This window comes from Hyla sarda, chromosome 1 (assembly GCF_029499605.1).
Source record: "Hyla sarda isolate aHylSar1 chromosome 1, aHylSar1.hap1, whole genome shotgun sequence".
NCBI lineage: Eukaryota > Metazoa > Chordata > Amphibia > Anura > Hylidae > Hyla > Hyla sarda.
In genome coordinates this window covers 389,699,595-389,771,683 of record NC_079189.1, presented here as the reverse complement: position 1 = coordinate 389,771,683, position 72,089 = coordinate 389,699,595, and the positions used below count along the sequence as shown (strand labels likewise).

The following is a 72,089-nucleotide window of genomic DNA, read 5'->3' as shown; positions in this document are numbered from 1 at the left end:
TATCGAACATATTAGAATTTAGATACAATGGGTTAGAGGAGGCAAATCTAATATGTTAATATTAAATCATGACTTAAATTCCCTTGTATTCAATACAAAAATCCAATAGGACTCACGGTTGAACAATTTACGCTTTAGATCTCCACCTTTAACACCATTCTGAAACTTTTCGATAGCATTAACGCAAAGTGTAGATACATCCCCATTGTGGTGATTTCGGAAATGCCGGGATAGCGCTGAAAGGTTGAATTGATCACTTCTGGCATCCGAAATATGACGTCTAATGCAAGTTTTTAAAGCATTAGATGTACAGCCTACATATTGGGAGCGACATGAAGTACAAGCAGCAAGATATACAGCTGAAGTAGTATTACAATTGATGTAAGTTCTATTATAAAATCTTCTGCCTGTACTGTATGATGTAAAAGAATTTGCGACCAACATATGGGAGCATGTAATACACTGTTTATGACCGCATCTCCAAGTACAAGGAGAATGCAGCCACGTAGAATTAATGGATTTTTTATTATCATCTAAAAATAAACTAGAAGACAAAGTGGAGCCAAGAGATGGACCTCATTTTGAAACCACCCTAATAGAAGATTTATCTACTAGGTTTAGAGCTGAATCATTTTCAAGTATTGGTAAGTGTTTATGTAATATATGTTTAACCGCTTAAGGACTCAGCGTTTTTCAGTTTTTGCATCTTCATTTTTTCCTCATCACCTTCTAAAAATCATAACTCTTTCAATTTTGCACATAAAATTCCATATTTTGGCTTATTTTTTGTGCCACCAATTCTACTTTGCAGTCACATCAGTCATTTTACCAAAAAATCCACGGCGAATCTGAAAAAAAATTCATTGTGTGACAAAATTGAAGAAAAAATGCCATTTTGTAATGTTTCACTTTTGGGGGCTTCCGTTTCTATGCAGTGCATTTTTCGGTAAAAATGACACCTTATCTTTATTCTGTAGGTCCATACGATTAAAATGGTACCCTACTTATATAGGTTTGATTTTGTCGTACTTCTGGAAAAAATCATAACTACATGCAGGAAAATTTATACGTTTAAAAATGTCCTCTTCTGACCCCTATAACTTTTATAATTTTCTGCGGACGGGCCGGTATGAGGGCTCATTTTTTGTGCCGTGTTCTGATCGGTACCATTTTTGCATTGATCGGACTTATTGATCGCTTTTTATTCATTTTTTTTAATGATATGAAAAGTGACCAAAAATACGCAATTTTGGAATTTTTTGTGCTGATGCCTTGATGTAGATGAACCAGATCCCTTTCCACTAGCTCCTGAAACCTATCCAATGCAGGTGTTCTGGAAACTAGTGGGTAGAATCTGGGATTGGGGATACGGAAGGGTAAATGATCAACTTGCAAATGATTAGCTTCCACACTGAGAGAATGCAATAATAATTTGTTATGCTATGCGATCCTGCCTCACACGCTGGCCGTGAGCGCATGGTCCCCTTACCTTCTGCTGCCGACGGGGCTGGGATTCACATTGTGGGACGCACCCGCATGCGAGCCCCAGTCCGTCATTCTCCGGGTGTTTCCCCTGCCTCTGCTTCCACCTCTCTGCTCCGGCGCGTGTCCCCGTCCCTTAGGGCGTGCTCGCGCCGGAGCTTTAAGATTTAAAGGGCCAGTATGCTCATTAGTGTAACCACCTGTGTCTTGTTGATAAATTCCTCCACCCTCCTCAGTTCTCTGCCGGATCTTTGTTGCCTTGTGCCCTAGAGAAAGTGTTCCTTTGTATTGCCTTGCCGTGTACCAGATCTCCTGCTCTTGTGACCTTGCTTCTCTGCCGCCTGCCTACTGAACTTCTGCTACGTCCCGACTACGCTACTGTGCGGCCTGCCCTGACCTACAGCTATCCTGACTACGAGTTGTCTCATCCCTTCTGTGCTTCGCATCTCCTCAGCCACCTGTGTGGTTGAGCCGTTGCTGGGGGTTGCGACCTGGGTATCGCCTGCAGCAGCAAGCCCATCCTGCTTTGCGGCGGGCTCTGGTGAAGATCAGTGGTACCTTAGACTCCGCTCCCTGGCACGGTCCGAGTCATCTGCCACATAGGTCCAGCGGATCCACATACACCGGAGTTCCTGTCTTCAGAAACTTCAGAGTGTTACAGTATTATATTGATCATGAAAATCAGTGCAAACAGCAAAATCAGAATTATTATGCGATTGACATCTAAGATGGTAGAAAACAAATTAAAGTTGCAGGATGGCACAAAATTAAGTCCACGGCTCAGTAATTGTTGTTGTACTGGAGATATGATATAACTGGATAAATTAATAACAGAGAGACTTACTTCGCCGGTATTAGGGACCTCAGATTGTAGCGGGTTTCTCCTATGTTTTCATCCGGCTCTCCTATTCCGTCCTTTGGGTGTTAAATAACATTAGGGTTTCCTCTGACTTCTCGCGTAGGTGTGGAAGGAACTTGATTAGTAGCTACTCCCACTCTGGATCCTTGTTGAATATTTTCCCCTTACGAAAAGCTCCCCCTGCGGTTAATAGATTTTTTCTTATGTGAACTACGCTTATTTTTATAATGCGTTTTCTGTTCCATTTAAGAATGGAGTGGGGAGTTGCAGGAGTTCGATTTTGTGATGGCCATGTATAAACAGTGTCTCTTTGATAATCAGAGGAGTCTCGCTTAAATTTATTTTTCTTAATGTCCATTATAGTATTTTCAAGACTCACAATTTTAATTTTATTTTATGGTGGCATACTCAGCTTTAGATTCAAACGGTTTAAGTTGCTGTTCAATTTCTTTGAGTTCCATATCCAGTGTGGATAATTCTAATTCTTCTTTTCTACTATATATTGAATTAGTTTTTTAGAGCACTAATGGGACGTTTTTTTTATACGGATTCCCCTGGGCACCATTTCGTTTGCCTCCTCTAACCCATTGTATCTAAATTCTAATATGTTCGATAAATATTTTTATTGGATCTTATATATGGATTATTAATATATACATTTATACGTTGTTACCGCTCCCTTGCTCCATCTATGTAGATTTCTAGGTTTTCTATATGTCTCTTATTATGATGATGTAATGTGACACGTGATTCAATTTGTAAAGTATTTAAACCCTGATTTTATTTGTGTGTTATGCCATGACTAAGGACCTGTAACGGTCCGAAATGCGTCGGCTGCCTGTCTTGATGCACTGTTTGTATCTTATGATCCTACAATAAATACCTGAATTTTGCTGCACCTAGCGCTGGACCTTCCCTTCTTTTGCTTTAGTAAAGACAGACAACAGCTTCTGTATGGTATCTAAACAAATAAAGTGGGCGCTGGGTAAGACATATAAATTCAAAACTGTAGATTTATTGGTTGCCCAAAATCTTACGTGGGTAAAACTATCAGGGAGGTAAGGCGTAGAATATTAGAACATGTGGCAGATATTGAACACTCTAGAGACAAACCACTTGCTATGCACATGTGCAGTGTCCACCCACAGCACCCCTTCAATATATAATTTCAGGTTATTGAAGTACTAAAGAGAGATGGAAGGGGTGGCAATTTGGATAGACAACTCCTCCAAAAAGAAGCCAAATGGATATTCAAGCTAAAAACCATTTGTCCGGAGGGACTTAATGATAATCTGTCGTTTGCCTCTTTCATTGATCCATAATCAACACTTTACTTACTACTCCATTATCTTGTCAGCCATTATGTATCTTTTTGTTGAGCAGGCTATGCCAGAAATATGACAAATACTTATTGTCCTTGAAAATTGGGTAATGAGTTAATTAAAGCCACTATGTCAGGTCCCTCCTTATATTGATATATGTAACATCAATTTCATATATCTTTATATTCATATATGCAACATCAATTTCATATATCAATAGTCACTACTGCATTAAAAACATATCAACCCATTCCATCCTCAAGAGATGCTCATTATGCATTATCATTCTAGTATTAAATGTCTATTTCTTTAATACTCATAAGTATTAGATCTAATATGCAAACATGTATGTAATGGAAGACTGCGCAAGTTGAGCATTGCTGTAAATACTTACAGTTGAGTTGTTGCTGTAAATACTTATGCCTTGTATACCATTGCGGTTCCCTTCTACGGAATGCTCTACTGTGGAGAATCCTGCGCAACCGCACTGTTTGGAGCGCAGTTTGCATTCCACTAGGTATGCGTAGGCGCATTGGCAGTAGCGCCGCGAGTCTTGCATTTACCTAATGGATGGCCGCTGAACCGGAAGCCTGTAATTCCCGCGCAGGCGCATAGGTTGGAACGCTGTTTGCGGTTCACCCACTGGACAGCGTGCAATATCCCGGAAGGAGATGAATTGGCTCCGGATGGATAGCAGGTAAGGGCTATAAAAAGAGACATCTATCCAAATATAGGGTGCCAACATCGTTGCATCTATCCTTTGGCATCCTTCCTGACATAACCGGGCTTCCACTCCACAGTCTGGACATCATTGCCTGTAGGACTGGGCCCTTCAGCTGATCGGGCTGAAAAACCTGAGCTTTTTCATCACCTAATGGGGGCATTGAGCTAAGTATTATCTATCATGTGATCTATATGCTCATCGTAGTATGCAAAGTGATCTCTGTATGTCCTGTGCAGCCCCCTGCTGGGTTATTGGTACCCGAACACCAATTACCATGTGGCTTTGACATTATGTGTCTAATCTGGTTTAGCCTACTCTGAATTTGTGGTACCAGGGTGATTGTGGCCCAAGTGATGTACCCGATTCCCTATCCCTGATGAACCCCTCTGTGCCAAGAGTGGGGGAAACGCGTCGGTATAATACATGGGGTGTGTCACCCTGTTTTTTTAGGGAACAAATTTATTCCAACTAGGATGGTCCAAATATCTAGTGAACATTCTATGTGATTTTATTTATTCACGTGTGTTCACATATACACTGTGGCCTGGATTCGAGACGATCTGAGAGTACACAATAGTCTCATACTACACTGCTATTTTTTTTTATTCCCCTCCTGCATCTGGTTGTTATTTTATCCTGTGCACTTAGTTGACAGGAAGGGAACGGCACCGTGGTCGTGGCCATCCTGTTAAGGAGATGGGTCCCTCGAAAGGCAGGGAAAGACTTTTTGGGGGACATAGACATCAGGGTGGGCACGATTACCCTTTCCTGCTCATTATTTGTCCCAACAATACTGTTTGACCAATCCATCAGTCTACACCCATGTTAATTATCATATTTGTTTCACATTTATCCAGTCCTGTATGTGATCAGTCTCCAATCCAGGCCATTTGATTTTTGTACATACACTTTCATTTTTAAAGGACCCCCCAAGGCGCTGTGTCACAGGATGCCTGCTGAATGATCTCAGCAGGCATGCCCGCCCGGCAAGTAACGGGGACCAGAATTCCCACAGGCATACAGGTATGCCCTTGGTCCTTAAGTACCAGGACGTCAGGGCGTATGCCCTTTGTCCTTAACCCTTTGAGGACCAAGGGACGTATTTGATGCAGGCAATTAAAAACATGGGACAAATATGTTCCTTGGTCCTCAAAGGGTTAAGAGGTTAAAGGGGTACTCCGGTGGGAAAAAAAAAACTGATTTGTATATTACTTCTATTTAAAAAAAAATCTTAATCATTCCAGTACTCATCAGCTGCTCCAGAGGAAGTTATTTCCTTTTGGAATTTCTTTTCTGTCTGACCACAGTGCTCTTTGCTGACATCTCTTTCTATGTCAGGAACTGTCAAGGGCAGGATAGGTTTGCTATGGGGATTTAGTTCTGCTCTGGACAGTTCCAGCACTGTGGTCAGACAGAAAAGAAATCCAAAAAGAAAAGAAATCCAAAATGAAAATAACTTCTTCTGTAGTATACAGCAGCTGATAAGTACTGGAAGGGTTGAGATTTTTAAATAGAAGTCATTTACAAATCTGTTTAACTTTTTGGCACCAGTTGATTTTGAAAAAAAAATATAAAAAATGTTTTCCACCGCAGAACCACTCTAAGGACACAGCCTATTTTGGTCTTAAGGACTCAGGAAATTTTCATTTTTGCGTTTTAGTTTTTTCCTCCTTTTCTTTTAAAGTCCATAACTTGTTTTTCTGCGTGACCATTTGTACTTTGTAATGATACCTCACATTTTAACATAAAGTGTACCGCAAAACCAAAAACATTTTTTTGTGGGTAGAAATTTAAAAGAACTGCAACTTAGCAACTTTTGGGGGATTTGATTTTTACGCAGTGCACTTTATGGTAAACATGATAGGTTCTCTTTATTCTGTAGGTCATTGCGATTAAAACAATACCCAATATACCGTATTTATCGGGGTATACCACGCACCCTCATTTTACCAAGGATATTTGGGTAAAAAAAGGTTTTTACCCAAATATCCTTGGTAAAATGAGGGTGTATGTGTGCATGTGTATATCCTGATACACTGTTTCTGACCCCGCAGAAGCACCCAGGAAAGGCAGCGGGAGAGAGGCCGTCATTGCCCGCTTCTCTCCCCCTGCCTTTCCTTGGGATCTAGAGCCCTGCTGCTGCGGCTTCTCTCCCCCTGGCTGTCGGCGCCGCTGCCCAATTGCCTCCCCCATCCCCAGTTTTATAATTACCTGTTAGCGGGGTCGGGTCCACGCTGCTTCTGGCTCCGGTGTCGCGTCTCCTGCGTCGTTGCTATGCGCTGCGAGGCGCAGTGACGAGTGACTTCTTCATTGCGACGTCACTCGTCATTGCGCAGCTCAGCGCATAGCAACGACGCAGGTGACGCGACACCGGAGCCAGAAGCAGCGCGGACCCGACCCCGGCAACAGGTAATTATAAAACCGGTGATGGGGGAGGCAATGGGGCAGCGGCGACGGCAATGGGGAAGCGGCGGCAGCAGGGCTCTAGACCCCCGGAAAGGCAGGGGGAGAGAAGCGGGCAGCGATGGCCTCTCTCCCCCTGCCTTTCCTGGGGGCCTCTGTGGGGTCAGAAAAACCGGGGATGGGGGAGGCAATGGGGCAGCTGCACCAGCAGTCTCTGGACCCCAGAATAGGCAGGGGCAGAGAATCGTGCAGCGATGGCAGGTCTCTGGACCTGCAAAAGCCGCTGCAGTTCATTGATTTAAAGCGCCTGCTTGAAAACATTGAACTGCAGCGGCTTATCGGCGTATAACACGCATATAGACTTTAGGCTAAAAATTCTATGCGTGTTATACGCCGATAAATACGGTATACAGTTTTTCTATTATTGTACTACTTTATTTTAAAAAAATGCTAACTTTTCTTAAATGGTCACTCTCATTAAAACAAATTTTTGCTATTGCACTCCTTATGGATAATAAAAAATATTTCTAATATACTTTGTTTAAAAAAAAATGAAGTTTTCTATGTTTTATTTGTGGTTAAAAAAGCTCAAGAGCACATCTTATACACAGACTTTGGACCGAAGTCCAAACACAGGAAGCGCAGCCTGGAGTGCTGAGGGGGGTGTGTCCAACCACCAGCATATGGCAGTTAAGTGTGAGAGAAGCTATGATTGGATGAGGCTGGACACCCCCCCCCCCCTCAGCACTCCAGGCTGCACTTTCTGTGGTTGGGCTTTGGTCCAAAGTCTGTGTATAAGATGTGCTCTTGAGCTTTTTTAACCACAAATAAAACATAGAAAACTTCATTTTTTTTAAACAAAGTATATTAGAAATATTTTATTTACCATACGGAGTGCAATAGAAAAAATTTGTTTTAATGAGAGTTACCCTTTAACAAAACTGGTATGCATAAATTGGCCTTTCCTGACCCCTGTAACTTTATTTTTCCACATAGGGGGCTATATGAGGGCTCATTTTTTGTTTTGATGGGACTTTTTGATTGCTTTTTATTAATTATATTCGGATATATGATGTCATAAAAAAATTTGTATTTTGGTTGGTGTTTTTTTTTTACGTTTACGCTGTTTACTGTGTGGGATCATAAACATTATATTTTATGGACATTTACGCACATGGCGATACCAAATATTTCTTTTTTGTAAAATGGGAAAATAAGGGTAATTTTATTTTATTTATTTATTTTTATCAGGGGAGGGGGTTCTATAAAATTTTAGATATTTTTTTTACACTTTTTAAGACCCCATAGGGGACTTTTATATGCAATCAAGCTTATGCCTATGGCATAACATTATACAGTATGATCAGCTATCCACTGATCTAGCCTGGCTAAGCCCAGGCTACATCATTGAATCGGCGATCAGCGGCAGGAGGCAGGTAAGGGGTCACAACGCCATTTTAGCTCACGGAACCCCTATGATCACGTCACAGGGTTCTGTGGTGCTCCACTGAGCTACCAGCAAGTTTCATTTTCACTTTAGACGCCCTGACCGGCATTGATCATGGCATCTAAAAGGGTTAAGTGCCGGGCAGTGGCGGGATCGCCACTATGTGGCATAAGCAATGTGTGTGGCTCCTGTGCTTGCTTCAAAACCACTTAAGGCATCAGGCGAAGAGGTATGCCCTGCGCTTCAAATACCAGGGAACGAGGGCATACCTGGGTTAAGAATAATGTAATCTGCAACTGTAAACAAATTGATATTTTTAATATCTTTATTTTGGTCTACAGTGCCCAACACAAAACCTTATAGCATATTGTATTGAAGATCTGCATCGCTCCATTAGAAGTGCCATATACTGTATTAGAGACGAGACGTTGGGGGCTTGGGCGCTGCTATACTTAGCTCCAGTGGGTTCCTCTTAGTCCTGGGTTTCTTCTTGGCTCCACCATTTTGCCGGAAGTCATTCAGCGTCACTTATGGCACTGTGAATACACTCTGTAGCTGGTATTTTCAGTTCTGAGTTTTTTTCTTTCTCCTGAGTGCCCCGCTTGTCTCTCTATGTGGGATACTCTGGGGGAAAGTTTTTTTTTATATTTTATATTTTTTTTTAATTATTTATAATATTATAATAGTATATTTTTATTGGATGTGGCAGATCCGGACTGACTTTGCCCCCAGGGGGTGGAGCTTAGGTCAGTTTGGTGCCAGCAGGTCTACATGAGCCTGCTGTGTGCTCAGTTCAGCCTCTTTAAGCACATGCTGTCACCAGTTAGCATTCTATGGATTGCATCGCTTTTGTTTTCTAAATTCACAGTTTTGAGACCTTTTTTTCTTCTTTGCTTCTAGTGCACTACAGATTTAAGCTTTATGATTTATTCCTTTTTCATTTATTTTTATCTTTGTTCCATGTCTGATTGTGGGGAGTTCCTACTTTTTGGCATTACATTTTTAACCACATTACTATACAGCTGTATATATGGCCTCACTGAATTACATTAGTACTGTATTCAGGATCGATGTAATACATATCCAATACTAAATGAGGCCTTAAGGTCCGGGGAAAACCAGTAGTTTCACCAGTGTGGTCAAATTCCATTATTTATATATATATATATATATATATATATATATATATATATATATACATATACACACACACATATATATATATATATATACACACATATATATATATATATATATATATATATATACACACACACACAACCATATGTTATTTATGCAGTAAAGCTAGCTGCAAACTGGCACAAGGTTGATTAGCGGTGTTTGGGGTACAGTCTTGCTCTAGTACTAAAGCTGGTAAGGTGTCCTGGGAGATGGCCGACCCAACAACTACCCTCTTAAACCCATCTTCAGTGCTTTTGTAAATAGAATGTTTTTTTCGGCTATTTGTATATTTGTGCTCTGCTGTTTATTTATTTTTTACTGCTTTTTGGATGTTATTTAGCTATATACAAACACATTGCACTTTGTATGGAGTTAGATTGTGCTAATTTTAATTTTCTCACTTGGGATTGTACATAGTATTATGGTCAGTATTTTTTTGGAAAACCAGAAAAACCTGTACCGGTATATCTTTCTAATATAGTTTTTGTCTGTCAGACTCACTTCTGATTTTGGCTACAGATCAAAATACTGACTAAGATAATACTGTGTGTGAAACCAGCCTAATACGTTTAAAACACTCTGCTTATTCTTTATTATCATGTAGTGTAGTATTACAAGTACTGATTTTATGACTTATTTTTGTTGTGTTGGTCCACTTCATCAATGGTCTTGTATTGCGTTTTTTAACTTGTTTTTTATGTGGTATAATAAAATCTAAAGTACATTTTCTGTCTATGAGGGTATGCACAATTTTTTCTTTAGATGTTTTGCTTATTGGTTATTAGCACCACCTGCTGGACTTTCTAGGGAATGGCTCTTGTTTATTATGCTCTGATAATCATTTTTTTTTTTTTTTTTTTTACATTTTTTGTCTTAATATTCCACCATGCTTAAATTACTATGGGTTGGCATCCTTTTTGTTACTAGGAAAAAATGCTTTGAACTATCCTTTATTTTTCACTATAAATGTTAGTTTGTGCAGTTAAAGGGGTACTCCGGTGAAAAACTTTTTTTTTTTTTAAATCAACTGGTGCCAGAAAGTTAAACAGATTTGTAAATTACTTCTATTAAAAAATCTTAATCCTTCCTGTACTTATTAGCTGCTGAATACTACAGCGGAAATTGTTTTCTTTTTGAAACACAGAGCTGTCTGCTGACATCATGACCACAGTGCTCTCTGCCGACATCTCTGTCCATTTTAGGAACTGTACAGAACAGCATATATTTGCTATGGGGATTTCATTTTACCCTGGAGAGGTCAGCAGAGAGCACTGTGCTCATGATGTCAGCAGACAGCTCTGTGTTTCAAAAAGAAAATAATTTCCGCTGTAGTATTCAGCAGCTAATAAGTACAGGAAGGGTTAAGATTTTTTAATAGAAGTAATTTACAAATCTGTTTAACTTTCTGGCACCAGTTGATTTAAAAAAAAAAAAAAAAGTTTTTCACCGGAGTACCCCTTTAAAATGAAAATGCCATTTTGTAACTTTTGGGGGCTGCTGTGCAGTACATTTTTCGGTAAAAATGACACCTTCTCTTTATTCTGTAGGTCCATACGGTTAAAATGATACCATATACTAATATAGGTTTGATTTTGTCGTACTTCTGAAAAAAATCATAACTACATGCAGGAAAATGTATACGTTTAAAATTGTCATCTTCTGACCCCTATAACTTTTTTATTTTTCCATGTACGGGGCAGAATGAGGGCTAGTTTTTTGCGCCGTGATTTTTTTATGGTATAAAAATTGACCAAAAATAGGCTATTTTGGACTTTGGAATTTTTTTTGCACGTACGCCATTGACCATGCGATTTAATTAACCCCTTAATGAGGCAGCCCTTTTTCACTTTAAGGACTGAGCCCTTTTTCGCAATTCTGACCACCATCACTTTATGCATTAATAACTCTAAAACGCTTTAACCAAATATTCTGATTGAGTGTTTTTTCGTGACATATTCTACTTTATTTTGGTGGTAAATTTTCGTTGTTACTTGTATCTTTTTTGGTGAAAAATCCCCAAATTTCATGAAAATTTAGCATTTTTCTAACTTTGAAGCTCTCTGCTTGTAAGGAAAATGGATATTCCAAATAAATTTTATTTTTATTCACAAATACAATATGTCCACTTTATGTTGGCATCATAAAATGGACATATTTTTACTTTTTGAAAAAATTAGAGGGCTTCAAAGTAGAGCAGCAATTTTCAAACATTTCATGAATATTGAAAAATCTGAAGGGACAGATGTTACAGAACTACAACTCCCAGCATTACTGGGCAGTCTAGGCATGCTTAGAGTTGTAGTTTGGCAACGTCTGGAGGGCTACCGTTTGGGCACCACTGTAACAGTGATCTCTAAACTGTGCCCCTCCAGATGTTGCAAAACTACAACTCCCATGCTGGGGGTTACAATTTGGCACCCACTAGGAAGGGCCGCAGTAAATATCGCTTACTGCCCCCTTCCTATCCCCCCCCCACGGTCGTTTCCCTACCAGCGCCGTGATCTACGCTGATCTCTCCGCTGATTGCCCGAGCCCATTGCATCTGGTCCTCAGGTAAAGGCCTCCATCTTCTCCCCCCGTTCTGCCCAACATCCAGGGGTGGGCAGAATGGGGGTTGCCATGTCCTGCGCTGCCATTGGTCAGAACTAATTTCTGACTAATGGCACTGCGACCTCGCTCCTATCCCTCAGGATGATCGGGGCTGTCACTGACAGCTCCGATCATCCCTATTTTCCTGGTGATCGGGTCACCAGAGACCCGATCAGCCCGGAATAGCAGAAAATCGCCTGTCTGAATTGACATGCAATTTTCTGCGGTCACCAACATGGGGGAGGGGGGGTGGTGTATTGTCTCAGGACCCCCCTCGGCGATGTGCTGGGATGCCTGCTGAATGATTTCAGCAGGCATCCCGGTCCGGTCCCCAACCGGCTAGCGGCGGGGACCGGAATTCCCACGGGCGTATGCATACGCCATACGCCCTTAAGGACTCGGGATGCAGGGCGTAGGAGGTTAACAATATATTTTTATAGTTCAGACATTTATGCACAGGGCGATACCACATTTATTTTTATTTACAGTTTTTTTTTATTTGGAAAAAGGGAGGTGATTCAAACTTTTATTAGGGAAGGGGTTAAATCATCTTTATTAACTTTTTTTTCCCCACTTTTTTTGCAATGTTATAGCTCCCATAGGGCACTATAACATGCAATACATTGATTCAATACACTGATCACTGCCATTGCAATGCATTGATCAGTGTTATCGGCGGTTGATTGCTCAAGCCTGGATTTCAGGCTTGGAGCAATCAATCGCCGATCGGAAGCGCAGGTAAGGCACCCTCCTGTTGCGTTCTAGCTGATCGTGACATCGCAATTTTACCGCGATGGTCCCGAAAAGCCCGACAAAGCTGCCGGGAAGCTTTTACTTTCACTTTAGATGCGTCTAAAGAGTTAATGCCGTACATAAGCCCGAACGGTGATGTCCGGCATTAGCTGTGGGTCCCGGTTGCTTATAGCAACCGGGACCCACCGGGTATGATGCACGCTCACCTGCTGAGCGCGCGTCATACCTCGGGAGCCACTTTTGGGCTTTATAAACGTCAACATGCGGCAGGGGGTTACAGGTGTGGGCAATATAAAAAAAAAAATCACACCTGAAAAATAAAAAGGAGAGACGTTCACTTTGTTCTTGCATTGTGTGTCTGTGTGTGCCACACTAAGCATGGATATCAACAATCTCAAGGTTATAAGTCCATCTCCAGAGATCTAGATTTGCCTTTGTCCACAGTGTGCAACATTATCAAGAAGTTTGCAACCCATGGCACTGTAGCTAATCTCCCTGGGCGTGGACAGAAGAGAAAAATTGATGAAAGGTGTCAATGCAGAATAGTCCGGATGGTGGATAAGCATCCCCAAACAAGTTCCAAAGATATTCAAGCTGTCCTGCAGGCTCAGGGATCATGAGTGTCCATGCAAACTATATGACGACTTTTAAATGAAATAAAACACTATGGCAGGAGACCCAGGAGGACCCCACTGCTGACACAAAGACATAAAAAAGCGAGGCTACATTTTGCCAAAAATAAACTTGAGTGAGTCAAAATCCTTCTGGGAAAACGTCTTGTGGACAGATGAGACCAAGATAGAGCTTTTTGATAAAGCACATCATTCTACTGTTTACCGAAAACAGAATGAGGCCTACAAAGAAAAGAACACAGTACCTACAATATGGTGGAGGTTCAATCATGTTTTGGGGTTCTTTTGCTGCCTCTGGCACTGGGTGCCTTGAATGTGTGCAAGGTATCATGAAATCTGAGGATTACCAATAGATTTTGGGTCGTGTTGTACAGCCCAGTGGCAGAAAGCTGGGTTTGTGTCCGAGATCTTGGGCCTTACAGCAGGACAATGACCCCAAACATACATCAAAAAGCACCCAGAAATGGATGGCAACAAACCTTTGGAGAGTTCTGAAGTGGCCAGCAATGAGTCCAGATCTAAATCCCATTGAACACCTGTGGAGAGATCTTAAAATTGCTGTTGGGCAAAGGAGCCCTTCCAATAAGAGAGACCTGGAACAGTTTGCAAAGGAAGAGTGGTCCAATATTCCGACCTGAGAGATGTAAGAAGCTTACTGATGGTTATAGGAAGCGACTGATTTCAGTTATTTTTTTCCAAAGGGTGTGCAACCAAATATTAAGTTAAGTGTGCCAATAATTTTGTCCAGACCATTTTTGGTGTTTGGTGTGACATTATGTCCAATTTGCTTTTTTTCCCATCCTTTTTTGGTTTAGTTCCAATACACACAAAGGGAATAAATATGTGTATAACAAAACATTTCTGTGAGAAATACTTCATTTTCTAGAAAAATATCAGGGGTGCCAACATTTACGGCCACGACTGTATTTGCTTTGAGTGGCTACAGCAGGACTCCCCCCACCGGTGATTCAGGTCGCACTCAAGTGTGTAGAGCAGACTATACTTTCCGTTTAGACAGAACTTGAGCTAATATCACTCACATGTGACTACAGCCACTGACGTAAACATGTGAACCCCAAATCTAAATCTGTAAAAGGACCTCTAGCTATTATTCTTTCCTTAGTGTTGGTATCCTTCAATAGGAAAAAATTACCTAGTGGGCCCCTCAGTCTCCTGAGCCCTGGTGCAACTGCACCCTCTGCATGCCTTATATTTACTCCCCTGACTATGGCCTCCTATATATAGTTTCACAAGCTTACGGTATATGGAATAAATTCATATGCGGAGGTTACAGTATATGGATTAAATTAATATATAGGGTTACGACATATGGAATAAATTCCTACAGGGTTTATAGTATATAGAATACATTTATATATGGGGCCACAGTATATTCATTTATTGGGTGCACTGTATAATTAATATATGGGGGAACAGTCATAGATTTTAGGGGTCTAGTGTGTTGAATTTCAAGGGTATGGTGTATATTGTAAACCATTTCTGGGATGATCGTTTCAGGGGATGCAGTATGTGCCAGTATTATATTGTGTTATAGATATAGGGGGCACATGATGTGGCAGGGTTATATTTGGAGGGTACAGTATGTGGCATGGTTATATTAATTGTCTTCATACAGAGGATAAGAACATGAGGAACCAATGATGTCTGGGTGTCAGACTCTGCACATTACATCGGTCTAGATTAAAAAAAAAAAAAAAAAATTAGAGAATGCGTGACCTGTGAGTCGCTGATTTAACTGCATATTCTGGGTTACCATGCCCCATCAAAGCCGCAGTCACTTGTATGTTCTACAGTTATGAATAGTGAAACAGCAATTCTCAACATACCTAAACTGCTACTTAGATCATACTGGGAGGTTTAACCTCTTAAAGGGGTACTTTATTGGAGAACAATTTTTTTCAAATCAACTGGTACCAGAAAGTTAAACAGATTTGTAAATTACTTTTATTAAAAAAATCTTAATCCTTCCGATACTTATCTGCTGTATACTACAGAGGAAGTTGAGTTGTTCTTTTCTGTCTGCCCACAGTGCTCTCTGCTGACACCTCTGTCCATGTCAGGAACTGTCTGGAGCAGGAGAGGTTTGCTGTGGGGATTTGCTCCAGCTTTGGACAGTTCCTGATACAGACAGGTGTCAGCATAGAGCATTGTGGCCAGACTGCAGCCAGGAGCCAGGGTTAATGCCAGACATCATTAATCAGGCCGATGCCCTGCATTAAACCTTTAGATGCTGTGATCAAAGTGGATTACGGCATCTAAAATGAACGTAAAACGATGAAATTGCAATGTAACAATCAGCTGAGAGAACGGCGGAAGGGCCCTTACCTGCCTCCTCACCATCCGATCGGCGATCCTCTGCTGTCTCCAGCCTCCACAGGCTGGAGCAGCAGAGCACCGATAACACTGCCCAATGCTGAGCCAAAGTTCAGCACTGAACAGTGTATGCAATCCAATAGACTGCTATCACCCCCCCCCCCTCCCATAGACATGAATGGAGGGGCCATGGTGCAACGTCACGTCTCCAATCCCGAAAACAGAGGTTTCTGAGAGCAGCAGCCCGGAACAGAATATAGGGGCTAAGATGTATACCTCTTTAAGGACATTTCCTACCCTCTCCACCTCTTGCTTCTCTCCCTTTCTTTAACCCCTTAAGGACCATGAGTTTTTCCGTTTTTTGCACTTTAGTTTTTTCCTCATCACCTTCTAAAAATCATAACACTTAAAATTTTGCACCTATAAACTCATATGAGGGCTTATTTTTTGTGACACCAATTGTACTTTGTAACAACATCAGTCATTTCACCACAATATTTACGGTGAACCCAGAAAAAAAAGTATTTGTGGGGAAAATTGAAAAGAAAAAAAAAACGCCATTTTGTAAATTTTGGGGGCTTCCGATTCTACGCAGTGCACTTTTCGGTAAAAATGACACCATATCTTTATTCTGTAGGTCCATACGATTACAAGGATACCTAATTTATATAGGTTTTATGTTATTTAACTACTTTAAAAAAAATTAATCAGTGTTATCGGTGCTCTGCTGCTCCAGCCTGGATCCCAGGCATGGAGCAGCAGAGTGACAATCGGACAGCGGGAAGCAAGGTAAGAAGCCTCCCGCTCTCCTCTCAGCTATTCGGGATGCCGCGATTTCACCGTGGCGGTCCCGAACAGCCCACTGTGCTAACCAACAATGCTTTTCTCCCATTCAAAGTTGATTGCGGCGTCTAAAGGGTTTATATCGGACATCAGCCCGATTGGCGATGTCCGGTATTAGCCGCAGGTCCCGGCTGCTGATAGCAACTGGGACCTGCCGGGTATGAAGCAGAGCGCGCTTAACATATCGGGAGCAGGCCACGAGCATAAATATACGCTTGTGGTCATTAAGGAGTTAAATAGGCACTGTCATTAAACATTTTTAATATTTGATAGAATGGTACATGATGATGGAATTACAGAAAAAATCGGACTGTGCCGATTTTTTCTGTAATTCCATCATCATGTACCATTCTATGGTATTAGTCTAGAGGCATTTGGTACCTCCCCTTTTTTTCCTTATATAATATTTTGTACTAGTATTTTTTTGGTGTAAATACTTTCCATTTAGCCTCGATTAATTTATATTGTGAGCTGCACATACCCCATTTTTTTCGATTTTTAATATTTGATTTCTTATGCCAAATAAATAGAATTGGCTTCCATAAAAAAATAAAAAATAAAAATAAAAAAGGCTGGTCAAAATCTCAGATTTTGATCTCCTGCTTGTAAAGGCAGGAGACCAAACTCAGGAAGTGTTTCTCTGCACTGAGCTTCACTGACAGCTGCCCAGACTAAAAGCTGAACAAAGCCTCACTGAAATATACACACACTGAAAACTGCTGCACACAGCTTGAGGTCTTCTATTCATCACAGCAACGAAGTGAGAGCGGAAGTGGTCCCCCAGCAGGCTTCAGTGACATCATGCCTGCTGGGAAATTCCCACTTTCTTTAGCTGGGAGATTTCACTATGTGAGCAAGAATAAAGGTATGATACAAAGCTTTTTAAAGCTCTGAAATATTTTCTAAGGGTGGGAGGAGTGTTAGGAGTAGTTAGGGAACATAGTTTAGAAAAGTTTATTTAGTGACAGGTATTCTTTAAAGATACAAAAATTATAGTTTAAAGGGGTACTCAGGTGGAAAAGAAATGTTATCAACTGGTACCAGAAAGTTCTACAGATACATAGCTACTGTATGCTCCAGAGGTTGTGTAGTTAATTTCAGTCTGACCAAAGTGCTATCTGCTGGCACCTCTGTCCATGTCAGGAATTGTCCAGAGAAGGAACAAATCCTTATAGAAAACCTCTTCTTCTCTGGACAGTTCCTGACATGGACAGAGGTGTCAGCAGAAAACACTGGTCAGAATGGAAAGAACTGGAACCTAAAGCCTAACACCAGGTGTAGAAGGAAATTTGGAGTCACTGAATCCATTGTGTGTCTTGCTAATGACGGCAAGCCACTGTTGCCTTAGTCTGCAGTGGTGTCAATGAGAAACTTGGACAGTTACAGACTGGAACCATAGAAGGAAAAAAAAAAAAAAGGTTCCGCTGGTGTAATGATTTGAAGAGCCATCAAGTATGACCGCTGGTCACCGTAGCAGTAATATGAGGGACACTAACAGCTAAGCAATATGTGCAGGAAATTTTGCGTGCACGTGATCCCTTTCATGGCAAGGCTTCCAATTGGCATTTCTTTTTCTTTTTTTTGCAGGATGATGTTCGCCCACATACATCAAAGGTTTTCCTGGAATGTCTCCACAAGCCTGCCTGCCAAATTTATCACCAATTGAGCATTGTGGAACCCGTTAGGATGTTACCTATAGCAACCTATGCCACTACATCTATGGGTAGAACATGCCCAAACCGTAGCAGCCGTTGATTTGCTGAGAAGGCCTATGAAGTCACGTCCCCAAACCTGGAAGTGCTGCACAGAAGGGACCAGAGCTCTGTAATACTGCTATAGCAGGAACGAGGAAAATTGTTTGTGTTATTTTTGTTTAGTAAGGTACAAATTTTCCTAATGCTTTCCTTTGGAAACTTTCTGCATGACTTAGGAAACCATTACCTCTGATACGAAGAAATATACTGAGCCTCCCTGATTTCATTTTACAAAAGAAAATGTAGCAACTCAACATATTTTAAAGGAGCAACCTAAATAAATTTTTTTTGCCTATTTAATGCAGAACAGGAGAATTTTTAAACAATGTACGGGCACAAATATTTTGATTCATGTGCCATTTATGGATAGCCTGCTATCCTGATTCCTACCTTCCCTTCAGCCTACATTTCCTTTGGCTTAACAGATACAGAGTAGGTGGGGGTCAGATCACTGTTCATGCTTTGCTAGGACTCTTATCTAAGTGCGGTTAGTGATCATAGTGACAAAACTTCTGTCCCCTAACTTACATGAGTATCAATGTGATTCCTATGTGATGTAGCTTCTACATGTCTCCCTGTTAAATGTTACTCCTTATCAACTCTTACAAGCAAGAGGCAGGGCCAAGCAGTGTGAAGCTACAACTTATATGAATATACCTTTAATCCATCTTAGAAAAACAGTGTTAATGAGGGGAGTTTAAGAAGCTGATCATTGCATGGGATAACCTACTCTATTATTGCACTCCTTGTTGCTTTATATAAGGCAGAAATCTCTTCAGCAGCACTCTCTGTTCTTTTTTTATGTCCCTCCATGTATAAAGGGGAAGAGCGTGGTGGTGAAGGCAGGGGTATAAGCTGCCAGGAGAGTTTATTAGGTAGGTCACAGTAAGTCTGCCACACAGAACAAACTGGCATCCAGTTACATAGTAGAGCAGGTAAATTACCAGTGGTCTAATGCTAAACACATGATCCAGCTACAGTAATTAAACTGTTCAATATGTGTGGATACAGCTGAGCTTGGATGAAACAAATTACACTGCAGGAATATTGCTAATGAGTTAGCTTTATGTGAAGTTGATCTAATAAATGAATTCAACCTCAAATGATCCTTTGTAAAACAGAAAATAGCAAATCTTAATAAATTTACAATATCAAATGTTTCCAGCAGCACCAGGTTTCGCACATCCACTACTCAAAGTGTAAACTGACATGCATTTCCTTTTACTTTTTAATTAGTTATTATTGTCTTTTGTGGTTCTATAATGTAAATTAAAGAAACATTCCATTAATCTGAAATTCAGTGCCTTAACAATAATAGTCCTAAAGAACACAGTCTAACAGTGTTTGCATATGTTAGTTATCACACCTACAAACCTCGTAAAGTACTGTATATGAAAAAGATAGTTCGTTAAAAAATCTGTCTAAAGTGAAAATTGGATTGGATTAGCTTTCCTTTATGGATAAATGATGGCTGTTTTTAACATGACTGAACCTGCAGTGTTCCTTACAATACACAGCCCAGGCTCTGGTAGTTGGTAATCTATACACAGTGGCTATTCCTGTATTTTAGGATCTTGTACTCCCATTTCTTCATGCATAATGATTGACAGATGAATTTGCAGCTCCTCTCTCCTTCTGGTCAGTGGTATTGAACACAAGCTTTGGAGACACAGAAGATGAAGTACATTCCTCCTTAGCTACTGGTGAAATCCAGTAAAATTACAGTTGAAAAATGTAAAGTCTCCACAGCTCCACTGAAAGTCAAATTGGTAGTCTGCTTCTATATGCCTGATTGAGGGCAAGTTTACCTTATAGAGGTAGGAGTCCTCTACTTGTCAAAAGCCGAGACATATCAAGCTCTTGCCTCAGGAAGATCACAGGGGGTCATGGCCAATACCTGTTCCCAGTAAGTGGCCCATAGGCATTTGTATTTTAGATTTACATTCTCCTTAGCTCTCAGGTGAGAATTGTTCCAGTTACTGAAATCCCAGCTGTCAAAGATGAAAATTATACATGTCATTTGTGACAGAGTCTTCAAGACTTATGGCATATGGGGTGTATTTCTCTTCTAGCATTCGTTTCCATACTTTAACTGTAAAAAAAAAAAAAAGGAAGAAAATAAGGTAAATAATGGTGCCTATGATCAGAGCAAACACGTGGGGGTGACCACTAGGGATATTATGTATTAATCCCCTTATTACCACCAGAATATAAATTTATTGACCCTTCGTATTGGTTTACACCTCAAATTTAGCAGTGACAAAAAAACAGGAGACCACACTTTGTTAGGGAAGTACATACACCGTTATTTAATAACCAGATATGGTTATTAAATGCCAGGAAGAAAAAGGTAATAGCAGTCAGTTCCCCACCTGTGCTGAGGTCCCAGTCTCTGAATAAAGAATAAAGTAAGGCCCCAGAATCTGTAGTAAATAAATTCCACTGTATTTCATCTGTAGGGACAGTCAACATGGTACAGAAGACAGTACAGTCTGACTGGTTTCGAGTATTAATGTTTAGCCCCTTAAGGACTCAGCCCATTTGGGCCTTAAGGACTCAGACAATTTCTTTTTTAAATTTTCTTTTTTTCCTCCTCGCCTTCAAAAAAATCAAAACTTTTATATTTTCATCCACAGACTAGTATGAGGGGTTGTTTTTTTGCGCGACCAGTTGTCCATTGTAATGCCATCACTCACTTTACCATGAAATGTATGGTGCAACCCAAAAAATACTATTTGTGTGGGGAAATTAAAAAGAAAACCGCAATTTTTGGAAGGTTTCATTTTCACACCGTACAATTTACGGTAACATGTGTTCTTTATTCTTTGGGTCAATACGATTAAAATGATACCCATGATTACATACTTTTCTATTACTGTTACGCTTAAAAAAAAAAAAATCGCAAACTGTTTAACCAAATTAGTATGTTTAAAATCCCCCTATTTTGAAGACCTATAACTTTTTCATATTTCCGTACAAGCGGCGGTATGAGGGCTAATTTTTTGCGCCGTCATCTGTACTTTTTATTGATACCATATTTGCTTATATAAAACTTTTAATACATTTTTAATGAATTTTTTTCTGGAATAAAATGTTATAAAAAAAAGCAGCTATTTTTGCATTTTTTTTTTTTTTTGACATGTTCACGCCGTTCACCGTACAGTATCATTAACATTTTTTTTAAGGTATATATGTTTCTTTTTGGACATATACTTTACTGGACCTCTAATCAAGGTTTACAGCAGGGGGCACCCATACATCCCAACACTTGGAGTGCTGCTTTTTTCCTTTCTCTCCATTTTAATAGTAGGGATATTTACGCACGTGGTGATACCAAATATGTATATAACATTTTTTTTTTTTTTTTTTTTTTTTTTTTACACTTTTTTGTGGTGAAATAGGGAAAATGGGACAATTTACGTTTTTTTTGGGGGGAGGGGGTTTTTCAAATTTTTTTTACTTTTATTTTTACACTTTAATAGTCCCCATAGGGGACTATTTATAACAATCATTCAATTGCTAATACTGTTCAGTGCTATGCATAGGACATAGCACTTATCAGTATTATCGGTGATCTTCTGCTCTGGTCTGCTCGATCGCAGACCAGAGCAGGAGACCCGTGGAAGGCAGTGGAGGCAAGTGAGGGGACCTCCGGCTGTCATGCTGGATGATCAGATCGCCACGGCAGCGATGTGGGCGATCCTATCATCCATTCAAAGTACCACACTGCTGCAGATGCCGTGATCTGTATTGATCACGGCATCTGAGGGGTTAATGGCGGAAATCTGCGCGATCGTGGATACCTGCCATTACCGGCGGGTCCCTGGCTGCTATCAGCCGGGACCTGCCGCGCATGACCGAGCATCGCTCCGATGCTCGCGGTTATGTATAGGACGTAAATGCACGTTGTGGTGTGTTAAGTAACAGCTCACCAGGATGTACATTTATGTCCGGCGTCGTTAAGGGGTTAATCACAGAGCTGTCTGAACCATGTGTTCCCTACATGACCATGACCCTACACCACCTGATCATGAGCTAAAGAATACAAGGAGAACTGGAATTTGTTTGGAGAGTACACTTGGGGGGGGGGGGATTCATCAACATCAGTGTATGGAAGAGCTTTTTTTTTACCCCTTTCTGCTGCGTGTATTTGTCATTTACCTGCGCAAAATTTACTAAACTTGCGCACGGGTCTCTGTGAATCATGTGCAGTAATAGAATCCAGCCCATCTCAGCTCTTGAAAAAACTATAAGGCAGACTTGTATGTGTGCTCGGAGCTGGTGTATATTTGCGCAAGAAAATAACACTTGCGTCCTTTTTTTGAGCAAAAAAAAAGACGCAGTTAATAAATTCATGTCTACCAGAAAAACAGCTCTACGGTATACCTGAAGGGTGACATCTTTAGAAAAAGTTCCACCAAAAAAGACGCACAAAAAGAACGCAGGAAGTATCCTTGCGCAAGATTTTGCGCAAGAAAATACGCCTAAAATGATTCTATATAGATTGATGAATCCCCCTTTGTATAAACGCTTCACATACCATATGTGCCATACATATTTGACACAGTTGTTTAATATATATGGCACATATAGTAGGGGAATGGTTAAGTGTAACTCACCAGGACAAGGTTTAGATTCCAATTATATCAGTTTTTTTCTTATAGTCTTCAGCTCATAATCAGGTGGTGGGTCTTGGGCTATTTTAGACAATGGTCCACATAATACCTTCTGATTTTAACAGAAGACAAAATAAAATGGATTTTCACAACTTTGGAAAACTGGACCATTCCTTATAAAACTCCTAGAAGAACTGATCACTAGAAGAGACCACTCAACTCCTGGATTATCAAGAAATAACTTACTAAATACATGGAGGGACTAGGAACAATATGACAGGCTTACAAAAAGGTTCATGTTGCACCAGTGTGTCAGGTTTGCATATGGGAACAGTAAATTTTGGAATGGGAAGAAATTACCAAAATTATGAGCACTAGATCTTTTAATCCCATTGCATTGGGGCTATATAACATACAGTATATAGGCTAAACAAGAGGTACATGAACTGTCACTGAAGCCTGTGATCACCACCAATGTCTTTGCAACTTTAACCCCCTTCAAGTTTGGGCAATTTTTGTTTTCCCCTTTTTATTTAATTTATGGACCAGCCGGCACCCACTGTGCATTAAGCAGACTCAGATCCTGAGCATGCTCCATATACCACACCTTACTGACCTGTCATAATTATTCCCATGGGGTCAAAATGTAGATAAATAGGTGATTTACTATTTCTCATATAGGACAGAATAGATGCAAATCACTACATATCAAGAAGATGGAGGCACTCACTGTAGTTTGGCTCATCTGGAATTTCTAAAGCAGATTCTGTAGAAACTTCCAAAGATTCTTGCTGGCTGTCTTCTTGGACAGTTTTCTCATCATTCTCTTCTTCCACATCATCTTTATGTTGATTTTGTAGAGAGTTAATCATGTCCTTATAGTCTTGTCTAGCCTTCATTGTAAGATCATTTAATGTGTGAAAATTATCCTGCAACAGACATCACCCAATATAATGTTATTGCAATAGAGCCTTATAACCAAAAACATTTTGTCAATGTACTGACCCCTTAAGGACACATAGCCTGTTTGGGGCTTAAAAGGGCAAGATCATCAAATTGTTTTTTCAAAAGGTTTTTTATCTTTCACATATTATGTGAAAATAATTATATGTAATATATTTCAATTTAAACTTTCACTTTATTAACAGTGAATTAATTATAAATCCTGCTACCAACGGTCCTCATGCAGGGCCAAATACTGTTGTCTCTGTGTCTCAGCCATCGAGAGGGCAAGTTTACCTTATAGAGGTAAATATATGTACCATAGAAAAAAAAACACTCAACAGGAAAAAAAAAAAAAAATCATGCCACCTGTAGAGTGGAAATGAGAAAACCAAGGACTGACTGTAGTGCATAGGGGATAAACCTCTTTTACTGGGCACTGTACACGGTTTGCTACTGCATGATGAAGGAGGGGGACAAGTGGACCGAAGCAGTCAGCTAACCAGCCCCTGTCAATCTCTGCTGCTAGGGAACCCCTTGGCACCCCAATCACAGGAACTCTAGTCATCTAGGTGGTTCAAGTTTGTTTTTAGATGTAGTGGTCATGGGGCATTTGTGCCAAGAGAGGGGGAAAAGGTTGTAAGGGAAACATATTCTACCTCCTAGACCAGTGATGGCGAACCTTTTTGAGCCCGAGTGCCCAAACCGTAATGCACGCTAACTTTTTTTCCCTCAAAGTGCCAGCACAGCAATTAAATCAGAATACTGAGGTTTAAGATTAGAAAAAAACAACTTAGGTAGGCAGTATGTTATGTAGTTCCCCTACATTAGGTAGGCAGTATAGTTCCCCCACATTAGGTTGTAGTTCCCCCACATTAGGTTGGCAGTATAGTTCCCCCACATTAGGTTGGCAGTATATTCCCCCAAATTAGGTTGCAGTTCCCCCACAGACATACAGCCTTCAGCCATTTACAGTATATGGTTGGAAGCTGTATGTCTGTGTACTGCCTCACAGTGCTCCGTCCACCGCCCCTCCGGTCAGGGGTCACGACCTTCTGCTATGGCCTATAGGCCATAGTAGTAGGTCCCGGGACCTGAGGAGCGGTGGTTGGAGCACCGAAGCTGAAATGTAGCTGGTAACTTACCATGCCGGCCAGCGTGCGTCATCCTCCTTGATGATCCCCTCCTCCGTTCCTATGGGCACATGCACGGGATGTCAGTGATGTCCCTGCGTGCGCTACCTCCTGGTGGCCCCTGCGTTTTTAAAGTTAGCGCAGAAAGGTAACCGGGACATCCTTGTGTCCCGTAAAGATCTTTTGGAACACAGGGATGTCCCGGTTTGAAAATGACTTCTATTTAAAATCCTTAATCCTTTCAACAATTATCAGCTGCTGAAGTTGAGTTGTTTTCTCTCTGACAACAGTGCTCTCTGCTGACACCTGTCTGTCTCAGGAACTGTCCAGAGTAGAAGCAAATCCCCATAGCAAACCTCTCCTGCTCTGGACAGTTCCTGAGACAGACAGAGGTGTCCGCAGAGAGCACTTGTCAGACAGAAAAGAACAACTCAACTTTCTCTGGAACATACAGCAGCTGATAAGTACTGGAAGGAATAAGATTTTTAATCGAAGTAATTTACAAATCTGTTTAACTTTTTGGAGCCAGTTTTTCACTGAAATACCCCAAATCTGACCACTGTCACTTTAAACATTAATAACTCTGGGATGCTTTTATTTTTCATTCTGATTCAGAGATTGTTTTTTCGTGACATATTCCACTTTAACAGATTGGTAAATTTTCGGCGTTACTTGCATCCTTTCTTGGTGAAAAATTTGAACATTTAGCATTTTTTTTCCCTTTGAAACTCTCTGCTTATAAGGAAATTAGACATATCAAATACATTATATATTGATTCACATATACAATATGTCTACTTTATGTTGGCATCGTAAAGTTGACATGTTTTTACTTTTGGAAGACATCAGAGGGCTTCAAAGTTCAGCAGCAATTTTCCAATTTGTCACAAAATTTTCAAAATTGGAATTTTACAGGGACCAGTTCAGTTTTGAAGTGGATTTGAGGGGCTTCATATTAGAAATACCCCATAAATGACCCCATTATAAAAACTGCATCCCCCAAAGTATTGAAAATGACATTCAGAAAGTTTTTTTTAATCCTTTAGGTGTTTCACAGGAATAGCAGCAATGTGAAGGAGAAAATAAAAAAGTTTTTTACACTTGCATGTTCTTGTAGACCCAATTTTTAAAATTTTACAAGGGGTAAAAGGAGAAAAAGCCCCCCAAAATTTGTAACCCAATTTCTCTCGAGTAAGGAAATACCTCATATGTGTATGTACAGTGCTCTGTGGGTGCACTAGAGGGCTCAGAAGGGAAGGAGCGACAATGGGATTTTGGAGAGTGAGTTTTTCTGAAATAGTTTTTGGGGGGCATGTCACATTTAGGAAGCCACTATGGTGCCAGAAAAGCAAAAAACAAAAACACAACACAACATGGCCTACTATTTTGGAAACTACACCCCTCAAGAAACGTAACAAGGGGTCCAGTGAGCCTTAAAACCTCACAGGTGACGACTTTTCGTTAAAGTCGGATGTGTAAATTATATTTTATTTTTCATTAAAATGCTGGTTTTCCCCAAAATTTTACATTTTTACAAGAGGTAATAGGAAAAAATGCCCCCCAAAATTTGTAACCCCATCTCTTCTGAGTATGGAAATACCCCATGTTAGGACGTAAAATGCTCTGTGGGCGAACTACAATGCTCAGAAGAGAAGGAGTCACATTTGGCTTTTGGAAAGCAAATTTTGCTGAAATGGTTTTTGGGGGGCATGTCTCATTTAGGAAGCCCAATGGTGCAAGGACAGCAAAAAAAATAAAAAATAAAATATATATATATAACACATGGCATACTATTTTGGAAACAACACCCCTCAAGGAATGTAACAAGGGGTACAGTGAGCCTTAACATCCCACAGGTGTTTGACAAATTTCCGCTAAAGTTGGACGTGAAAATGAAAAATTTTATTTTTTTTTCACTAAAATGCTGGTGTTACCACATTTTCACAAGGGGTAATAGAAGAAATGGGGTTACAAATTTTGGGAGGCTTTTTCTCCTTAGTATGGAAACACCCCATATGTGGATGTAAAGTGCTCTGCCGGCGAACTACAATGCTCAGAAGGGAAGGAGCGCCATTGGGCTCTTGGAGAATGTGTCCGAAATTGAAGGCCATGTGCATTTACAAAGCCCCCTGTGGTGCCATGTGATCCCATTTTGGAAACTATACCCCCCTCAGAAAGTAATAAGGGGTGCAGTGAGCATTTACACACCACTGGCATTTGACAGAACTTTGGAACAGTGGGCTGTGCAAATGAAAAATAAAATTTCTAATTTTCACAGATCACTGTTCCAAAAATCTGTCAGACACCTGTGGGGTGTAAATGCTCACTGTACCCCTTATTACATTACATGAGGGGTGTAGTTTCCAAAATTCCATGTGTGGGGGGGGGGTGTCCACTGTTCTGGCACCATGGGGGCTTTGTAAACGCACATGGCCTTCAATTTCGGACACATTCTCCAAGAGCCCAATGGCGCTCCTTCCCTTCTGAGCATTGTAGTGCGCCAGCAGAGCACTTTACATCCACATATTTTGGGGGGATTTTTTCCTGTTCTGTAGGGTATCACTCCTGAGCCTTGTTGTGCACCCGCAGAGCATTCTACGCCCACATATGAGGTATTTCTGTACTCAGGAGAAATTGTGTTACAAATTTTGGGGGTCTTTACTTCCTTTTACTTGTGAAAATTAAAAGTATGGGGCAACACCAGCATGTCAAACTTCCAGCATGCACTGACAGACCATACATGCTGGGAGTTGTTATGCAACAGCTGGAGGCACATTGGTTGTGAAAAAGAAAGTTTGTTACTTAACTCTGTGTTTCGCAACCAGTGTGCCTCCAGCTGTTGCAAACCTAAAACTCCCAGCATGTACTGTCTCTCAGTGCATGCTGCGAGTTGTATTTTTGCAACAGCTGGAGGCACACTGGTTGCGAAACACTGAGTTAGGATAGAAACTGTTTCACAACCAATGTGTCTCCGGCTGTTGCAAAACTGCAACAATTAACATGCATTGACAGTCGAAGGGCATGCTGAGAGTTGGTTTGCAACAGCTGGCGGCTCATTGCTACAATTCCCAGCATGCCCTTTGGTAGTCTGTGCATGCTGGGAGTTGTAGTTAAGCAACAGCTGGATGCACACTTTCATAGATTGCACAATTTCATAGAAAAAATGTGCCTCCAGCTGTTGCATAACTACAACCCCCAGCATGCACATACTACTAAAAGGGCATGCTGGGAGTTGTAGGTGGAACTCCAGCTGTCGCAAAACTACAACTCTCAGCATGCCCTTTGGCTGTGTATGCTGAGAGTTGTTGCGAAGCAACAGCAGGAGGTGAACAGGCCTCACCTCCCGCTGTATCCTGCCGCCGGGACTGGCATTGCTGCCACCGTCGCACCAGAGGGGAGCCCAGCCGGACAAGGGAGAGGTAAGAGAACCCCGTCGTCCCCGAATGCCGCCATGATCGCCGTCCAGATCACCGCCCAGCAGGGTCGCGATTGGTCGGTCTATCTGACCGATCAATCACGTGAGCGTGAGGTGGCATCCGTGCCACCTCACTCCTGCTGGGTAAGGGTGAATGGGACTGTCACAGACAGCCCCATTCACCCTTTTTTTCCGGTTCACCAGAGACCCGACTGACCCGGAATCTCAGGAGCCCCCCAGGCGTTTTTGCCGGGGACCGAAAGTCGCCGGGGACCGAAGCGGGGATACAGGTACAAGTACCAGGATCTCAGGGCGTACCAGTACGCCCTATGTCCTTAAGGGGTTAAGACAGTGTTTCTCATAGAAAAGCATGCGCTGCTTACTGCACATGTGCATAGCACAGGCTAGGTGAAATGAAAGGAGGAGCAAGCATCATTTTCATGAAGTCCCTGAGGAGAGTGGAGTGTAGGTTTCTATTTGGGTTTTAATTCCCTACAATTTATTTTCCACAGTATTTACTAAGGTTTCCCTACATTTTCCACTTTCTCTACACTTTGCTTTTTTTTTTACACATGCTCTGATCTGTAGGGTTTTCCTCAGTTCAAATCCACCACATTTTATGTGGAAACCTTAGTAAATATGTTGTGTTTTTGTGAAAATGTCAGGAACACGCCCCTTTTCAGAGACCATGCCCCCTTTTCCTTAGCGAAATGGAGAGTTAGTCAGGTTTTTTTCCAATTCTGGCACAAAATATGGCGCAGACAGAATTTCTGGCGCAATGCGACAGAATCTGGCGCACAGCCCGACAAAACATGTCGGGTTTGCAGTAGTAAATGAGGTAGACAGGTGAGGTGCTTTCACCAGACTCCTTTGGATAGGGGATAAGATGTAAAGGGGCAGAGTACCCCTTTAAGGACAACAGTACTACCTCTGGACTCCATGGTATTGTTGCATTCACTAATAAATGGATTTCTTTCAAAAATGTGTTAATTTCTTTGCATTCCCACCATATATGATAATAAGAACCTGGTTCCTATTTCTTTATGTTGCAATAATGGTTGCTGTTCCATGTGAAAGGTAACCCATATCCCAATTTACTGAACATTACTTTTACTTGCTCTTTTACAAGCAAACAACAACTAAAAAGCTGCCTCACCTGAGCTCCATCATAGCTGAATATGCCAACCACGCTAACAGGCACAGCTTTGTTCACACAACGGCCCAAAGCTTTACGATTAAGAGCAAACACAAAGGGGACATTCTGTTCACAGGCACAGTTAATGATTGTTTGTAGAGTGTCATCCAAACCCCCTGGAGAAAGAGACATACATGAAAAGAATCTGTACTTCAGCATCACTATAAATGTACCCGTACCCCTATCCCCCCAGCAACTACAACTTTACTTACCATGTTCTTTATTCCCTAAGAGGACAATATTCTCCACACTACATGTCCATTCATCATAAAACTACTAATACTTAACATTTTACTCTAAACAGATATTTAATATCTAATCATCATTTAATCTAATCAGATATGTGAAAGCACAAATGAACAGGCTGTATTCCCAAATTCTTGTACTGTGGAAAGCAGGTTTAGTTGGGACTGTGACGTACTGGGAAATGTGATTGGTAATGTTAGTAGTAGTATTGACATCATTAATGGAGACCATCTTGCAGCCTAAACCCAAGGACACAACACTAATACAAGCTCCTACAGTATACGTCTTAAACTAAGATTTACTTACATATTTGAGACAAGTTAAGGGGTAAATTGGTGCTACAACTAAATGTGTTAAGGGCTCAGTCTGGCTTTAAAATAAAAAGATAAGCAATACACACCACTTTGATCTATGCTGATGAAAGCTTTCTAGCGACTTCCCAAGACAACGAAAATGCCCACTCAAAGGGGTATTCTGGGCAAAAACATCTTATCCCCTATCCAAAGGATAGGGGATAAGATGTCTGATCGCGGGGGGCCTGCTGCTGGGACCCCCCCCCCCCCCCCCGATCTCCCTGCAGCACCCGCATTCTATGCAGGGCTGCGTCTCCAGTTTCGGAAACCTTCGGGTTTCCAGGACTGGGGATAAGACATCACGCCACGCTCCCTCCATTCATGTCTATGGGAGGGGACGTGATGTCCGTCACGCCCCCTCCCATAGACATGAATGGAGGGGGCGTGGCGTGACATCACATCCCCAGTGCCGGAAACCCGGAGGTTTCCGAAACTGTAGACGCAGCCCCGCATAGAATACGGGTGCTGCAGGGAGATCGCGAGGGGTCTCCGCAGCGGGTCCTCCGCAATCAGACATCTTATCCCCTATCCTTTGGATAGGGGATAAGATGTTTTTGCCCGGAATACCCCTTTAATTACTGGGTGAGGCGGGTCACCTTTCCAGTCAGTGACTAGCTGAGAGGGCATGTTCTGTGTGTCGAGAAGTGCACAAGGAAGTGTTTATCAGCAGGGATGGGGCACCACTGGGTATCCCTTATTCTGTGCAAAGGGGTAACTTAATGTTGATAAACCCCTTTAATTTATTTGTCTGTCACGTAATCCCTTCGGCAAAGTATACACTGGATATCCCAATATATCCACAATGCTTAGAACACATCCCTTTTAGTAAGAAATGTCACATTCTCCTGCCAACATAATTTTTCTGTTTTGGCCATTGCTGCAAAAGTTACAAAAGCAAGTGCAGCCATACAAGTGAGTTAGAGGCTTCTGAATTAGTATTTTGTTTTGGCATTTGTGGGTTTTTCCATGTTGTGTTTTTGCTCCCATTCTGCCCTACTGACTTCAGTGGAGAAAACCAATTCATTAAATCGATGACTGTGCAGAAGAGTTGCAAATGCAGCTCTGTGTTGCACCACAATATGAGGTGCCTTAGACAAAACATACACTTAGTGACAGGTTTACACAGGGTTGATATGTAGAAATTTCTTCAACCGAAAACCAGACTTACAAGCCAAATGTCCTCTACAATTCTTTTAAACTCATTCATACCAAAAATTCTCTGGCTAGAGATATTCCGGGCGGAGATTCCATCTGTAGCGGAGACCAGCATAACAAGCTGGCACTAGGACTGCTTGGAAATGCGTTTTTTCCATAGACGAGACTTTCTGTTCTGTACAGATCATTTCCCAGTAATGCCTTCTAAGCAAGGACAGAAGTACAGTGAAAGGTGACACCAGTATATAGATAAGACAAGTTTCACTGCAGAAAGAAAGCATCCCCCAAACAAGAATGACCTCTGAAAAGGTCACACAAAATGCTCAGTAATGTCTGCTATTTAACTGAATGGGACAGGTCCTGTCTATTGTTGGGTCCCGCCCTTATGCATATCAGTAAATGCTGTTAAAAAAGGCTCAGGCAAGATCGCAGCCCCCATAATATAATAATGCAAACATGAAATAAAAAAAGGACATTCAAAAAGGACATTCATGTTTCAGTATCTGCCTCTAATCAGGAAAAAAAATCTAGGCGATACATTCCCTTAAAGGGTATGTTGACACGGTGGAATGTCTATGCGGAATTCTGCCAGAATATTCCGCTGCAGCAGAGTCCCACTGATTTCAATGGTATTTTACTGCACTGTGCACACCGAAAATCTGCCACCGAAATCCTGATTTTGGCCTCCACAGAAAGAATAGACATGTCTATTGTTTCTGCAGATTTCAGAAATTTCCAAGTGTTCCTAGCGCCCGCTGGAACATGCAAACAAGTGGAATGTCCATCCTCAGTTTTGCGGGCAGACATTCCGCACATTTTACTACCGTGTGAACATACCCTAATTGTTTACCACTGCCTGTCTATTATGCTGATAGAACAAATTATAAAATCTATAACATAAAAACATACACTGCTCAAAAAAATAATGGGAACACCAAGATAACACATCCTAGATCTGAATGAATGAACTAATCGTATGAAATACTTTCGTCTTTACATAGTTGAATGTGCTGACAACAAAATCACACAATTATCAATGGAAATCAAATTTATCAACCCATGGAGGTCTGGATATGGAGTCACACTCAAAACCAAAATGGAAAACCACACTACAGGCTGATCCAACTTTGAAGTAATGTCCTTAAAACAAGTCAAAATAAGGCTCAGTAGTGTGTGTGGCCTCTATTTGCCCGTATTACCTCCATACAATGCCTGGGCATGCTCCTGATGAGGTTGCGGATGGTCTCCTGAGGGATGCCCTCACAGACCTGAACTAAAGCATCTGCCAACTCCTGGACAGTCTGTGGATGGAGGGAGACATGATGTCCCAGATGTGCTCAGATTCAGGTCTGGAGAATGGGCAGGCCAGTCCATAGCATCAATTCCTTCCTCTTGCAGGAACTTCTGACACACTCCAGCCACATGAGGTCTAGCATTGTTATGCATTAGGAGGAATTCAGGGCCAACCGCACCAGCGTATGGTCTCACAAAGGGTCTCAGGATCTCATCTTGGTACCTAATGGCTGTCAGGCTACCTCTGGCAAGCACATGGAGGGCTGTACAGCCCCCCAAAGAAATGCCACCCCACACCATTACTGACCCACCGCCAAACCGGTCATGCTGGAGGATGTTGCAGGTAGCAGAACGTTCTCCACAGAGTCTCCAGACTCTGTCACGTCTATCACGTGCTCAGTGTGAATCTGCTTTCATCTGTGAAGAGCACAGGGCACCAGTGGTGAATTTGCCAATCTTGGTGTTCTCTGGCAAATGCCAAAAATCCTGCACGGTGTTGGGCTGTAAGCACAACCCCCACCTGTGGATGTCGGGCCCTCATACCACCCTCATGAAAGTCTGTTTCTGACCGTTTGAGTGGACACATGCACATTTGTGGCCTGCTGGAGGTCATTTTGCAGGGCTCTGGCAGTGCTCCTCCTTGCACAAAGGCGGAGATAGCAGTCCTGCTGCTGGGTTGTTGCCCTCCTACGGCATCCTCCACATCTCCTGATGTACTGGCCAGTCTCCTGGTAGTGCCTCCATGTTCTGGACACTACGCTGACAAAACACAGCAAACCTTCTTGCCACAGCTCGCACTGATGCGCCATCCTGGATGAGCTGCACTACCTGAGCCACTTGTGTGGGTTGTAGACTCCATCTCATGCTACCACTAGAGTAAAAGCCCCACCAGCATTCAAAAGTGACCAAAACATCAGCCAGGAAGCATAGGAACTGAAAAGTGGTCACCACCTGCAGAACCACTCCTTTTTTGGGGGTGTTTTGCTAATTGCCTATAATTTCCACCTGTTGTCTGTTCCATTTGCACAACAGCATGTGAAATTGATTGTCAATCAGTGTTGCTTCCTGAGTGTACAGTGTGATTTCACAGAAGTGTGATTGACTTGGAGTTACATTGTGTTGTTCAAGTGTTCCCTTAATTTTTTTTGAGCAGTGTAGTTATTAAACATGGTTGTACAAAGAAAATTTTTAATACCTTTAGACTGTATCTTTTCACAGTTTGGAGAAATGATCACACATTTTAGTTTCTTAAGTTTCAAATGTTTTAGCACCTCCCGTAACCCCATCACCAGACGCCTTTTGGTTTTTGCCTTAACTGGATCTTTAAGATACAAACGATCTTGGAAACGCACAAGCTCCTTAAGTAGTTCGGTCACACAAGTATCCACTTCTTTGCTGAGGACCTGACTACAGTACCTGAAATTAAATAAATAAATTAATACCCAAAAATACATAATAGCATCTAAGAGTTTTTAGGCCGCTAGACGTGTGCACTAAAATAGCAACAATCTCATAGATCAGTGCGATTGCTAGATCATTCCTGTGGCCCTTACTTCCATCATTCCTCAGCCTCATGTACCCTATTAGGCTATGTTTATACAGCAGAATTTTCTTACAGAGTCTGCCAAAAAATTCTGCAAAATTTACTGAACACTGAATTGAATGGGGATTCACACAACAGAATGTCTGCTGCGGAAGTACTGCTGCAGAAATTCTGCTTTCTGGATTCTGCTAAAATACTGTCTTTATATTTTGCAGAATTCTGGGCGGAATCCCACTGAACTCAATGGGGCTTTGAATTTCTTTAGAATTCTGTGTTTTGAGCAAACAAATTTCGCAAAACTGCAAACATTTTGCACTGAGCTTTGCAGAACAGAATTTAAGCATAATAGCGGAATTTCCACCGTGTGAATATAGCCTTACACGGTGAGATGTGCTGGTGACAAAATCATTTTTTTAACATGTTAAAATGGAACAATCAGCTTAGAAACAAGAATTCGCTTATTTGTTGGCTGATCACTGGGCATATTACCCAGGGCTGTATCACACTGTGTGAGTCATTAGACTCCCCGTTATGCTGGAACTTGGATGCAAAAACGTATCTATATTACACATAGCGTGAACCCAACCATATTGTCCTTAGCTACTGGTTTAAAACCCCAGTACAGGCAGTTCTAGAGCTTAAACGTTTATATTTGTACAGTGACCCCTCGACCTACGATGGCCCCGATATACGATAATTTCAACATGCGGTGGCCTCTCAGAGGCCATCGCATGTTGAAGGCAGCATCAACATACGATGCTTTTTTATGTTGGGGCCATTGCATAAACGGCTATCCGGCACCGCAGACTGCTTCAGCTGCCACCGGATAGCCGTTTACGGTGCCCCGTGAGCTCCGGTGATGTCTCTTACTTGTCCTCGGGGCTCCGGCGCGTCCTCTTCGGGATCCCCTGCATCGTCGGCGCTCTCCATCGACGTCATCACGTCGCTGCGCTCGCCGTCCCGTCATCCAATAGGAGCGGCGTGCGTAACAACGTGATGGCGGCGACGGAGCACGCTGATGCCGGAGAAGCAGAGCGTCGGGGACACCCCGGGGACGCGGCAACAGCGATGGACAGCGACATCCCGGGCAGCAGTGACGAGCGGTGATGGTCCGGAGCGGCGGGGACAGGTGAGAACTTCCTCTTACAGTGATCTTCAGCCAACGGCTGTCCGGGCATGCTGGGTGTTGTAGTTTTGAAACATCTGGAGGTCTGCAGGTTGTAGACCACTGTCCTATACTTTACATTACACGGATCCCTCAACATGCGATGGTTTCAACAAACGATGGTCCGTTTGGAACCGATTACCATCATATGTTGAGGGACCACTGTATAGGACACCTCTTGACTCCTATAGCATTAAAGGGATTCTAAATCTACTTACTCCCGGAATCGCCTACTATGAATTTTGGGGAGGTTGGAACTTGGTTGAGAAACAGGAACAGAAATTTCTGTGGCATCAGTAACATGAGGAGATGGTTCATCAAGAGGAAATGCAGAGGTGTCAGCCGATTCTGTTCCCTCTTCTGTTGGTAAGGGAAGACAGATATTAGTCCAGGAACTATATTACAGTAAGATGCTTCTCAGTTATTTTAATAGATTTTGTCTTATTTAAACAAACTCAAAACAAGTGCAGCCTTACATGTATTAGATTTGCTTTCAGGGGCCAAATAACTATTGTGGACATAAACATTTTACGAAATTTCTTTCTTCATACACCTAAAAGCTAAGCCAAGTCTGGGCTGGTGTCGTTTTAGAGACTTTTCAGTGGCTTTGCGCCTTTTTACAAAAAGGCGCAGCTCATAAAACCCTTCTATATCATGTGTATTGCCAAAATCAGTGGATTGCAACTAAAAAAATCAGCAGAAATGTGTAAACTAAAAGGTGCAAAAAAAAAAAAAAAAAAAAAGGGGCAAATAACCCCTGCTTGCGCCTTTTTTTTCACCTTTTGTAGACTCAAAAAAAACAGTCTGAAGACAATGATAACTGTCGGCCATAATGCGCACCCTAGGTCAATTTATACACTGATTTTCACTAGATTTCTTATGCAGTGTGTGGATGAGATTTCTACAAATCCTATCTATATTGCTACTACTGTAATATGGAGTCAATTTTCTGGAAATTAATCTATTGTGGAGAATCCACAGTGTATCCACCGTACATGAACATAACCTTTAAGAAAGCTTGCAGAACAAGTGGGAATAGAGGCCGATACTAATACCAGTCTCTATTCTTACTTTATAACATTTTTACATATGTTATAAAGAGTCATATTTCTATCATAGAATTTTGTAGTGTTGCTAGTAGGGATCGACCGATATAGTTTTTTTTGGGCCGATAGCGATAATCGGTGCAGGTTAGGGCCGATAGCCGATAACTTATACCGATATTCCGGTATAAGTTATCGGCTATTTAACCCCCTGGGACACCGCTGCATATCATTGATTTAAAGCGGGCGCTTTAAATCAATGATCTGCAGTGGCTTTTGCGGGGCCATAGGCCGCCGCCGCCACCGCCACCACCCGCTTCTCTCCCCCTACCTGTCAGGGTGGTCCGGGCCTTCCATCCTTCCTTCCTGTAGTGTCCGGAGGCGTTTCGGGTGAAGAGTGAACCGGTCCGGGCTGTCCTTCTCCGGCGGTCATCTTCTCCACTCCGGGCAGGCTCCGGCCTAGTACGCTGCTGCGCAGTGACGCCCGTGCGCAGCGACGCACCTGACGTCACGGCGTCTATGCAGTGTACTAAGCCGGAGCCTGCCCGGAGTGGAGAAGATGACCGCCGGAGAAGAAGGACAGCCCGGACCGGTTCACTCTTCACCCGGAACGCCCCCGGACACTACAGGAACGATGGATGGCCCGGACCACCCCCATTACGGGTAAGTTTAAATTTTTTTATTGACTCGGAGGGTGGGGGAGGGGCCCGACCGGTATAGCGGTATGGGCAAAAATCCATACCGGTATAGCGCCCAGCATCACGGTGGGGGGTGAGACGCGGTGCGGTGGGTCGGGGGTGCGGTGCGGCGGGTCTGGGGGGTGGCGGTCGCGGTGCAGTGGGGGCGGTGCGGGGGCGGGGCATTATCGGCAAGGTAATTGCCGATACCGATAATGCCCCAAATCGTGATTATCGGCCGATAATATCGGCCATACCGATAATCGGTCGATCCCTAGTTGCTAGGAGGGAAAAAGTCCTATGGCGCCTCTGCCAATTTGAAGAATGAAGGGACTAAGGCCCTTTCAGCTTTACTTCTGCACAGTGAAACATCTGCCACCTGTTGTGCAGGAAAAAGCTGTGAAGGAGCCATAGTGCTTAGCTAGTGCTGTGATTTCTTCATTACATGGATTGTGAGAGTCAGAGCAGTTGGACCCCCAGAAATCATTACGTTATGGCATATTCTCGTGATATTCTATATGAGGGGTCTGCATACCAATTTGTAGGCAATATTAATGTATAAAAACTTATTTGATCCATGTGAAATAAAGCATCACTATGACAAAATTACTAGTAGCTACACATCTGACATTAAATTTCTAAAAGTTGTATAAACTGACCCTATGTACAAATTAGAGTGCTAACCCCCTTATTTTTTTTATTAAACTGCTTGTGCTGGGAAAAGGACCGGCACCCAAACACACTCTTTAAGCATTACCAGTGCAGCTTGAACAAATTTGGTTTTGAAATATTCTAAAAATATGCAATCACTTACTATAGTGGGAACCAGTAACAATAGGTATTTTTATAAAACAAAGTTAATATATAGAATTACTGGCAGCACCTATTCCAAGTACAACTGACCCACAATGCTATTGTGGACTTGACTGTTATTACCTATATCATTATGATCGGGAGAAGGTGGATGCTGTTCCACTAGGACTTGGCTTTCTCCAGTAGGATGTGTGCTATCTGGAGAAAATATCACTGGCTGAATTGCTTCAGGGGAATGCGATAAGTTTTGCTGTTTGCGTTGTTCCCGTTCTTTCAAAATGATCTATTAAAAAAAAAAACAATATATATTTTAAAATTAAAATAGCTATGTAAAGCTCCATAAAGAGAGGTTAACCTTTAGTATACGCATATTTCAACATCCACTGTTAGGGGACTGTCAGGACACCTCCGTACACATTAAATGGTCAGCTGGTCCCACTAAAATCAACGGGTTTATCCAAAATGTATCTAATGTGTATGGCCACCTTAAACCACAAGTTAGAGAGATGAGCAGAGTATTGTCATTTGGATTGTCACTTTTAGACTAGCTTTTCATATTAGACATGATATTTTTTCAAATGGAGCCATTAAAGGGAATGTGTCACCATTTTATTTTTTTAATGAACAAAAATTATTCTATCAAGATATAGCATTTCATTTATGTATTTAGTTTTAGGACAATGTAGTTTTAATTTTATTTATTAATAAAGTGTGTACTGGGGGCTGCCATTACTGTATCCTCTTTGTGGTGTGCCACTTCACAACAACTACACAATTGCTTTATGGCAGGCACAGGGCATAAGAAAGTGGAGACAAAGTGTCTCATAGAAAAGAATAGGCTGCTTACTGCACATGTGCATGATGAGCAGTGACCTATCAAGAGACATCTAGTCTGTTCTTTACCACTCTTCAGACACCAACAAAATGGTGACAGTGGAATCGAAAAAACTACAATACCCCTCTCCTTTTGCACATAGACAGAGGAGGAAGGTAGACAGGCGAGGTTCTTTTGCAGCAGCCAGACAAGTTGCTTACTTTCACCAGATTCCTCATGTTAGCTCTCTCTGCTGGTCAACAGTGTGAGATATGACAAGTTATAATAAAATTTTTCATATTTTGTGAAAAGTACATTTTTTTTTATATTTCCAAAAATATTTTAAAAATGTGAAAAAATTACTTAATCTCTAATAAAAAAATAAAAATCACATTTGGTGACACATTCCCTTTAATAACAACAGAGACAATAAATAAGGCTGTACCTGTTACTATTATTTTTACAGTAGCTACTACATCACAAAACAGATGTTTTCCAATGCAAAACACATTGATGTTTTTCAATTCAGACATAACCGACTACCTTTTTAAGTGATGTAGGTTTTTTCGCTTTGGGCACCTCTCTTTGCTTTCCTTTCTTGACAAGCGGAGCACTGGAATCAAGGGGGTTGTGAGGTGCCAAACTCTGTTTTGATTGTGGGGTTTTTCCTACATTTGCTGGTTCTCTGGGTTTCACAGGGACACTGCTTCCGACTAAAAAAAAAAAAAAAAAAATCATAGTCTTGACAAAAACAAAACACAACCACTACTTGGTTGAACTTGATGGACGTATGTCTTTTTTCAACCGTACTAACTATGCAACTAGAAAAAAAGTGAAGAACACCTCTGATAATATAAAGAGCAGCACCATATGAAGTCACAGGGAGAACCCCTCAGGGGTCACTACATAGACTCCAACCCCTAAATCCAAGTAGACATAACTCTCTTTGGTAGTAGGCCTCCAGCTACGGTGCTTAAGTGTTATGTCTCTTTTCAAAGAAGGGTTTAAAGGGGTACTCCGCACCCCTAGACATCTTATCCCCTATCCAAAGGAAAGGGTATAAGATGTCAGATCGCAGGGGTCCCGCTGCTGGGGACCCCCGGGATCTTGGCAGCAGCACCCACCTGTACGGCTTCCACCTCACACCGGCAACGCTGGAGGCTTCGGATCCCGACCACAATGGCGGACGAGAGTGAAGTCACGACTCCGCCCCGTGTGACATCACGCCCCACCCCCTCAATGCAAGTCTATGGGAGGTCCGTCACGCCCCCTCCTATAGACTTGCATTGAGGGGGTGGGGAATGATGTCACACAGGGCGGAGTCGTGACGTCACGCTTGTCCGCCATTAAAGGTTGGGATCTGAAGCCTCCAGCGTTGCCGGTGTGAGGTGGAAGCCGTACAGGTGGGTGCTGCTGCCGAGATCCCGGGGGTCCCAGCAGCGGGACCCCGGCGATCTGACATCTTATCCCCTATCCTTTGGATAGGGGATAAGATGTCTAGGGGTGGGGAGTACCCCTTTAACAAAAAAAGAAATAAAAAATATATAAATGAATAGTAAAAAGAGAAATTTCTACTTTGTAATCCCTCTACATGGTCATTCATAAACAGTGAACCAGCCACAGTAAATTCCATTGATACTCATCCTCTGCTTCCTATCAATGAGCCAGTTGTTAACCCATTTACATATATTTTCCCAGAGTCCCAGCATCCTCATTTTACGTACTAACCTTTAGTGTGGCACAGTATCAAATGCCTTAAAAAAGTCCAGTTTCATCCAAATCCACAGCTTCAACCCGGTTCAATCTATAACTGGCCTCCTCATAGAAGCTGATCAGATCAGTCTGACAGGACCGATCCCACATAATCCCATGTTGGTGCTGTGTAAGGTTATTTTCATCAATGATATTCCAGAATAGCATCTCTCAGAAAAGCCTCAAAAATTTTACACACAAAAGATGTTAAACTTACAGGCCTATAGTTCTCCGGATCCTTTTGAATATTGGTACCAAATTTGCTAAGCCCCAGTCCTGTGGAACAATCCATGTCATTATATAATCTGTAAAAATAAGCAATAAAGGGTCTGTCTAGCACGGTACTCAATTCCTGCAAAACTCTGGGATGGATTCCATCTGGGCTCGGTGATTTGTCTGTTTTAATGTTACCGAGGATGAACAGTACTTTTGTATGTTTAAACAGGCTAGATTTGCTGAAGAATGTACATTATCCCTTCCCATGTCATCTGACACTGGAATTTTCTGTGTAAATACAGTAGAGAAGGAGGCATTTAGTAGATTTGCTTTCTATCGGTTGCATTTTTTGCTAGTTTTATTTTCATTTTTTTACAAAATGTATTCTGCTCCTAATTTTTTAACGTTTCCCTACTTCTTTTAAGTAGCCTGAACGCTTTCCTCTTATTTATCGCATCCCTAACTGTTTGGGTTAGCCAAATCGGTTTTCTCCTATTTCTAACACGTTTATTCCCATAGAAACATAGAATGTGTCAGCAGATAAGAACCATTTGGCCCATCTAGCCTGCCCAATAATCTGAATACTATCAATAGTCCCTGGCCCTATCTTATATGAAAGATAGCCTTATGCTTATCCCATGCATGTTTAAACTCCTTCACTGTATTTGCAGCGACCACTTCTGCAGGAAGGCTATTCCATGCTTCCACTACTCTCTCCGTAAAGTAATACTTCCTGATTAGAGATGAGCGAATTTACAGTAAATTCGATTCGTCACGAACTTCTCGGCTCGGCATAAATTAGTTCAGCTTTCAGGTGCTCCGGTGGGCTGGAAAAGGTGGATACAGTCCTAGGAAAGAGTCTCCTAGGACTGTATCCACCTTTTCCAGCCCACGGGAGGACCTGAAAGCTGAACTAATTTATGCAGGATGAGTCATCAACTGCCGAGCCGAGAAGTTCGTGACGAATCGAATTTACTGTAAATTCGCTCATCTCTATTCCTGATGTTACTTTTAAACCTTTGTCCCTCTAATTTAAAAATATGTCCTCTTGTGGTAGTTTTTCTTCTTTTAAATATGCTCTCCTCCTTTACCATGTTGATTCCCTTTATGTATTTAAAAGTCTCTATCATATTCCCTCTGTCTCTTCTTTCTTCCAAGCTATATATGTTAAAGTCCTTTAACCTTTCCTGGTACGTTTTATCCTGCAATCCATGTACTAGTTTAGTAGCTCTTCTTTGAACTCTCTCTAGAGTATCTATATTCTTCTGGAGATACGGCCTCCAGTACTGCGCACAATACTCCAATTGAGATCTCACCAGTGTTCTGTACAGCGGCATGAGCACTTCTCTCTTTCTACTGCTTATACCTCTCCCTATACATCCAAGCATTCTGCTAGCGTTTCCTGCTGCTCTATTACATTGTCTTCCTACCTTTAAGTCTTCTGAAATAATTACTCCTAAATCCCTCTCCTCAGATACTGAGGTCAGGGCTGTGTCAAATAATCTATATTCTGCCTGAGGGTTTTTACGCCCCAGGTGCATTATCTTGCACTTATCCACATTAAAATTTCAGTTGCCAGAGTTCTGACCATTCTTCTAGTTTGCCTAAATCCTTTTCCATTTGGCAGATCCCTCCAGGAACATCAACCCTGTTACATATCTTTGTGTCATCAGCAAAAAGACATACCTTACCATCGAGACCTTCTGTAATACCGCTAATGAAGATATTAAACAATATTGGTCCCAGTACAGATCCCTGAGGTATCCCACTGGTGACAAGACCGTGCTCTGAATATTCTCCATTGACTACAATCCTCTGTTGTCTGTTACTCAGCCACTGCCTAATCCACTCAACAATATTGGAGTCCAAGCTCAATGACTGTAGTTTATTGATAAGTCTTCTATGTGGGACAGTGTCAAAAGCCTTACTAAAATCTAGATATGCGATGTCTACTGCCCCTCCGCCATCTATTATTTTAGTCACCCAGTCAAAAAAATCAATAATATTTGTTTGACATGATCTCCCTGAAGTAAACCCATGTTTTTCATCTTGCAATCCATGGGATTTTAGATGTTCCACAATCCTATACTTTAGTAGGGTTTCCATCAATTTCCCCACTATTGTCCAATAGGGTATATGTTGTTCACATGATATATTCAGGTCCCATTTAGCTTGTGTACATTTATTACTGAGGGCATGGTCCCAATCTGTCACTGAGGTTCTCTTTTAGTTGGTGAAAATTGGCCTTTCTGAAGCTTAGCAGGAGCCTTCAATCAAGGTGTAGAAACATCTCAAAGATTATCAAGAGAAACAGAAGGCCCACAGAGCTAAATTCCACATGTCATAGCAAAGGATCTGAATAGTTATGTCCCTGCAACATTTTAGTTTTTCCTTTTTAATAAATCTATTCCACAGCAGAAAGAAAAAGATAGGTGGCTCTCACCACAGTTTATATTTTATTTAACAGCCGCCAGGTGTTATGCTCACAGGTGTGTTATCCATTTAAGGCTTTTGACTGTTGTTAAATAAAAGACATCAAATACGGTGAGTGCCACCTATCTTTCTTTCTACTGTGGAATACATTTTGGACCCTTGTAGACTGGGTAGAGAACCATCAGGAAGGCTGTTTGTGGTTCATATTGGACATAGGCTGTAGCTGTGTATCCTGACTCTGATTACTGCCAGGACTGTGTTCCAGTGCAGACTAAGCTCATTTCTATTTTGAATAAAGCTACCAACATTTCTAAAATTGTGTTGTCACATTCTCAATATGGGGTACTGAAGGGAGCTTGATGTGGAAAAAAGACGAAAATGAAATGCCAGGTAAAATACAGAAAGATAAGGTAAACTCTAGTACAGATCACCTGTCTAACCCAGGAAGAAGTACAGTGCCGCCTACAAAAAAATCAAAATAGACAAATCACCATGTCGAGATGGCATTCACCCCCGTGTTCTAAGGGAGTTAAGTAAAGTAATAGACAGACCCTAATTAACATTCAAGGACTCTATAGTGACAGGGACTGTTCCCCAGGACTGGCGCATAGCAAATGTGGTGCCAATATTTAAAAAGGGTCAAAAGGTGACCCCTGGGAATTATAGGCCTGTTAGTTTTACCTCCATTGTGTGTAAATTGTTTGAGGGTTTTCTAAGAGGTGCTATTTTGGAGTATCTTGATAAAAATAAATGTATGACCCCATATCAGCATGGCTTTATGATGGATCAGTCCTGTCAAACTAACCTGATCAGCTTTTATGAGGAGGTGAGCTCCAGACTGGACCAGGGGCAATCGCTGGATGTCATATATCTGGATTTTTCCAAAGCATTTGATACGGTTCCACATAAAAGGTTGGTGCATTAAATGAGAAGGATTGGGCTGGGGGAGAATGTGTGTAAGTAACTGGCTCAGTGATAGGAAACAGAGGGTGGTTATTAATGGTACTTATTCTGATTGGGTGACTGTTACTAGTGGGGTACCACAGGGGTCAGTCTTGGGTCCTATTCTATTTAATATATTCATTAATGACCTTGTAGAGGCGTTGAATAGTAAGGTAGCAATCTTTGCAGATGATACAAAACTCTGTAAAGTGGTAAACACTATAGAGGATAGTGCACTGTTACAAATGGATCTGGATAGGTTGGGAGAACACTTGGGACAACTGACATGGAAAAGGACTTAGCAGTCTTAGTTACCAGTAAATTTAGCTTTAGTGACAAGTGTCGGGCAGCTGCTGCCAAGGCAAATAAAATAATGGGGTGCATCAATAGGGGCATAGATGCCCATGACAAGGAAATAATACTACCACTGAAAAAATCACATGGAATACTGTGTACAGTACTTGGCACCAGTGTACACGAAAGATATAGCTGGAGCTGGAGAGGGTTCAAAGACTTGCAACCAGAGTAATATGGGGAATGGGAGGACTACAGTACCCAGAAAGATTATCAGAATTAGGGTTATTTAGTTTAGAAAAAAGACGGCTTAGGGGAGACCTAATAACTATGTATAAATATATTAGGGGACCTTACAGAGATCTCTCACATGATCTATTTATACCCAGGACTGTATCTATAACAAGGGGGCATCCTCTATGTCTAGAGGAAAGAAGGTTTCTACAGCAGCACAGACGGGGGTTCTTTACTGTAAGAGCAGTGAGACTGTGGGATTCTCCACCTGAGTTATGGTGACTGGGGCCTGGATACATTTTTGGAGAATAACATTACAGGTTATGGATTCTATATCTATAGGGACAGAAGGTTCATCCAGGGATCTATTCTGACTGCCATATTTGGAGTCGGGAAGATGAGGGTTTTTTTACCTTCCTCTGGATTAACTCTGTAGGGACTCATTAGGGATATAGGTTTAACTTGATGGACTCTGGTCTTTTTTCAACCTTGTGAACTATGTTACTCTATATATTTTTAGCACAAGGTCTCAACATAACAAAAAGTGAAAAAGTGGAATGGACTAAAGACTCTCCAAATGCATTGTATATGTAGCTGAACATGGAGAATGGAAGGGAGTTAGGGCTTATTCACACTGCCAAAATTCAGCCAGTGGAATTCCGCCAGCTGAATGTCTGCTGGCGGCAGGCAATTCCAACATTGGTAGGACAGCACGAACATGCGTCATCTCACAGACAGCAATGCAGTCGAGCAGAATTTGGCCCAAAGAATGAACATGTCCATGCTTTGGGCAGACATCCATTCCGCTGGCGGAATTCCAAAGTGTGTACAGAGCAGTAGAATCCCATTAAAAACAATGGAATTCTGCCAACAGAATGTCCGCAGTATGGACGAGCTCTAAAAGAAGTAGTTTCCACTTACCAGATAAGACTATTGGTTTGGTGATCTGCTTGCTTTTCTCTGTAGTTTGTCTCTGTTCCAGTGCAGTCAGCATGCCTCCTAAATCCAGCTGCACTGGTTTCTTGCTCTTTTTGCCACCATTCTTTTGCTTTTTATCTGCCTCCTAAAAAGTAAACATAGAATGATACAAAGTTTATTTTTTAAATTATTCTTATGTTTTGAAGGCATGTAACTTCTGATCACCTTAAAATAAACTGCACATATGTAAAAAAAAAAATTCTGTAGAATTTACTGTCACTCCTTATAATTCAACAGTTCTTTCCCATAGCTGTTCACTTCTCTATCCAGTTTCCTTGTTTACTAAAATAAATTTGTGACATATAAACCAGATAACAATAAAGTAAAACAAGGGATATTCTTGTAACAGCCCAATGTAAAAATGCTTTTGCAATGGATATCCAAATGACTGGAAACAAAGACTGAGGACAGAAATTTCCTTAACCATACACCATAATCTTCTAATAAACACGAGTCCATGCCACAATGACTTGTAGTCACACAACTTAATCTGACTTAAAGGACAACTGTAGTGCAAGACTTTTATATATTGCTGTGCCCGGGCTGCAAAAATACCTTTAACATACCTTCCTACGTTCCCCCGTCGGTCCGGTACCGGCCTCACGGTCCAGCGGTGCGAACCCCCATTAAACTTCCTGTTTGTGTGTCCTGCCTCCAGCTGTTGCAAAACTACAACTTCCTGCATGCCCGGACCGCCGAAGCCTGTCTGGGCATGCTGGGAGTTGTAGTTTTGCATCAGCTGGAGGAACCCTGGTTGGGAAACACTGCAATACATAAAACTGCTCATTACTCTGCCTACAGTAGCAGATTTGTAGGTGTGCTAGCCTGGCTGATGCACTTATAAAGCATGTTTTTGAACGTGAAAGTAAAGTGATCTTTACTGTGGCAACCACTAGGATGGCCAAACTGCAACTCCCAGCATGCCCAGACAGCCAAAGGATGTCTGGGCATGCTGGGTGTTGTAGTTTTGAACATCTGGAGGGTCACAGTTTGGTGACCACTGTTACAGTGGTGCCCAAACGATAGCCCTCCAGATGTTGCCAAACTACAACTCTCAGCATGCCTAGACTGCCCAGGCATGCTGGGAGTTGTAGTTCTGTAACATCTGTCCCTTCAGATTTTGCAATTTTCATGAAATTTTTGAAAATTGCTGCTCTACTTTGAAGCCCTCTAATTTTTTCAAAAAGCAAAAATATGTCCATTTTATGATGCCAACATAAAGTGGACATATTGTATTTGTGAATAAAAATTTAATTTATTGTGAATATTCATTTTCCTTACAAGTAGAGAGCTTCAAAGTTAGAAAAATGCAACATTTTCATGAAATTTGGGGATTTTTCACCAAAAAAGGATGCAAGTAACGCCGAAAATTTACCACCAAAATAAAGTAGAATGTGTCACGAAAAAAACCGCTCTCTGAATCAGAGTATTTGGTAAAAGCGTTTTCGAGTTATTAATTCGTAAAGCGAAGGTGGTCAGAATTGCGAAAAAGGGCTCAGTCCTTAAGGTGAAAAAGGGCTGCGTCCTTAAGGGGTTAATCCTTTCAGTACTTATGAGCTGATGAAGTTGAGTTGTTCTTTTCTGTCTAAGTGCTCTCTGATGCCACGTGTCTCGGGAACTGCCCAGTTTAGAAGCAAATCCCCATAGCAAACCTCTTCTACTTTGTGCAGTTCCCAAGACAAGCAGAGATGTCAGCAGAGAGCAGTGTTGCCAGACAGAAAACAATAACTCAACTTTAGCAGCTGATAATTATTGAAAGGATTAAGATTTTTTAACAGAAGTAATTTACAAATCTGTTTAACTTTCTGGAGCCAGTTGATATATATTAAAAAAAAGTTTTTTCCTGGAATACCCCTTTAAGTTTCAGGTGAGAGCTAAACTGAATCTTTGGCCTAGGTGCAGGAAAACCTAGCTATGCCTCTGGATGGCTCAATGACATGGACCAGTGGATCCTCCATGTGGAGCTTTCCTCTGCATGTGAGGCCTAAAACGAAGAAAAAAAAACATAGGCCCAACCACAGTGTGCAAGTACATATTACTAAAATAGTTAATAACGTAGTACTATTTAATCCTTACCGCTGACCCTCTAGGTCCCCAGCTGTAGCTATAGTTGCCTTTATTTTCACACTTAACACCTGCAGAGGAGGAGATTAGATCCGGGAATTCTTCATCATATTCTTCATCATCCTGCGTGGAAGAAGAATTGCAAAAAATAAAAGGTGCTTTCTTTTACTTAAAATGTAACTGCATATATGTAGGAAGTATTTCCCTACTTAAAGTTGACTGTATAGGGCTTGGCTGTATTTGACGCTGAAACTATGCAAATTAGGCTTTGGAGCCCACTAGGCGTTTCTCTTGCCTGCTGGGGAAACATGGGGATTTAACATATATCGCCACTGAATGGTCAATTAACTGATGAGAGGCATGTACAGATTTAGGATCATGAGTTCTATTCAGCCATGCCCTTATTGTATACCCTAAAAACCTGCTGACATGCCCGCCTTAACATACAATATACTGTACACAGCTATTCCAGCTATCAACAATATATTATACAAGTGAATAAGTTTTAAAGGCATAACATCTATATTAACCCCTTAAGGACTCAGCCCATTTTGGCCTTAAGGACTCAGACAATTAAATTTTTACGTTTTCATTTTTTCCTCCTCGCCTTCTAAAAATCATAACTCTTATATATTTTCATCCACAGACTAGTATGAGGGCTTGTTTTTTGCGCGACCAGTTGTCCTTTGTAATGACATAACTCATTATATCATAAAATGTATGGTGCAACCAAAAAACACTATTTTTGTGGGGAAATTAAAAAGAAAAATGCAATTTTGCTAATTTTGGAAGGTTTCGTTTTCACGCCGTACAATTTATGGTAAAAATGACGTGTATTTTTTATTCTCTGGGTCAATACGATAAAAATGATTACATTATTACATACTTTTCTATTATTGTTGTGTTTAAAAAAAATCACAAACTTTTTAACCAAATTAGTACGTTTATAATCCCTTTATTTTGATGACCTCTAACTTTTTTATTTTTCCGTATAAGCGGCGGTATGGGGGCTCATTTTTTGCGCCATGATCTGTACTTTTTTTTTGATACCACATTTGCATATAAAAAAACTTTTTGGACTTTTTTTTTCGTTCACGCCGTTCACCGTACGGGATCATTAACATTTTATTTTAATAGTTCGGACATTTACGCACGCGGCGATACCAAATATGTCTATAAAATTTATTTTTTACGCTTTTTGGGGGTAAAATAGGAACGGACGTTTTACTTTTTTTGGGGGGGGGGGAGGGGATTTTTCACTTTTTTTTACTTTTACATTTTTTTTTTACACTTGAATAGTCCCAATACCATGATTGCTAATACTGATCTGTTCTATGTATAGGACAAAGAACAGATCAGTGTTATCGGCGATCTTCTGCTCTGGTCTGCTCGATCTCAGACCAGAGCAGGAGACGCCGGGAGCCGGACAGAGGATGGTGAGGGGACCTCCGTGCGGCGTTCTGAATGATCGGATCCCCGCAGCAGCGCTGCAGGCGATCCGATCATTCATTCAAATCGCGCACTGCCGAAGATGCCGGGATTAGTATTGATCCCGGCACATGAGGGGTTAATGGCGGACGCCCATGAGATCGCGGGCGTCGGCCATTGCCGGCGGGTCCCCGGCTGCGATCAGCAGCCAGGATCAGCCGCGCATGACACGGGCATCGCTCAGATGCCCGCGGTTATGAACAGGACGTAAATGTACGTCCTGGTGCGTTAAGTACCACCGCACCAGGACGTACATTTACGTCCTGCGTCCTTAAGGGGTTAAATAGAACAGTCACTGAAAAAGAAACCTCCTATAAACAAAAAAAGCAAGTGTTGTAGGGAATTTCAGTCAGAGAAATGTACTGAACATCTATAGGATATGTCATAATGTCTTTTAGATACGGGTCCCATCTCTGGGACCCAAACCAATGTTAAAATTGGCATGGTCAGATTAAAAAACCTTTTATATGTTGTACATCTTGACAAAACATTAACCTTTCTAATATACATAAGAAAATGTTATTTCCTTTTTATAGAAATCATGGCTTCTAAAACATGGCTTTGTCCAAGCTGAAGTACAGGCATGGACAAGGTTCAGTAAGTGAGGGTGGGCTAACACTCCTCTCTCCTGTCTGATAGCACTCCTCTGTGTTCTCTCCTGTCTGATAGCACTCCTCTGTGCTCTCTTCTGTCTGATAGACAAAAGAGAGCACAGAGGAGTGCTATCAGACAGGAGAGAGCACAGAGGAGTACTATTAGAAAGAAGAGAGCATAGAGAAGTCCTAACAGTACTCCTCTGTGTTCTCTTCTGTCTGATAGCATTCTTCTGTGCTCTCTCCTGTCTAATAGGACTCCTCTGTGCGCTCTGTCTAATCGTACTCCTCCGTGCTCTCTCTCCTGTCTGATAGGAGAGAGCACAGAGGAGTGCTTGTCCACCCTCAGTTACTCGACTTTGTCCATGCTTGTGCTTAAGCTTGGACAAAGCCATGATTTTATAAGCAATGAGTTCTATAAAAAGAAAATAGAATTTTCTTATGAAGTATATTACAAAGGTTAATGCTTTGCCAACATGTACAACACATAAAAAAGTTTTTGTATCTGACAGTGCCTATTTAAGGATGTTGGTTCCAAAAACTGTTCCCTAGTAAGATAGTTGTTACATTCAGGCTTAAAAAGAACAAAGAAGTGGCAACACATTTACACGTTTCTTTCCTTTCACTTCTATGATAGCAAATGATAGCAAAGATGATAATACTTTTAGAACACTGAATTCTGATACACATACAGGACATAACAAATCTATTTGACATGATTACTCGAATCTGTGATAAATGATCTTCAAGGGTTGTGGTTGTAGCAAATAACATGCGAATACTACAAGGAAAAAATATTCGTTTAAAAAAAAAAAAAATGACACTCTATACCAATAATCACCAGCCAGACCTGAAATTTTGGAGGCTCTTGATAGACAATGTTCTCATTTGTGGTCTTCACAGTTTCTGGCACTTCACTGTTATTTTTCTTTTTTCGCTTTCTTTTTTTCTTTGCTACAACTTTTTCACTTTCTTCTTCTGTTGCTATGTGTTTTGGTGTTGGTGACAGCTGCAAAAGTGAACCAATGGCAAATCATTTATAAAAAGGTAAATAAATGAGGGTGTCAAACAATAAGGGACATTTATCAAGGCTTGTAGAAATCTTTTCTGTGTACAATTGTCACACAAATTATGCATTTGTGCAAAAACTGTGCTTGGGGTTGGTTAATTTTGCTCAAAGCTGATTTTCTACACAATTTTGCGTTTTTACTTTACAGTGGTCAGATATTCATGAACTGCGACTTTTTTAAATTGTCGCAAAACAACACCACAGCAGACATGGCTAAGAAAACTGCCTTTGAAAAGCATTTTCAAAAAGTTACTAATTTTTTTTCGCAACTGTCACTTTTGGTGCAAAATGGTCCCAGAGGCGTAGGAATCATACAAAATTGTCTTCTGAAGTGATTTATTGTTTTCTTGTCTATGTGCGCAAAATTTAACAACCCCCCCCCCTCTGATAGTATGATAAATATTAAGCACATAAGCAAAACCAAAGCAAAATAGAATGACTTCAACTCACTTTCCAAAGACCACAATGATAAATGTCCTTTCTCTACAGCCAAAGCTCCCCAATATCAATGTTTCCCGAGATCAACACACTGCTTAGAAGAAAGTGAAGATATCTTGATGTTACATAAGTGTGGAATGTCATTTCAAACAGGACTTCCCATTTTGAGTGGTCGCTCACACATCTATGAAAAACTCACAAGTAGGTTCTGTATAAAGTCCCCATACCAAAACAAAAACTCAGAACTGACTATATAAAAAAAGAGGCTGATCCATTCTGCTCTTCACCCCCATATTTGTTTAGAATATGTTTATTTCCATTCACACTGCGATGTTTTGGTGCAGATTTTTCATGTGTCCTTTGTTTTTGTCCCTAAAAGCAGAAGCAAATTCAAAAGGCTTGACAACTGAAAGTTTTACTCATCTTTTATGCTAACTGTTAGTCCTCCATCCATACATAGGAATATAACAGTAAGGGTACTTTTCTGAACTTCAGCTGTTAACCTACCAAGAGCCATTCAAGTAAGGAGTGGTTCAGCCTCAGCCTTGTATTTGTCTAGAACTAGGTACTTTCTAAGCGTAAAGTGATTTGTCATATTATATTATATGTTTGTGTGACAACTTTGTGTATTTAGATATTACAGATTCTGTTACCATCAATATATTTCCGCAGGTATACGCCATGCAAACATATTAAAAGTTTTGATTATTTGGTGTCAGTGTTCAGGCCCTGACCTATTGCCAGGTAGAGACGGAATAAAGCGTTCTCTCCTGGCTCTGTACCATGTCCCCAAGACTGTCTCACAATGCAAGTCTATAAGACAGTCTTGGTCCCAAAGACAGAGAGCAGAGAGGGAAGTGCTCAGCCATGCAATTTTATTCCCACTCATACTAGTGGTCGAAAACTCAGACCAGAACTAAACAAAACTTTTGAAAAACTATTTGAAAACACACCAATTGGGCTTAGGATGAAATAAAATCAATTTTATTAAGAAATATATAATATGAATAATTGATATAACATAAATCAATACAAGAAAAGACAAAAATGTCAAAGTGCCAAAATACAGGGAAGGCGATGGGGTAACAGGTGAATACCTATACTGAGAACCCTACCTATCTAGGTGGGGGACTCCAATCTCTATGTGTGGATGGGGGTGGGAGAAATATACCAATGATGATTACTGGTAAGTGATTAGTAGACCTCTCTTACCAACGAGTTTCACCCCTTAATATTTGGGGTTCATCAGGGATGAGAGAAAACCACAACCATTTAAAAATAGATAGCAACAATCCAGATAAATAAGATTGCAAAAAAGTATGGCACATAAAATGATGATACTTATTGATATTTGGCATACAAATTATGTCCGTCAAAATATGCTGTATGTAGTCCAGTGGTTGGTCACAGTCAGTGTGAAGGTAAAGATAATGTAATTGACCGTATAGGGGGCTCAATAGAGGGCTCAGTAGAAAACACAAATATACAATTGTAGAAATACCATAGTACATAAGTAATATGATGAACACATAAATAATGCAGTTAGCTTTGATGGTTGATTCAGAAAGAGAGTTTTCAATATGTATTTCACAGAGATGCCTTAACGGTAATCTTCTGATATTGTGGTGAGTATAAACAACCCCTATTGGTGGTCACTCAAGGCCAAGGTCTTAGGAGGTCCCCGATTATGCACCTATCATGACCAGTCCAACCATATATAGAGAAAGATGTATCAGGAAGGGCTGACGTGCTGACCAAACACTGAATGATGAATAATGAAAATGAGGCACTGGCAATAGATGAAGATACAAAGTTGTGGACAAAAGGTGTCCATAGGATAGGTCTCCTGGGGATCACAGAACTTGGAAGAATGGCTGCCGATGCATCCAAAGACGCGATTTTTTGCAATCTTATTTATCTGGATTGTGGCTATCTATTTTTAAATGGTTGTGGCTTCCTCTTATCCCTGATGAACCCCAAATATTAAGGGGTGAAACACGTTGGTAAGAGAGGTCTACTAATCACTTACCAGTAATCATCATTGTTCTATTTCTACCACCCCCATCCAGACGTAGAGATTGGAGTCCCCCACTTAGATAGGTAGGGTTCTCAGTATAGGTATTCACCTATACTATTATTATTTCATCCTAAGCCCAATTGGTGTGTTTTTCAATTCTGTATATTTTCACCAAGGGATACATCTATCAAGGTGGCTCTGGGTGCCATCATATATTACCCAACGTTGTCCTTTTTGTAAACAAAACTTTTGACATAAAGAAAAAAAAAAATAAAAAATAAAAGAGAAATATGGAAGGAAGGTAGCTCACACCACAAGAAAAAGTTGATATAAATAAATATGCCAGATGAGTACTAGTGTATAAAGTTGCGTACACTATGCAACCTGTAGAGCAAATATACAATAAAAAGAGAGGGGACACTTTCCTCAAATCTGGTCTTTCATGTGCTCACTAATAGGAGTATAAGCAGTATTATGATACTGAATGTTCACAGTCAGATTACAAAAATTCAAAGATGCAATTTAGATAAGAAAAAGATAATATTTATTATAAAAATATAAATATATATGGCATTATCTGCAGGGCCCTTGCAGAAATGCTGATAGATATATAAGGATAAAATACAATAAAATCTTTATGTAAAAGTACATATTATGCAATCTATATTGTTAAGCCTCTATTGAGAAATAGTGTGCAGGCAATGTGCACACATTGTATGCGATAAGCAATGTAAAGCGTCCGTAGCGTACAAGTCTATGTTGGTATATAACAGTGGAGAGCCTATGGTCCATGTAGTAGTTACTATGTAACTATAGAAATACTTGTAGTCCGTGCAGTCGCTAGATAACTAGTTGTAATAGTTCAGGACAGTTTGTCTCACCCGTCCTGGTGTGGTCCTGCGGAGCTCTCTCTACTTACCCGCTGTGGGTTCCAGCCTGGATGCCTAGTCACTTCCTAGGTTTAGTCGTCAGCGTCGGCGAGCCAGGGGAGGAAGAGGTCTGCTGGCCGGCGTGTCGGTAAATTGCTTTGTGAGCTGTGCGCACCAGGAGTGGATACAGTTGATTGTAGCTGTATCTTTGCTTCAGTATGCGGCTGTTATAGATTGCTGTATAACGCAATTCAAGATCTGCTGGATCTCTTTTTCAATAGCGATATGCCAACTGTGTGGGTGTGCAAAACTTATATATGTGTTGCTTACCTTTGATTGGGCCATTTTGTTTTTAGTAAGACCTGTTCTGGATTAGAACCAGGGTTGCCCAGGGGTGATGTTAAACTCTGTACCGAATAATGGCCAGGAATGGATTTATAAAGGAATATTTAATTTATATTTATATTGTATTTATAATGGATTAAAGCTACCACAATTTTTTCACCTATTTTGTGTGCTGCAACCGCTTTTTGTTCTATATATATATTATATATATACCGTATTTATCGGCGTATAATACGCATTTTTTTAGGCAAAAATTTTTGCCTAAAGTCTATCTGCGTGTTATACGCCGATAAGCCGCTGCAGTTCAATGATGGCTTTTGCAGGTCCAGAGACCTGCCGTCGCTGGCAGCTTCTCTGCCCCTGCCTATCCTGGGGTCCAGAGACTGCCGGCGCGCTGCCCCATTACCTCCCCCATCCCCCCGTTTTTCTGACCCCGCAGAAGCCTCCAGGCCCGCTTCTCTCCCCCTGCCTTTCCTGGGGTCTAGAGCCCTTCTGCCGCCGCTTCTCTCCCCCTGGCTATCGGCGCCGCTGCCCCATTGCCTCCCCCATCCCCGGTTTTATGATTACCTGTTGCCGGGGTCTGCGCTGCTTCTGGCTCCGGTCCGCGGTGCTTCTGGCTCCGGTGTGGCGTCTATGCGTCATGGCTATGCGCTGCGCTACGCAATGACGAGTGACGTCCCTGATGCTGTGCAGCTGGCAGAGGACGTCACTCATCCTGCTTCACTGACCGCAGCCCGCAAGACCCGACACCGGATCTGGCCTGGCCTGCCGAGAGCTGCTAGGTAAGGAAGATGGGAGAAAATATATATCTCAAAAACAGGGGGGAAAGGGGATGATGAGAGGGGGGCCATGATGAGAGGGGGGCCATGATGAGACAGGGGTGGGGGAATGATAAGACAGTGGGGGAATGATGAGAGGGTAAGGGGGGGGGTGGATGGGTGTAAATGTGGCACAGGGGCTGGTAAAAGGGGAGGAATTATGTGGCACTGGAAGGGGGGGCCAAACTGAAGTTCAGGCAAAATTAAAGTTGGAGGGATGATATGGCATTTAGTCTGTCATTTATATTATATGTATTTTTTTTTTTACTTAAATTTCCCTATTAAAATGGGGGTGCCTGTTATACGCCAGTGCGTGTTATACACCGATAAATACTAGGGATCGACAGATTATCGGTATGGCCGATATTATCGGCCGATAATCACGATTTTGGGCATTATAGGTATCGGCAATTACCTTGCCGATAAGCCGATAATGCCCCGCCCCCACCGTACCGCGGCCGCCCGACCCGCCGCACCGCACCGCCGACCCACCGCACCGCGTCGCACCCCCCACCGTAGTGCTGGGCGGTATAACAGTATGGGTTTTTGCCCACACCGCTATACCAGTAGGGCGCCTCCCCCACCCTCCGAGTCAATAAAAAAAAAATTAAACTTACCCGTAATGGGGGTGGTCCGGGCCATCCATCCTTCGTGTAGTGTCCGGCGGCATTCCGGGTGAACCGGTCCGGGCTGTCCTTCTCCGGCAGTCATCTTCTCCTCTCCGGGCAGGCTCCGGCTTAGTACGCTGCATAGACGCCGCTACGCCATGACGTCAGGTGCATCGCTGCACACGGGCGTCACTGCGCAGCGGCGTCTATGCAGCGTACTAGGCCGGAGCCTGCCCAGAGTGGAGAAGATGACCGCCGGAGAAGAAGGACAGCCCGGACCGGTTCACCCTCCACCCGGAATGCCGCCGGACACAACAGGAAGGATGGCCCGGACCACCCTGACAGGTAGGGGGATAGAAGCGTGGGGCGGTGGCAGCCTCTGGCACCGCAAAAGCCACTGCAGTGCATTGATTTAAAGAGCCCGCTTTAAATCAATGATCTGCAGCGGTGTCGCGGGGGGATAAATAGCCGATAACTTATACCGATATTCCGGTATAAGTTATCGGCTATCGGCCCTAACCTCCACCGATTATCGGTATCGGCCCCAAAAAACCGATATCGGTCGATCCCTAATAAATACGGTATATGAATAGATACCCTGAGGAATATTTTCTAGGGGAGAGCAGGTGACGGCGGGGCTGATAACAGCCTGGCTCACGACTCCCCCCATTGAACCGGGACCTGTCTCCTGCTAGACATACCGAAAAGTTTTTAGATAAAACCGAAAATTTGTAGTTCGCCATTAAGTCCTTTCGGTGCTAGGGTTTCCATTTCAAAAATATATTTCAATTCTACCCTATACATTTTGGAGATGAAGCTACCTCCTCTTCAATCTGGTTTTACGGATTGTATATCAGCAAACTGTGTACCTCTTATATGGCAGTTGTGAAAAGTCTTGTAATGTGCAGATAATGTAGGATTTTCGTAACCTCTTTTTATGTAATAAAAGTGTTCAGCTATGTTTTTTGAGTGTGTGTGACCTTCTACCTATATACTGTTTGTTACAAGGGCAACTGATAATGTAGATGTTTTTACTGTTGCAAGTGAGGAGTTCTTTGATAACATGTTTCTTCTGGTTTGTGGTGGATATGATATGGTCTGCTTTATAGGGAACTCTGTGACTTTGCAGTTGTTGCATTGATTGCATCGGTGAAAACCAGCGATTCCTGAAATGGTAGATTGAACCAAAGTGTTGGGTTGTTCCTGTCAATTAGCGGTAGCTGCAATTTTTAGACCTAGATTTGGTGCTTTAGTAAAAATGACTGGTGCTTTTGAGGGGAGAGATGGGCCTATAATTTTGTCAGACTGTAATAGATGCCAATGTTTGATAACAATTCTCTTGATTTGTTGGTGTAATGTATTGAAGGGTATGAAGAGTTTTGCTTGTTGTGGGATAGTTTGTTGTGGTATGGGTTTATCTTCAAAGAATGATTCTCTATTTTTGGATCTTAGCTTTTTAGAATGAATTATGTAGTAAATTGATGGGATATTGTTTTTGTTGTGACTGTTCGGTAAGTATTTCCTCTTTCTCAACGGTTGATATCCGTGCAATTTCGCTTTATGTGCTGTATTGGCCATAGGGTATATTTATGAGCCACTGAGGAAGATGGCAACTAGAAATGAGCGAAGTTACAGTGATTCCAGGTTTGCACCGAATTCCGGAGTGAGAGTGAGTTCCTTCCAGTCCATACATATTACACACACACATATATATATATATATATATATATATATATATATATATATATATATATATATACACACACACACACACATATATACACAGTGCATAGTGAAAGTATTCGGCCCCCTTGAACTTTTTGATCTTCTGCCACATTTCAGGCTTCAAACATAAAGATATAAAACTAATTTTTTGTGAAGAATCAACAAGTGGGACACAATCATGAAGTGGAACGAAATTTATTGGATATTTCAAACTTTGTTAATGAATAAAAAAACTGAAAAATTGGGCGTGCAAAATTATTCAGCCCCTTTACTTTCAGTGCAGCAAACTCTCTCCAGAAGTTCAGTGAGGACCTCTGAATGATCCAATGTTGACGTAAATGACTAATGATGATAAATAGAATCCGCCTGTGTGTAATCAAGTCTCCATATAAATGCACCTGCACTGTGATAGTCTCAGAGGTCCGTTTAAAGCGCATAGAGCATCATGAAGAACAGGGAACACACCAGGCAGGTCCGAGATACTGTTGTGGAGAAGTTTAAAGCTGGATTTGGATACAAAAAGATTTTCCAAGCTTTAAACATCCCAAGGAGCACTGTGCAAGCGATAATATTGAAATGGAAGGAGTATCAGACCACTGCAAATCTACGAAGACCTGGAACTTTCAGCTCATACAAGGAGAAGACTGATCAGAGATGCAGCCAAGAGGCCCATGATCACTCTGGGTGAACTGCAGAGATCTAAAGCTGAGGTGGGAGACTCTGTCCACAGGACAACAATCAGTCGTTTACTGCACAAATCTGGCCTTTATGAAAGAGTGGCAAGAAGAAAGCCATTTCTTAAAGATATCCATAAAAAGTGTTGTTTTAAGTTTGCCACAAGCCACCTGGGAGACACACCAAACATGTGAAAGAAAGTGCCCTGGTAAGATGAAACCAAAATCGAACTTTTCGGCAACAATGCAAAAGTTATGTTTGGCGTAAAAGCAACACAGCCCATCACCGTGAACACACCATTCCCACTGTCAAACATGGTGGTGGCAGCATCATGGTTTGGGCCTGCTTTTCTTCAGCAGGGACAGGGAAGATGGTTAAAATTGATGGAAAGATGGATGGAGCCAAAAACAGGGCCATTCTGGAAGAAAACCTGATGGAGTCTGCAAAACACCTGAGACTGGGACGGAGATTTGTCTTCCAAGAAGACACAAATAAATAAACAAATAATCATATCCAGGTGTTAGAATGGCCAAGTCAAAGTCCAGACCTGAATCCAATTGAGAATCTGTGGAAAGAACTGAAAACTGCTGTTCACAAACGCTCTCCTTCCAACCTCACTGAGCTCCAGCTGTTTTGCAAGGAGGAATGGGCAAAAATTTCAGTCTCTCAATGTGCAAAACTGATAGAGACATACCCCAAGCGACTTACAGCTGTAATCGCAGCAAAAGGTGGCTCTACAAAGTATTAACTTAAGGGGGCTGAATTTTTTATTTGTTAAAAAAGTTTATAATATCCAATAAATTTTGTTCGACTTCATGATTGTGTCCCACTTGTTGATTCTTCACAAAAAAATTACAGTTTTATATCTTTATGTTTGAAGCCTGAAATGTGGCAAAAGGTCGAAAAGTTCCAGGGGGCCGAATACTTTCACTATGCACTGTACATACATACACCTATCTAAATGTCTAGAAACTGTAGAATATCCGTTCTACATATATGTATGTAATATCTAATAAACCAGCACTATAACCTGCAGGCCCCTGCACAAACATACAGACCATAATTCCATTTCACAAATATTGGCACCTTGGTCACTATCTATTATTTATATTTGATATGCATCTTTATTTATTCACATTTTATGGTTGTGTGTATATTTAATATACTTTTATGTTTATTACTATAATTTTAGATCTACATCCATGCAAATGTTTTCATTATATATGTATATGCACTTCATTCTATTTTTTACCTGCGTTACACACACATATATATATATATATATATATATACACACACACACACACACACACACACACACACACCCACCCTTATATGTCCAATCCATATACATATGCAGCATATATCCATTCCTGGCCATTATCCGGTACAGAGATTAACATCACCCCCTGGGCAACCCTGGTTCTAATCCAGAACAGGTCTTACTAAAAACAAAATGGCCCAATCAAAGATAAGCAACACATATATAAGTTTTGCACACCCACACAGTCGGCATATCGCTATTGAAAAAAAAAGAGATCCAGCAAATCTTGAAATGCGTCTAGCCCCCTCCCATCTTATACAGCAATCTATAACAGCCGCATACTGAAGAAAAGATACAGCTACAATCAACTTTATCCACTCCTGGTGCGCACAGCGCACAAAGCAATTTACCAACACGCCAGCCAGCAGACCTCTTCCTCCCCTGGCTCGCCGACGCTGACGACTAAACCCAGGAAGTGACTAGGCGTCCAGGCTGGAAGCCACAGCGGGTAAGTAGAGAGAGCTCCGCAGGACCACACCAGGACGGGTGAGACAAACTGTCCTGAACTATTACAACTAGTTATCTAGCGACTGCACGGACTACAAGTATTTCTATAGTTACATAGTAACTACTACATGGACCATAGGCTCTCCACTGTTATATACCAACATAGACTTGTACGCTACGGACGCTTTACATTGCTTATCGCATGCAATGTGTGCACATTGCCTGCACACTATTTCTCAATAGAGGCTTAACAATATAAATTGCATAATATGTACTTTTACATAAAGATTTTATTGTCTTTTATCCTCATATCTATCAGCATTTCTGCAAGGGCCCTGCAGATAATGCCATATATATTTATATTTTATAATAAATAATATCTTTCTTTTCCATCTTTTAATTTTTGTATATCCGACTGTGAACATTCAATATCATAATACTGCTTATACTCCTATTAGTGAGCACATGAAAGAACAGATTTGAGGAAAGTGTCCTCTCTCTTTATTGTATAAAGAAAAGGCTCCTCTAGGCTCCACAATGAAAACCCCCTTCATAAATATACTTGTAAAAACAGTACTAGATAGTCAAGTGAAATAAACTTATAAAAAGATTGTCTAAAGGTAACACACACAACTCAAAGTGCACGTGCAAATTTGACATGTCTTAGATAAAGTGATTTTTTTTCTTTTTTTATACCAACAGCTACAATTTTAACCCCCTTAAACAAGTACTGTTAGATTCAAAAACGTTATATGTTGTACATCTTGGCAAAACATTAACCTTTTTAATACAATTTTCTTATGAAGTATATTTCCTTTTTTATGAAAATAAATGGCTTATAAAATCATGGCTTTGTCCAAGCTGAAGCACAGGCATGGACAAAGTCCAGTAAGTGAGGGTGAGCTAGCACTCCTCTGTCTGATAGGACAGGAGAGAGAGCACAGAGGAGTGCCACCAGACAGGAGAGAGAGCACAGAGGAGTGCCACCAAACAGGAGAGAGAGCACAGCGGAGTGCCATCAGACAGGAGAGAGCACAGCGGAGTGCCATCAGACAGGAGAGAGCACAGCGGAGTGCCATCAGACAGGAGAGAGCACAGCGGAGTGCCATCAGACAGGAGAGAGCACAGCGGAGTGCCATCAGACAGGAGAGAGCACAGCGGAGTGCCATCAGACAGGAGAGAGCACAGCGGAGTGCCATCAGACAGGAGAGAGCACAGCGGAGTGCCATCAGACAGGAGAGAGCACAGCGGAGTGCCATCAGACAGGAGAGAGCACAGCGGAGTGCCATCAGACAGGAGAGAGCACAGAGGAGTGCCATCAGACAGGAGAGAGCACAGAGGAGTACCATCAGAGAGGAGAGAGCACAGAGGAGTACCATCAGAGGAGTGCCACCAGACAGCTTCAGCTTGGACTGGTGTTTTTTATATAAAAAGGAAATAAAATTGTGTTAGGAAGTATATTAGAAAGGTTAATGTTTTGCCAAGATGTACAACATATAAAAAGTTTTTAAATCTCACAGCACTTGTTTAAGGGGTTAAATTGTATCAGTTAGTATAAAAAGCCAATAGGTACAATTGTCGGCCGTGGCAGCCTCCGCTTCGTGCAGGGGTCGGCTCGGCACACCCCGCTCACAGGGAGAGCCAGGACCCCGTGCAGGAGATCGCAGGGGGTCTCAGCGATCTAAAAGTTTTTCAGCGTGACATATCTCCTTTAAGGATGCCATTATTTCCTTTTTATTTTAAATGGGCACTGTCAGATACAAAAACTTATATGTAAGTGAGGGTGGGCTAGCACTCCTCTGTGCTTTCTCCCGTCTGATGGCACTCCTCTGTGCTCTCTCCTGTCTGATAGCACTCCTCTGTGCCCTCTCCTGTCTGATAGGACTCCTCTGTGCTCTCTCCTGTCTGATAGCACTCCTCTGTGCTCTCTCCTGTCTGATAGCACTCCTCTGTGCTCTCTCCTGTCTGATGGCTCTTCTCTGTGCTCTCTCTCCTGTGTGATAGCACTTCTCTGAGCTCTCTCTCCTGTCCTATCAGACAGAGGAGTGCTAGCCAACCCTCACTCACTGGACTTAGTCCGTGCTTCATCTTGGATAAAGCCACGATTTCTATAAAAAAAAGGAAATAACATTTTCCTATTATGTATATTAGAAAGGTAAATGTTTTGCCAATATGTACAACATATCAAAAGTTTTTTATCTGACAGTGCCCATAAAAAAAAAAAAAGACCATGGGTCCCTTTATCACATGACCATGTGTAACTGTAGCAGGAACCAAGCCTTACCTTATTGTAACCTTGTAACGTTAGATCCTTGGGCTTACTCTGTGCAGAGAAGGTAGTTTTTATTGAGGTAGGTGAAAAGATTACATTTTTTGGAGGTTGCTTCACTTTGCTAGCCCATGACAGCGTCTGGGAAGGTCTTTCAGTAGACAAGTAGGCCATATCTAGGGAAGGCAAAAAAGGATGAAAGTTGTGGAGAACTGCAAAGGGAAACCTAGAGAAAAACCTGACACACAAGAGCATATGCTCTGCTCTGTAATGCCCCGAACATATAGTCAATAATCATCCATGACTGAATGTTCAATAGGCAGCATGTTCTATATTTGTATTAGACCAAATATTTTCCCAATAGAAGTAAAAAAATTTTTTTTAAAAAGCCAAAATATAAATTGCTTTTATTTGTATCTGTAGGACTGTCTAAAATATTAACATGGGACTAGGTATAATGAAAACAGAAAGAATTCTAAAAATATTTATCTGAGAATGAATCAAATAAATGTAAACAGCAGCCAGCACCTGGACTTGTTACTGCTTAGGGGTCGTTCACATTGATGTCCGCCTCCGTTATTTCATGCCAGTTCTTTAATCTGTTCAAGCCATTTGCAAATGATTGTAAACGGACCCCATTCATATAAATGGGATTGTTGTACAATCCTTTGTCATCCGTTTGGTTTCTGTTACATTTTTTTTTTTTTAAGGAAAAAAAGATGGTGCATGCAGTATTTTCTCCCCTAAAAAAATTTAAGAGAAACGGGAATAGGGAAGAAGAGGGGATGGAGGCAGGAATGCTCACAATGCCAGCTGGCGCCTCCATAGTGGAAAAGAGCTTATTCTACTTTCACACTGGCGCTGTGCCTTGTGACTGAATGGCCGTTAGGCTCTTCCCCAGCCTTTAACCCCTTAAGGAACCGGGCTTTTTCCATTTTCAATTTTTTCTCCTTAACTTTAAAAAATCATAACTCTTTAAAATTTTCACCTACAATTCTATATGATGGCTTATTTTTTGCATCACTAATTCTACTTTGTAATGACATTAGTCATTTTACCCACAAATCTACGGTGAAAAAAAAAAATCAATGTGCGACAAAATTGATGAAAAAACACTATTTTGTAAGTTTTGGGGACTTCCGTTTTTACGCAGTACATTTTTCGGCAAAAATGATACCTTATCTTTATTCTGTAGGTCCATACAGTTAAAATGATACCCTACTTATATAGGTTTGATTTTGTCGTACTTCAGAAAAAAATCAAATACATGCAGGAAAATTTATACGTTTAAAATGGTCATCTTCTGAGCCCTATAACTTTTTTATTTTTCTGTGTTCAGGGCGCTATGAGGGCTCATTTTTTGCGCCGTCATCTGAAGTTTTTAGCAGTACCATTTTTGTTCTGATCAGACTTTTTTATCACTTTCTATTCACTTTTTTGTGGTATAAAAGTGATCAAAAATGCGCTATTTTGGACTTTGGAATTTTTTTGCGTGTACGCCATTGAACGAGCGGTTTAAAAAGTGGTATATTTTTATAATTCGGACATTTCCGCACGCGGCGATACCACATATGTTTATTTTTATTTACACTTTTTATTCTTGGAAATGCCGGGTGATTCAAACTTTTATTAGGGGAAGGGATAATTTAAAGGGTTAATGATTTTTTTACACTTTTCTTATGCAATATTATAGCTCCTATAGGGGGCTATAACATTGCTTGTACTGATCTTTTACACTGATTCATCTCCATAGGAATGGATCAATCAGTGTTTTCGGCGATTTAATGCTCAAGCCTGGATCTCAGGCTTGAAGCATTCAATCGGCGATCGGACTGCAGGAAGGAAGGTAAGAGACCTCCTCCTGTGCTACAGCTGTTCCCGGATGCCGCAATTATACCGCGCCGATCCCGAACAGCTCCCTGAGCTAACCGGCAACTTTCACTTTCGATCAGTGCCGCGCGCTATTAGAGGCGGGTCCCGGATTCACTATGACGCCGGGCCCCCCGCGATATGATGAGGGGTCCCCGTGTGACCCCGCGTTATATCGCAGGACCGGGACCCAGGACGTACCCATACGTCCTGGGTCCTTAAGGGGTTAAAGGGGTATTCCAGGGAAAAAAATTTTTTATATATATCAACTGGCTCCAGAAAGTTAAACAGATTTGTAAATTACTTCTATTAAAAAAATCTAAATCCTTCCAATAATTATCAGCTGCTTAAGTTGAGTTCTTTGCTGTCTGGCAACAGTGCTTTCTGCTGACATCTCTGCTTGTCTCGGGAACTGCACAGAGTAGAAGAGGTTTGCTATGGGGATTTGCTTCTACTCTGGACAGTTGCCGAGACATGTGTCATCAGAGAGCACTTAGACAGAAAACAACTCAACTTCAGCAGCTCATAAGTACTGAAAGGATTAAGATTTTTTAATAGAAGTCATTTACAAATCTTTTTAACTTTCTGGAGCCAGTTGATATATAAAGAAAGAGTTTTTTCCTGGATAACCCCTTTAAGGGCCATTATCGGGATGGCGCACAACGGGTTCCGATGGATCCCATTCACTATAATGGGATCCTTCGGGGGCCGTTACTTTGTAGCAGCAGAAAAAGACGGCACATGCAGTAATTTTCTCCCGCTATTCCCCCGACGGCTGTCATACTGCCATGTGCGAACGGCAGGGTGAAAGAAGCCTCATTTGCATATTAGCAACAGAGGCTTTATCTCACTGAGCTCTTTCACACAATGGAGGCGCCAGCTGGCATTGTGAGCATCCCTGCCTCCATCCCCTCTTCCAGCCTCCATTGCGCAAAATAGCTAATTTGCATATTAACAACAGGTGCTCTATTTCACTAACAAAACAACAAACACTGATTTACTCATATTCATGCATATCGGTGTATGGGGTTTAGTGCGGGTAAACAAGCTGTCAGATTCCCTTATAGCAGTGGTCATGAATTTACCATATGCGACTTGTTGCACAATTTGTCACTAAACTACAACAGCCTAGACCTGGCTTACAAAACTGCATTTGTAAAAAGTCATACATTTTGCACAAAAGTTTAAAAAGTCTCATAAAAAGACTGAGAGGAGGAACCAGTGGTGTACTGAAGTGTCATTTAAAAAAAAATGCACAACCACCATATCACATGACACGCAACAATTTCATAAATTTGGTGATGTTTCTCTCCAAAATGTCCAATGAATTCCAAAGGAAACCACTCACGTGACCATAGCCTAAGAGGGCAGATACAATGTTGTTGTTTCTTCCGTATGGCAGCGCCCCCTGGTGTTGGCAGCTCAGATTGCACCACCCATACATGCATGAATAATATGAAGGCCGCCCACACTGAGGAAGTCATTACATTTACTCCACCTAAAGGAAACACACAGCTTGAAGACACTTATTGTAACTTGTAGTGGAGAAAGTGTACTATACCTACCCCCGGACTGCACGGCAGCCATGTTTAGTATAAAAACCGAAAGCGCTATTAGTTCCCTTGTGCTACAAGCCAAGCGCCCGTTCACTAGCACACGTCATTCCCGGGAAACCGGAAAAACAATCGTGTGGCGCAAGACAGTGACTGGCGTGACGTCAGCGCAGGCGGTAAACAGTGACGGAGGAGAAGCGCGCCGTGCTGTCTCCAGACAGGCGGACATCTTTGTGAAGCCCACGTATGGACCTCTTTAGAATAATGGCACATAGTCAGAGACTACTACGAGTACTGCTCTGTATTTCCCCTTTGTAGTCATACTGCTGCGACTATGTCACAGGTTGAGCTTTATACAGAGGCTGTGAAGTCACTGGCAGATGTGCATGGGGTTTGACATCATTCCTGTCACGATAACATCAGCCTTTAACATATACTACATATAGAAAATGAGCCCACATGGTGTTTACAAACCAGGATGCATGCTGGGAGTTGTAGTTTTGCAACAGCTGAAGACACCCTTGTTTGGAAACAATGATGTAACATCTTAAGGGTACGTTCACACATACAGGATCCTGCACAGATTTGATGTGCAGGAGTTGTAACTGCAGATTAGAAGCTGTGCTCAGTCATTTAGGTTACACTGAAATCTGCAGCAGAAAATCCTCTGCGTCAAATCCCGAGCATCAAATCTGCGTGCGTGTGAACGATCCCTGTAACTCGATATTCTCACCTGTGACAGTGACATTGCTCTTACCTGAGGTGCAGGTTGTAGCATCTACAGCTAAGAGAACTGACAGTGCCGCTTGCCAGTCACCGGCTGAGGCAGGACATGGCTGAGCATGCCGTCAATTGGTCTTGTCCAAGAAGGTGGGGGCCAGAGCATGCCGAGGACGAGTCCCGTACAGGAGAGTGTGGGGGGCCCCAGCGGTCGAACCACTGCAATCAGAAACGTATCCCCTATTATGTGGATATGGGATAAGCGCCTGATAAGTTCAGTTCCCCGGAGTGCCCCTTTAATGACCAAGCCTGTTACAGTATTCTGTGCATATTTAATGTGTGGGATTTGAAGGCGTGTTCAGTCATTTAGTTTACATTGAAATCTGCAGCACCAAATCCTGCGCAGGGTACTTAGGGTACGTTCACGCGTACAGTATCCTGCACAGATTTCATGCGCAGGATTTTCTGCTGCAGATCTCAAGGTAAACTAAATGGACACAGCTTCTAATCTGCAGTTACAAATCCTGCACAGGATCCTGCACGTGTGAATAGACCCTAATCCTGTATGTGTGAACGAAGATGCAAGAATTTGTGACATTTTGTTTTATCTTCTTTGACTTTAACTAGTGTGTCACATATTTATACATACAGGGGGAGATTTATGAAAATCTGCATAGAGAAAGAGATTTTTTCTTTTTTTTTTCCCCAAGGCCTTTTAAAAAAATGAAAGAAGCGATGTGATTGGTTGCTATGGGCAACTGCTCCCCTTTTCCTCTACACAGGTTTTGATAAATCTTCCCCACAGTTCATAGGTTATTAAATTGATACTTTCATAAGTACTTTATTTTGAAAGCTATTGTTTTTTTTTTAAAACATTTTGTTTTTATGCAAGGTTTGCTGAGGTGCCAGAACATAAGAAATACCCCATTTTAACAATTAGACCCTCAGGATGTTCTCCATGTGATGATGTGGGGGATTTGCCAGACACAGCAACCCTGGTAATGTCAGCTTGGTATCTGGCTGAGAATAAAAATATGGGTAACTGCACAAGTTTTTTGCATAAATAATTAAATATAAAAAAAAAAATAAAAAAAACATTTTTATTCTCAGCCAGGTACCAACCAAGCAGCAACAGCCTGATTTTACCAAGGAGGGTGAGGACCATTGCTACTGGCCCTCATCAGCCTAAATAATGCCAGCCTGTTACCGCCTAGGCCCAGGAGCGCAATTTTTGACACTCCTGGACTTTTGGTACTAACTCTTCCGGGTACCCCTGTGGCAGTGGGTACTTGGGGATATTGCTAAGCCCTGTCTATAAGAGAGCTTCTGCTGCTAAGCCTGTAAAGTAAATGAAGAAGAAAAAAAAAAACACATTTTAAAAACTTTTATTCCAAAAAACCCTCCCCCACAAGCCCTCGTTAACTTTTTTATTAATAGTAAAACAAAAAAAATGCAGGTCATCGTTGTAGTCCACTGAATCCGAAGTAGTCCTCTGCATACACGTATCTGATATGAGTAGAAAGAAAAAACACAAAAAATTGGTAACTACATTTATGGCGCTCTCCCCTGGAGAGAACGTTCATACAGGGAACTTCCAGCTGTTGCTAAACTACACCTCCCATCATTTCCAGACAGCTTTTGGCTGTCTCGGGAATGATGGGAGTTGTAATGTAACAACAGCTGGACGCTCCCTGTTCCTAAACTAGAACTTCTTTGATGGGAGTTGTCATTTAGCAACAGCTGGAGGCACCCTGGTGCTATAATGGCTCCTGGGCCAACCGCCCGCATCTCCCACCTGCCCGCTAGTTGTTGCAACTACAACTACCAGCAAGTAAGGGCATGCTGGGAGTTGTAGTCTTGCAACAGCTAGGGGGCGGTGCCTGCTTGCTGTTGCAAAACTACAACTCCCAGCATGCCCTTACATGCTGTATTTTCAACAGCACTGACCCTCCGCAGCCTAAATAACGCCAGCCTGTTACCGCCTAGGCCCAGGAGCGCCATATTTGACTCTCTGGGCCTGTTGGTATCGGCTCTTCCTGGAACCCCTGTGGAGGTGGGTAACAGGGTAATAATTGGGGGTTAGCGCTTGCTGGTTTCAGGGTCCAACACTAAGCCCCAGCTAAGTAATGGACTATTATGGACATTTATCAACGGGTTTAGTCAGGTTTTCTTTACTATAATTGTCGCAAAATTATAGTGCAACATTTTGACTGGAAAGCGAGAAAAGCAAGTTTTCCAAAAATTAACTACGTAGTAATAATTTTAAAATGGACTACGGGTAGTCATTTATTTATTAACTGCGACAGTCGCAACTGCGCAAAAAAAAGTCGCAACAGGGTTAAAAATTGACTAAATTTACTCCAGCTCAGACATGGAGCAGAAAAAGCTACTACCAAAGTAAAAAAGGAAAAATTGCTTACGTGAAAGAAAATTATCAACAGGCTGAAACCAGTTGATAAATAAGTCACACATAAGCAAAAAAAATGTAAGGAAAAAATTACTAAAAAAAAGAATACATAAGCAAACATTGACAAATGTCCCTCTATATGTCTATAAAACAGCTTCCACTACCAAGCTATATGTCTATAAGACAGCTTCCACTACCAAGCCTGAAAAGTAATAAAAAAAAAAAAAAACACAAGTTAAAACATTTTTATTAGAAAAAAATACTCCCCCACAGTGTTGCACTATTATATTCTAGTGACCTGCTTGGGGACCACTGTTCAGATGTGCGCTTTCTGCCGCTGGATCCACGAGGATGACGCCTGTCTGCATCTCCACCGCATCCATCTGCCGGCCAGATGCAAGTTTGTGCCACTTCGGGAAGACACCGTGACCATACACTTCGCGCGGATACTATTTCCGAGCCGGCTGCATAGCCGTGCTAGGTCCGTCACAAAGCTGAAACATCACCCCGGAGTTCTCTTCTGTGCAGAAGTGCAGTGAATGGTGCAGAGCACCAAACTATGTTATAACCTATCCAAAAGCTAAATTGTATCAACCACAGGCTTTATTGTATCAACTACAACTATTTATCAACTCCATTTACGACAACATTGAGGGTACCTGAAACTGGATACAGTAACACAAAAATATAACAATGCAATAGGTGGCTGTGTATTTATACAATTGACTTTCTATCCGGACTTTTTACAGATTACCGTATTTATCGGCGTATACCACGCACCGGCCTATAACATGCACCCTCATTTTACCAAGGATATTTGGGTAAAAAAAGTTTTTTACCCAAATATCCATGGTAAAATGAGGGTGCGTGTGTATACCCCGAAACATCCCCAGGAAAGGCAGGGGGAGAGAGGCCGTCGCTGCCCGCTTCTCCCCCCCTGCCTTTCCTGGGGTCTAGAGCCCTGCTGCCAGCCCTTCTCTCCCCCTGGCTATCGGCGCCGCTGCCCGTTCTGTCCCCCTGACCATCGGTACCCCCCATTGCCGGCGCCGATAGCCAGGGGGAGAGAAGCGGCGCCGACAGCCAGGGGGAGAGAAGGGGCAGCGGCACCCATTGCCGGCGCCGCTGCCCCGTTGCCTCCCCCCATCCCCGGTGGCATAATTACCTGGGTCGGGTCCACGCTGCTGCAGGCCTCCGGCGTGCGTCCCCTGCGTCGTTGCTATGCACGGCGCGGCGCACTGACGTCATGCGCCGCGCCGTGCAGCGCATAGCAACAACGAAGGGGACGCACGCCGGAGGCCTGCAGCAGCGCGGACCCGACCCAGGTAATTATGCCACCGGGGATGGGGGGAGGCAACGGGGCAGCGGCGCCGGCAATGGGTGCCGCTGCCCCTTCTCTCCCCCTGGCTATCGGCGCCGGTACCGATAGTCAGGGGGACAGAACGGGCAGCGGCGCCGATAGCCAGGGGGTGAGAAGGGCCGGCAGCACGGCTCTAGACCCCAGGGAAGGCAGGGGGAGAGAAGCGGGCAGCGACGGCCTCTCTCCCCCTGCCTTTCCTGGGGCGGTATCGGCGTATAACACGCACATAGACTTTAGGCTAAAAATTTTAGCCTAAAAAGTGCGTGTTATACGCCGATAAATACGGTATTTATTTTAAACAATCATACTCTATGGTAAAGTCTACAGCAAGGGCCTTGCTTGGACACTGATCTATTAACTATTAAATATAACTTTATATACAACTAGACTATTATTAGCCATTTTATATATATATATATATATATAAATATATATATATATATATTTATATATATATATATATATATATATATATATCTAGAGGTCTTTTGCCTGTGTAAAACTATGCCAACTACGCTACACCTGTGTAAAACTATGCCAGCTACACTACATTTGTGTATAACTATAGCAGCTACGCTACAATACACCTGTGTAAAACTATGCCAGCTACACTACATTTGTGTATAACTATAGCAGCTACGCTACAATACACCTGTGTAAAACTATGCCAGCTACGCTATGCTATACCTTAGTAAAACTATGCTAACTACACTGGTGTAAAACTAAGCTAAGCTAACTACGCTATACCTGTATAAAACTACGCTAACCACGCTATACCTGTCTAAAACTATGCCAGCTACGCTGCAACTGTGTAAAACTATGCCAGCTACGCTACACTATACCTGTGTAAAACTATGCTAACTACACTGGTGTAAAACTACGCTAACCTAACTATGCTATACCTGTATAAAACTACGCTAACCTAACTATGCTATACCTGTATAAAACTACGCTAACCTAACTATGCTATACCTGTGTTAAACTATGCCAACTACCCTATGCTACACCTGTGTAAAACTATGCCAGCTACACTATGCTATACCTGTGTAAAACTATGCTAACTACACTGGTGTAAAACTACGCTAACCTAACTACGCTATACCTGTATAAAACTACGCTAACCTAACTACGCTATGCATGTATAAAACTACGCTAACCACGCTATACATGTGTAAAACTATGCCAGCTACGCTATGCTACACCTGTGTAAAACTATGCTAACTACACTGGTGTAAAACTACGCTAACCTAACTACGCTATACCTGTATAAAACTACGCTAACCTAACTACGCTATGCATGTATAAAACTACGCTAACCTAACTACGCTATACCTGTATAAAACTACGCTAACCTAACTACGCTATACCTGTATAAAACTACGCTAACCTAACTACGCTATGCATGTATAAAACTATGCTAACCACGCTATACATGTGTAAAACTATGCCAGCTACGCTATGCTACACCTGTGTAAAACTATGCCAGCTACGCTATGCTATACCTGTGTAAAACTATGCTAACTACACTGGTGTAAAACTACGCTAACCTAACTACGCTATACCTGTATAAAACTACGCTAAGCTAACTACGCTATGCATGTATAAAACTACGTTAACCATGCTATACCTGTGTAAAACTACGCAAAGCCTAGGCTATGCTAACTACGCTAACACTACACTACAATCTAAGTTAGCTACGCTACACTGATGTTAAACTACGCTGGTCTCCCTCCCACAGGCTCCACTATGCTACCTACTCTAACTACACACCCAGTGTCCGGAGTAAACTGCGCTTACTATCACTAGCCCTATGCTAATTGTGCATGCGCAGTTTTCTACAGATCGTGGAAAGTTTTAC

At 41.8% G+C, this 72,089-nt stretch overlaps 1 protein-coding gene across 1 annotated transcript; it reads right to left on the bottom strand.

Annotated features, from left to right (window-relative positions):
• Positions 1–19,538: 19,538 nt before the first annotated feature.
• Positions 19,539–65,911, bottom strand: SECISBP2 (SECIS binding protein 2). Its single transcript, XM_056525421.1, has 12 exons — positions 65,760–65,911; positions 62,341–62,501; positions 50,572–50,730; positions 47,653–47,763; positions 45,520–45,661; positions 39,271–39,440; positions 38,037–38,196; positions 35,599–35,740; positions 33,868–34,088; positions 29,587–29,741; positions 23,671–23,869; positions 19,539–20,416 (listed from the first exon to the last, which is right to left on the bottom strand). The coding sequence occupies exons 1-12, from the start codon at positions 65,779–65,781 to the stop codon at positions 20,319–20,321; spliced, it is 1,740 nt and encodes a 579-aa protein (XP_056381396.1). The 5' UTR covers positions 65,782–65,911; the 3' UTR covers positions 19,539–20,318.
• Between the last annotated feature and the right edge of the window lie 6,178 nt (positions 65,912–72,089).

Coding starts and splice junctions, on each gene's coding strand:
- SECISBP2 (XM_056525421.1), bottom strand. CDS start 65,781: ATGGCTGCCGTGCAGTCCGGGG. Junction 35,741..38,036: donor TCCCGATCATAATGATATAG/GTAATAACAGTC, acceptor CCTTACCAACAG/AAGAGGGAACAGAATCGGCT. Junction 29,742..33,867: donor TGAAAAGATACAGTCTAAAG/GTATTAAAAATT, acceptor CTCTTTCTCCAG/GGGGTTTGGATGACACTCTA.